Below are 72,089 nucleotides of genomic sequence, written 5' to 3'. Positions count from 1 at the left end.
AAATAACATTTGCAATTTATAAAATAATTAATAATAATAATAAAAATCACAATAATAATATATATAATAATAATATAGATAACATAAACTTTAAAATGAATAATATATACTAAAAAAGAAAAAAAAAAATAAAAAGAGAAAAGAGAGAGAGAAAGAAGAAAGAAGAAAGTAGACGAAGAATAAAGCATATATATATATATAAAAAAAATATATGAATAATAATACATAAAAAATGTATATATATAAAAAAGAAAAAGAAGAAAGAAAGAAAGAAAAAACAATCATTACAAATTATAAAAAGGCTAGATAATATTTTTCCATATCCAAATTATGTTGTATAAAATTTATCCATTTTTCCCATACCGCAAAAAAATTTTCTTGAGATTGCTCCTTTAAGAAAGCCGAAATCTTTGCCATTTCTGCCAAATACGAAACTTTATGAAACCATTCTTGTAAAGTAGGCAAAGATTCCTTCTTCCAATATTGTCCTATTAACAACCTAGCGGCTGTAATCAAATTTAACATCAATATAACCTCCTTAGCATCACAGTCAATAACAATACCTAGTAAAAATAATTGCGGAGTAAATTTTACCCTCCTTTTAAAAATTCTTTGAATATTCCACCATATCTTGTGGAGTGGATTTAGGTTGCTGCACTGAGGGTATTATTTTAAGTTGTTGTTGCACAGTAGAAGTAGCAGGAGAAGAAGTTACTTTAGAAGCTGCAGTAGCTGGTTGTCGTTTTGAAGCCATTTTAATTTATCTTCCTTTCTTCTTAAAAATACCGATAAAAATAAGTAATCCAAAAAAAAAATTAAAAATAAGATAAAATAGAATAAAATAAAATCAATCTAAAAGTCCCCAAGAATAAAAAAGTAAAAAAAGTAAAAAAAAAAAGCAGTATTAAACAACAATTCAGCCGATCCGTCTTTTAAAGGAAAAAAAACTTTCAAAACGCCATTTTACTTTCACTCTCACTTTTCCGCCCGAAAAAAAAGAGAAAGCTTAAAAAAATAAAAAAAAATCAGCATGTACTAAATAAACTAAATAAACTAAAAAAAAATAAAATGAAGCTAAACTATAAATAAAATCCTTTAAACAGTTCTGTCCGGTTTAAGATTACTCACGGTTTCTTTAAGTACGGAGATGGTAGCGGCGTCTCGCTTTGTTTCCGAAGAAACAAAGACAGCTGAGAGGCGGAGAAGGCAATGAACTCCGAGGGAACCCTCTTTCTACCCCCCTAAAAATAAAAATCCAGGGAGAGTTAAGAGGTTCTACCTCTATTCATGCGATCTCTACCCCTTCCCTTCGCCCGGGAAGGGGATTGCGAGCCGCGGGCCAGCTGGTAAACGCTGTGCTCCGCGGATCTGACACCTTCTCAGGAGGACGGCTACAAAGTAGCCGCCATCTCCACCGCTTTAACCACCGGAAGTCGCTTCCCTGTTGCTTTTTAACACACACAAACACACACTATTTGTCTATTTGTTGCTTGTCTGTTGCCAGACAACCATCCATTTGTCTGTCCATCATAACAGTTATTACATCTATCCATCTATCACACAGATGTAATGGATAGACAGACAGAAAGAGCAGCAAACAACAAGTGTCTCAGAAGGAACCCCCTCCCCCCTGATGTAATGCATTGAGGGAGTAGATCCCCAAGATGGAGGGGCTGCATTCCAGAGGAATAAGAGGCAACTCAGGCCAGATACCATGTGCAAGAGAAAGAGGATGAAGACATACCCTCCCTATTAGTACACAGAGTGTATTGTAGATGCAGATAGTAGAGTCCTCAGTCTGGCAAGATTTTGTCTATAGATGTGACACAATAAAGAACTCAGCTTGGCAGAATCACCAAGTATTATTCTTGGTTTTGTGCTTATGCATTGATTTTTATCTCACCTTTATTATTTTTAAAATAATTCAAGTTGCTGAATATACTTAATACTCCTTATTCCTCCTTTTTACCCACAATAGCAATACTATGAGGTGCATTGGGCTGAGAGAGAGAGGCTGGCACTTTCTATAACATTGGACATCTTCAAGAAGAACTAGAAGTATACTATATATCTTTTCCCCTCCAATATGATACAGCTAACAATATGGAACTCCCCATAAATAGAATGATCATTCTATTTAACTTTGGTTTGTTAGTTTCAAAACAAGGGCAACTTTCTGTAGAACTTCCTTTTTGCAACTCTAGAAAAATATTAGTTTTAAGAATATTACATTTGAGCTATGGCTCATGGCCATAACTATTCTGGTGCCTGTGGCAGTTGCTTAAGTCTCTTTTCTGTGCCTGTCATCTCCAGTATTGGCAGGGTATTTTAACATTGGCAGTAACATGAAAAAAAAAGAAATAAGACTCACCTTACTGAATGAGTCAATCCATTGGTAAAAACACAACGTCTAGATGCCTAGCTCTTTATAAATAGTTTATTCCCAGTGGTCAAATATACAACCTTATAATGTAAAACACAATAGGCTTGTTATTTTAGTAGAACAGATACAGTGGTTGACAGGGAGAAGAAGTACCTTCCAAACTAATTAAGAACTAGTTAAGTCTGTCAGGAAAGAAAACTGATTAGGTCATTGCAGTTCATGTTTTAATAATATAATCTGTAGAAGGAAGTCATAATTACTCTGTTGAAATAAGATGAGATGAACTTTTGTCCTTCAGCCAATAAACTAGAGTAATCCCATTGTATTAATTGGATTATATTCTTGAGCCTGCAATGCATTTCTTAGCTTTAGATCAGATTATTTTCAATAAGAAATTATAAAGACAGCCTGGAATATTCTGAGGATATACTGAAAAAATATATTTAGGTTTAGAAACTGCATAAACAATCATTTGATATTATCTTCCGAAACATCCCTAATTTGTAATATAGTGGGAAGTTAAAAATATTGATGTACTACAATTGTCTTTCCAAGTGAAAATATATATATATATATTTTAAATCTATATGAAAAGAAATAAATGGCAAAAGTCTTACACTGAGTGCTTGGCATTGCCAAACCTTCCTTTTAAAAAAAGAAAGAAAAAAATAATGAAACAGTCTTCTGTTGTATATACTACTTTGCAGAGCTAACTATTACTATATAAAATCAGTGAAAACATACAGAGCCACATTTACATGTTAATAACTATAGATAATTCTGGCAAATAAATTCAAACCTGGCAATAGCTAAGAGCAGGAAATATGAAGAAAGAAACAGGGGCTAATCCTGGCTGCATTGGAATATTGGCAAGAAATACCATTTGCCTGCAAGCAACAACTGGTTAGACCACAAAACTGGCAAAGCAATAAAAATAAATAAGTTAAAATGCTCTAAGACTTTAGAATTAAAACCAACAGGCACTGCTTTATAATGCCCCAAACTTAAGAGCTGTCAGTAAGAAAGGCAAAAAAAGTCTGGATAATATACATTACAGTACACAGAGACAGCAGAAGAGGAGAGAAAGAATGGGAGAAAATACAAAGATGTGCAAATAGAAGTAGAATGAATGTTGTAAAAGAAAGCAAAGATAGTACCAATAGTAATGGGTGCCTTGGGTACAATCCCAAAATTTCTGGAGCACCATTTGAATCCCATTAGCATTGACAAAATCACCATCAGTTAATTGCAAAAATTATTCCAAAGGGGCTTTTTCAACTGGACTTTCTTGTTTTTTCTTTGAAGATGTTTCGCTTCTCATCTAAAAAGTTTCGGCAGCTCTGGCTGATGGGGAATGGAAGGATTGGAATAACTATGACCTGGATGACTGAGAATCTCCATAGACATTAATTGCAAAAGGCCACTTTACTTGGATCAGTTTACATCCTGCAATGATAACACCATCAAACAACATCTGCCTATCCCAGGATCTTGAGAAACATGCCAAATGCAGTCTAAATATCTAGCTGACCATGAGACCAACTGTAACAAACCAAGTTATGCTTAGGACAATTTATTTTTATCAATTTTGCATATTTTGCATATTTACTGCAATTTATATACATTCTACTGTTATCTTATTACATCTATATTAATGGTAAATTATTATTATTAACCTCTTTCTATCAATAGGCAGAATCAAAACATTTGGGCTTGTTTGTACTTAATTCTAATTCTTACCTGCATTTAAAAAAAAAACCCCAAACCTAATTTATTGTCATTCCATTCAACATTCTGAGTCAGACAGTGGATCCTCTTGTGTACTATACTTTTAACATTAGCCAACTTTGTGCTTTTAACATTTTTCTCTCCTTCGATCTTCAACATTTTCACAAGTTTCAAGCTTTTCTGGCCCTGTAGCTGTCCAGCTCTGCCAAGTCCCTAATGCCTCCCTCTCTCATTATTGGATGAAAGCTATTTTTATCTAATTTCACTTTTTCTATTTTTAAATCAGGTTTCTGAGTATTAATATGCTGAGCCATCTGCTAGGGAATCGACATACCAAAAGCAAACCCAGTAGGAGATACCACTTACAACTCTAGAAATTTCCATACCAATGCACATAATATGGAAAACAAACACAGGTAACCTGAAACTAGATGGTAGGAGGTACAAAAAAGAAAAGGGGGCAACTAACCCAGGAGGACAAATATATGGTAGATATTATTAAATCTTGGTGGGATAACACAGAGATCTGAAACATAACCCTGGAGGTTACAACTTACATACAAAGAATAGAAAAAGAGGATATACACTGAACATAAAACTATCATATGCCTACACATACATTCAAAACTCAGGGTACAGAAATCCTGTTGAGAATATTTAGGTAAAAATAAAAGAAGAGAGAAACAACTGTGATATTCTTTATTATAGACCATCTGGTGAGGCAGAAGCTATATGAAATTAGGACTTTCTGTGTCAGATAAATCCCATTTCAAATAGGCATACAATAATGACAGTGGGAGATTTCAACTACTATGCTGGAAATGTAACTCTGCCAAAACTTGGAGGTGTCCAAAATTCCTCATCTCTATTGCTGACAATTTCATTTGTCAGAAAGTGAAAAACAAAGCAAGACAGTCTTCTGTTCTGAACCTAATCCTAATTGACAAAAAGGAATTGGTTGAAAAAGTGCAGGTTATTCAAACCTTGAAACCAAGTGACCATATTATCACTGAATTCATGTTAGCAAAGGGAAGAATAGGAAGAATAAAGAATACTCAGAACTGTATACTGTACTGGATTTCAGATTTTGATGAACTCAAAATCAAGGGAGGTTAGTCATACCTAATGTTTGGATATTCTGAAAGATAGATGTTTCTAGGAATCTAAAGTTCAGAATTAGTTGATGCTTGTAAGAAATGTCCTTGCACATCCCCAAGCCTGATTTGGCTATATCAGGAACCAAAGGAAATAATAATAAGATGTACTATGAGGAGAAAAAGCTGAATTGCTTTTAGCTTACATTGATGAGATAGAACATGTATAGATAAGAGGGTGAAGGAAAGCATGTTCCTGTTTCTTGGAGTTCTTCAAACACAGCTTGGTCACTCTCTGTCTGAAATAAGTTTAGCAGATCCTGAACTGAGGAAGTTATACTAGATGGCTTTTCAAATCCTTTGCTACTTTATGATTCAATTTAGATTATTTTCCTCTTTGGTGCCAGACATTATTGGTTGTGCTTGCTTGTCCAGATGAGCTTGAATATTCTTTCTGGTGAGTTCTTTGTATTGTTTTGAATCAAAGAGTTTATTTGAATTTGCTCTTTCTGATTGTTGTGAAATAAAGAGAGAATGTGTGCTAGTTATTATCAGTTTACAAGAGATAGCTATCTTTCCCACATTACAGCCAAAAATGCAAATAGCTGGTGTATGAATGCCTCATCTTTGGAAAAAATGAAATAAAATAAAACCCCTTTGTTCTATTATCTGGCTCTACAAGTGTAGTCATGCAAATCTTATGTATTGTGAGTGGAGGATACTCAGCAGCAGTTTACCTCCCATCTTTTTCAGAAACTCTGAAAGAAATTATTAAACATCCTTCTGATCATTAGCACTTCCATTATGAAGCTGCAACAGCTTATGTCTCTCATTGTAAGACCTGTGAAGACAAATGCTTTTGCACAAGGTACGTGCCAATTAACAGTCTTGACTCATTAACATACATTTTACCACCTACCCTATACTGTAATTCTATTCTCATCTGACATAAACCATCTGCCTCTTAAAAGCCAATTTTTTTTTCTTTGACAGTAGTAATGAGATTTTTTTATATATAACAAAAAGCAAGGTGGAAAGAAAATAAAGCTGCTTCTTAAAGTTTATTCATGCTTTTGGCAAAATTCATTGATAATATTTGAGAAGGAGACCAATTCGCTCGATGCATTTTGGGCAAAAAAATATAATGTAATGAGTCCTTCCAGACAGAAAAATGTCACACTCAGAAACCAGTTGTGGACTGATGTGTCCCTATGATTGACTAATTTGGGCTGCTAAGCTGTGGTATCTTTATAATTAATGTAATACAGTCTTTCCTTATAAATGCTTTGTGGAACTTGTGGACAATCTGATTCTCCATTTACTAGAACCGTGGTTCTCAACCTCAGAATTTTAAGACGCATAGACTTCAATTCCCAGAATCCCTCAACCAACATGGGATTCTGGAAGTGAGTTTATGCATTTCAAAATTGCCAAGGTTGAGAAACACTGTATTGGAACACATGTCACATCTTTCTTCCAGCTTCTGAGCTTTCTGCTACTCTAGAAAGTACATGAAAGACAAAGGTGGCTTGATAGGTTAGCAGCTCCCCTTCATAGAACCACTCAGTTACGTTTTGCATTTAATGGAGCAAATACAAAGTATATGCATTTAATGGAGCAAATACACAGTATTTGCATTTAATGGAGCAAATACACAGTACATAACATGATGGACTTGGATTATAGGAAAAGGAGAGTGCAATGTATCATTTGATTTCCTTTTATATGGAATAGAGTAAAGGAATATTTATTTTTCCAGGATCTGTGGTAAATCATTGCAGGACTTTTGTACTTTGCTCCTTGTTCTCAGACTGTAAAGCTGGCAGCAAAAATGATGGCTACAAATAAACTTGAAAGAGGGATGAAGAATGAAAGAGTGATAAAGTGGGAGCGCCCAATTTCTTAATGCATCATTCTGTGATGCCATCAATATTCCAATTTTAATACATATTATTTTCTCCAAAACATTTTGACCACTTTGATGAGCTAGTCTAAAACATTTAACATAAATACTGAATTCCCCATAATTTGAATTTCAGGTGCATTGGTAAGGTCCTGCTAGACTGATTTAATTTTCCCCATTCCAGATTGCTATTTACAATAAATAAACACTTCTGGCTAGTAGCTTTGGAAACATTTACTAGGCTCTCCTACCTTATTGTCATTGCACCAATAACAAAAACTACTGTTCTCACATTGGTATGTTCTCTGTCTCCGATTTTTCTTATACTTACTGAATAATTCAGAATTGGATTGCAATTGATTTTATTTTCTTCATTCTCCTGCCCACCCAGCAGTTCAAAAGCATGAAATATTTCAAGTAGATAAATGGCTACCAACCACTTCAGTGGGAAAAACCTAGCTGTGTGTGAAGAACAGAAGCCCGAATTGAAGCTGGCCAGATGCAAAGCAATGGAATATGAGACAAGCCAAGGCAAGACCAGCAGAAGAGCCCAGAAGAACCAGCAATCCTAGTGCCACTAGTCAACTGGTATAAGCTAGTTCACCCCCCGTGGTGCACCAAGGATAGGCATACAAGCACTGAACAGAATGAACTAGCAATTTAGGCTATCATGACTACATTGTGTCTACCATTTGCAGATTTACCTGACATTCTATGCTATTGGCTAAATAAATAAATATTTTCTTCATTTTTCACCTCTCTTATCAACCCAGCAAGGTTTGATAAAGGAAATAGGATCAACATTCTAGTTAAACCCATCCACCATGTATATGACAGCATGACATAGCCAAGAACTATCTTCAATCCTGTCACCTTTCCACCCAAACAATATACCATTCTTTTTAGTTTAGAGCAGAAATTGAAAAGGAAAGATAACACATTTTACCACAGATGCTGGTTTTCTCCTAGGAGAAGGAAAATCAGCTTTTCTGATTTGAGAAGACTCCCGGAAGAAGAAGAAAGAATGGCTGGTCAAAGTCCAAAAGAAATTGGATTTTGAAGAACTGTTGTTTCTAAAAGAATCCAGGACAAGATTCTTGGAGCTGACTGGGTCTTCCAAAACAAACAAACAAACATACAAAGAAACACACAAACAAATACCCCTCAAACTCTTCTGTGGAAAAAGAAGAAGGGAGAGATCATATTCTGCCAGCCCAACAGAGAAAATGCTGGTTAATAGAAAGGCACATATTTTATTAATATTCAGGGGTATATTCATACCTAGCAGGCTGCTTAGTTTAAAAATGCTTGAACAGGTGCTAACAAAGCAAACCTTCATTTCTTGCTGTTCTGTTGTGTGTCAGAAAATGAGAAATAGATTCCAGCTTAATCAGTGGCTGTTATTGTTTAGCTGCTGTAATTAAATATTCCTTGAATTGCTTTATGTGCCTGTTACAAAATTTGTAATTGGGCTAATGTTGCTAACAAAAGGGAGAAAAAGCACAAAAAAAGTGCTGCAAGTTGGATCAGCTCCCATAAACCTATGAATATTTTATCACAGTGATAAAGAATAGATCTTGTGTTAATATACCTATGTGCTTCTCCCACCAATATATGGAATATGAGAATTCCCATGCTTGCCAAGTGATGGAAGGGTGCCATGTTCATTGTCCCAAGAATGAAACTGAGATATCATTGATCCACTAATTTGTTTCTAATATAAATCCACCAAATTTTACTCTGCAAATACCTTTATTCAATGCACATTGACATATCTTTGGATTATAATATTGATTTTAGTGACTGAATACTTGCATGTTTGTTACAAGGAAGCAGGTGAAACATATAAATTAATCAAGAATTTCAAAGCTTTAATACAATGGATCAAATGGTAGGAATTATGATATAGCTACCAAAAAGTGACCCAGGCAGTGTAGCTGGAATTGCACTGTGGGAAGAATCCAGAGAAAGAAATATTTTGGGGAATATTGAAAAGGCAGAATATATTTCCCCAAAGGAATAATGGAGAAGATCTTTAAAAAGACAGAAACCAGCCCCAGCCCTTCTCCCCCAAGCAGAAACTAGGAAGAGGCCAGCTTTTAGAAATGCAAATTCAATAATCCTTTCAGAAAGGTTTGAGCCTTCCAGTCAGAAATTGACTTGTAACTTTATACCCTCTAATTTTTTATTCTCTGATTTTTACTCTAACTATTATTGAAGATTTGGGTTCTTTTTCTCCCCCTTAAAATAGAGGGGGAAAAGAAAACTGAAAAGATCTAACTAATTCTGAGATGACATTTGCTGGCTAAATTTGAGACTGTAATCTGCTATTCTTTAAGAGAGACTTGTTGATAGCCTTGAAAACAGATAAGATATAAAGCAACCTTGAAGCATCATCTGCAAGAAACTCAGCTCAGCTTTTTACTTGGTGGACTTTCTGATTGTAAGTTTTTTGTTTAGTTTAATACACAACAATGGAAGAAGAACAGGAATGGATTTCTCCCACAGAGGAAGTACAGGAACAAATTCTTTATATGTTAAAAGCGATTATCCAAACTCTCCATATGCAAGCTCAAACTATGACTTCAACTAAAGAATCATCTATACAGAATTCTATAGAGAAGGGGAAACAACCAAATGCTATGACAGAAGACTTAGATACTCAACAAATACAAACAGTGGAAAACACAGAAAGGAAACTGATAATAGAGAACAAGGAACGGACTTTTCTTATAAACCAGAAGGAATTTGAAGATAAAAAAGAAAAACAGATGAAAGACAAGATAAATACTTTGGGACAACTGCATTGAACTGGAAAAATAAAGAGACGACTTATTAAATCAGCTAGCCCTCTTAAGAAAACAGCAACTGAACGCCCTTATCAATATCAAACAATAGTTACAACAATACAAGGAGATCTTTTTGATGATTTAAAAGCGAAGATATGAAAGATGATTTGGCAGAAAAAAAAGCTAGAATTAGACTGAAAGGGATTGGGGTTTTGATCTATACATGAGATCTAAAATAGAATATATTTAAATGGATAGAATATGTATTTTGAACAAAAGATATTGTAATGATTTGAGATTAAAAAATTGGTTTTATAAAATCTAGAAATATAAATATTGAAATAAGAATATTATATTGTCTTATTAGTTTGTTAAGATATATGATAGAATTTACATATAAGGTCTGTATTTTAAATATTAGATCATATGAGGAATTGTGATAAAGGAATTGTGTTTAATTAAAATTTGGAAAAAAGATAAATATTAAATGTTAAATTAAAATATTAATGGAAAATTAATCACCAGGTTACTGATTTGCTAAAAGTTTGAATGTTTATAGATAACTAAGACTTGAATTTAAGATATTGTCATGACACAGGTTAAATAAAACTTAGAAGTAAAAATACTAATAATTAAATTTGTATATTGGCTTGTGGTATAAATGCTGATGGTTTATTTATTTATTTATTTTCTCTTTTTCTGGAAAGGAAGAAAGGAAAGAGGTAGAAAAAGGAAAAAAAAATTATTAGCCCTAAATATGAGATAGGAGACTGAGAAATTGGGATCATTTAAAATCTGGAAATGATAAAGATTAAACATTAAATTTAAATATTAATGCAAAATTAAAGTTAAGAAAAACTTATTAGATTATTGTCTAAAAGATGGAATGTCAAATTAATTAAGATATGTATAGACTGAAGATTATTGATGAATATTAGAAAGGTATTTTTTGTTTATTCATAGAATAAGAACTGTATTGATCTGAATATGATAGTAGATCTTATGGGGGAAAGAGAGGGAATTAGTTGTTGTAATACTTTGAGATTTGTACTGATGATATTTAAATGTAATGGAATTACAATGCTCAACTGCCACACTACTTTTCAAATATGTAAATGCAATATTGGAAAATTAATAAAAAACTTGGGTATGAAAAAAAATAAAACTTATTATAGCCAAATACAGTCATAATCCTGTATGCTATCAGAGAAAAAGATCCAGGCTAGATCCTCTTGAGACTGGCAACATGCAACATATAATGTCTTTGGATTCTTTGTTCCTTTTAAAGGAGCCTTTTATAAATAAATAAAGCTGATGACTGGCTCTTAGTGAAAGTCAACAGAATGGGGATGGGGGAGAGAGCAGCAGTCAATACTTCACTTAAGTTAAATTAAGCTGCGGTTGTACAGACACAAAATAGATTATCACAGTTTGCCTTCTGTTCAGTAGTATTTTGTGACTTGCCATGTTTACTGTAGAACCAACTTGTTATTGATCATCTTCCATGGCTAACACTAGGAAGGATGCCTTCAGCTTTCAAAATCTCTACATCAAGTCTAATTTTTTTCCTATTCCTACCTCACTATTTGCAAAAGTGCAATCATCACTGTCATCGTCATTGTCATAAAAATTCAGGATTGAGAAAATGGATGGGCAAAAAAATAAATAAAACAAAGCACCCTGGAAAAGTGCCTGATTGGTATGTTGAAATCCAGGAACACAATTCATTCATTAAAATGAATAATAATATTGTAATGCTTAATTTATTAAAATACCATCTATCTATCTATCTATCTATCTATCTATCTATCTATCTATCTATCTATCTATCTGTCATCTATCTCTCATACTTAATTGGCTATCTTTATCTAATAAGCAGGTTTCTACCAGTAAATAAATCAAGTGTGGGCTGAATCTTTACTTAATATACATGTTGTATTATCTGCAAATAATAGCCATGAGGATGGTATTGCAGCTGGTTGGAAGGAGAGTTTATTTCCTCCTCTTTTGCACGTCAGCCAAAAACATTCCTTCAAAACTGCTTTGCATCAAGTTCTAACACACCAGATGAGAATTTCCTTTCCCTGATTTAATCTCAGCCACGATTTTTTATGTTCTTAAAGTGGTTGTATTAAATGTTTTATCTGACAGAAATGGCAGGCCAGTGCGGAATCTCATTCACAACTGAGCAGACTATTAAATCACACCAAGTTCTCTATAAACAACTCTTTTCTATCCTTTTTTTTCAACTTCGCCTTGGTCAAAGTCATTTAGCCCATGTGAGGTAACCTAATTCAGTGTGTAGCAGTAAGAAAGAGGAAAAAGGAAATGAACTTCTGCAATTTGTATTACGATTACTAGAACCCAGTATCTCATTGTACTTCTTGGGTTCTACAAGCTTTTAAGGACTTTTAACAGGTGGAGTAGCTTTTCTTCTTTGTGAGAACAAATAAGATTCAGAAATAAAAATCTTGTGCACACAAAGCTTTGGATTCTGTGTGTCAGCATACATTATTTCTATATGTCTAAATGTCAAGCACCCTGCAGCATTACTCACCTAGATAATTTAAGGAGGATTACTCCACATCAACTGGAAATGTTCCCAGGTTAGAAAAATCTAACTAATGCAAAATTCTGCAAAATCATCACGTGTAGATAGGAAACAAATAAGCAGAAGGAATCCAATTAGATTTATTCCCCTTCATTTTATTTCACTATGAAAAATATTACTGCTAAGAATGATGTTTGATCATTAGAGACCCAAACATAATATCTACCTTACATTTTCCCTCAAGTATTGAGAGGGATAGCAAATTGATTTATAGAGCCGAGTACTGTTTAAGTCTCTGATGTAACTTAATTTTAGCTGGGATTCTAAATTATTTGTCATAAGCGTGAAAATAATGTCAAAAAGTAACCTGCCTCTAAACCAGATTGAGATTATTCTATATTTTATGCTCATTTATATTGTTGAACATGGAAAGTCCTTTGAAAAAGTGGACACTTTTCTGCTATTACAGAGAAAATTTAGGCAACTGTTTTCTTTTCATTTCTCCTGACTCAAGACATTTAGCCTCCTGAGGCAAAGATAGCACCCTCGCCTCAATTCTGTTTATAGAAATTGAGTTGACTAATAACTGAATTTATCTGGACAATCTCAATGATAAAGTGTCATCTACAATACCTGAAAGGCATAAATCTACTGCCTGAGATGTTGCTGCCGTCACACTGCCTTATCAGAAGATTAGCCCATTTATAACTGATAAAATCCTTGCCTTCACTAGTAGCAAATCATGAAATTTCACTTAATGACATCTTGGCTTGTTTTCAGATTCAGATAATTTAATCTATGCCAGTGCATTTTTAATTGGTCAATCTCCCATCTAGCAATGGATTGCATATACAACATGTCAGTTGAGAGATTGATGCTATTTATTTGCTGTATCCTGAAGTTACATTGATATAAATGTACATGTAAATAACAACACATCAGGAATTGCCAGGGAAAGTAAAAAAAAAAAAAAAAGCCCTTCTGTTAGTAGCTGTCAAAAAGTGTCATATCTAAATGATCAAAATCTATTTAAGTAAGCATCCTATTTTTCCACTGGGCAACCCAATCCATCACACAACTCCCTTAGGCATTTCCTAAGTATAAAATCTCTTCCCCATTTTGTTTTCCAATCTTTAAACAGAAAAATAGCACCCATAATCCTATCTTCCGTGTTGTAATCCTTCTCCTTCTCAATTCATCTTAAAATAATGGCCATTTATTTCTATGGAAGTGAAGTTAACAATGCACTGAATGAAGCTTTGCCCTATAAATCAGTTTCATTTGAATGAACCCACATTCAATTCTAAGGTAGACAAACTGAGAGAAAAAGTTGTCTCTTGCCCCCATCACTAAGTTCAGTAGTATAAATGCTGCAATGTTATATGGTGTAATAAATGGTTCCTTGGAACTCAACAGGGTTTATCCTTCTGCCAGCATGAATGGGACTACACTCTGAAATGATGTTATTTTATGTTCCATGAAATAAGCAAAGAAAGCAGTCATAATTCCTGCAGCGTCTAACTGTCAAACTTTTAATGACATTGTTTTGACCGTAAGTACAAATAACATGTTAATGCTGGCTATATTATGGGCAGGAACAATCTGTATATCAAGTTCTAGATCACATTTTGCTTACCATGCCTTATTTATCTGGTTGACAGCTTAATAGATAGAGCACTCAATGTTTATATTCACCTTCCTTTGTTTTCTGTAAAATAATTCCTCAGCGTTAGAAATATGTTCTTTAAAAATGAGATCATGAGTTGTCTTCTTTACCAATCTTTTGAAAAATAATACTTTCTCAGTTTTACAGGCTGTTACAAACAAAGCAAAGAATATATTTGAACAGCCAAACAGATCAGGAATATATTACCCACAAATATAGGCAAACTACATGCACAATCAGAAAATCAATACTACACTTTGGGCACAGGACATGATTTCTGGTTTAATATGGATGAATCCAGTATTCCTGTTTCAGAAGATATGCTTAGCAAATGATAATTGGTATTACTTATAATCTGTTACCCTTGCTACCGTGACTTTGTGCGGGAAGAGGAAAATGACAAGATAATATTATTAACTGTGACTTCTCTTTGGCTGAGAATGAAAACAAATAATTTCATTGGAATAATGACCATGGAAGACTTAGTCAAATCAATGGAAACAACTAACATTTATAGTATAAATCTTCTATAGCATTATAAAGCATTTGGTAATCAGTTCAACAGTGTCTTCATGCTTGTAACTCAATCCTTTCCTTAGCATCCTTCTTAGTTATTCAAATTATGGTGATTGTCAATCCATAGCAGATGTCCTTAAATTGAGAACATCCACAGAACAGACGTATAGTAATTAGGCCACACATCTACTATCTGGCCCATCCACCATTATGTTTTTGCTTCAACAACATTTAGGTTGAGCCCCTGAGGCGAAATGTCTTCAAAGAAAAGCAAAGTCCAGTTGCCTTTTGAATAAGCATCTTTGGGACAACCATGACCTGGTGACTGAGAATCTCCATAGACATACAACCACCAATTTAAATTATTTTAAAAGGAGTCTTGATTCTATTTTTAATTAAGAATAAGTCTATCAGTGGCTATTATGCGATGGGTGCTTACTAGACTCCCAGGCAGTATATCTTAAATACTATCTGCTGAAAAGCAACAATGTTCCCTGCCATATTTATGAGGTTCCTGAATGCATTTGGTGAGCCACTGTGAGAAAGTAACATATTGAGAATTGGGTATGTCTAGTCCAATGAAAACAAGGACAAGGGCTGACATGATAGCAGTGTTCCAATATTTGAGGAGCTGCCACAAAGAAGAGGGGGTCAACCTCTTTTTCCAAAGCACCAGACAACAAGACAAAAAACAAGGGATGGAAACTAAAGCAATTTAGAACTAAGAAGAAACTTCCTAACAGTGAGAACAATTAACCAGTGGAACAGCTTGCCTTTAGAAGTTGTGGGTGCTCCAACACTGGAGTCTTTTAAAAAAACACTGGACAGCCATTTGTCTGAAATGATATAGGGTATCCTGCTTGATCAGGGTTTGGACTAGAAGATCTCCAAGGTCCTTTCCAACTCTGTTATTCTGTGAGTCTGACAGATTGCCTCATCCAACTGGAATCCTATGTAATACAATGGTCAACTATTTACTTTCAGGAAGCCAGAACTGGTCTTCTCAAAATAGTAGCTATCTTCTATTGTTGCTGTGTAACAACTGATACTGTGAAGGTCATATTTTCTTGGATTCTGGAGGAGAGATATACTGTAGCTAATAAAACTACTAGCCATATATAATCTACTCTCAGTTCTTTGTATTGTCTATAGATGGTGAAGCTGCGAATAACCATTTCCTTATTACATAACCACCAACAACTCTATTTTGTCTGTTACTGCGCTATGAATAATGTGGCTAATTAGTTTCTCTACAGTGCTTTTAAATTTTGATATATATTTTAATATAATTAGACAATAAATAAGTAAATTCTTAATATTCTGTTTTGATTTTCTTTTTTAAAAAATGTTGTTTTGTTGGCTGCCTTGCAGATATTTGATGAGCATGGATCATCAATATTTTAATTTCTAGGACAGAATTCATAACAAAGTCTCTGATTTAACATTCTTAAAAAACATGAAAAAGTAACACACTACATCAATCTGCTGCAATACTGGGTAGAATGTCAGATGCACAGAAATGGATCATTCCAGTTCATGCTCTTTTTCAAATTCAAATTCATGGTGGCTTGGATATTGTATAGAAAATTACTACAGGTATTCTGAGCTTTCTTGAACAGGGACAGAATAAAAATAGAATGCAAAAGGATCTACTGAACCTCATAGTTGTTAGTTAACCTTCTGAGCTGTCCAACCATTTTAAGCAGCATAAGGACCACTATGAAGGAAAGTCCTTATTCAGAGGTGATACATCATTTCGGCTATACTGTTTAATTTCTTCTCAAGAAAGTTTGCACAGATAATTACACTGGCTGTATAGTATGGTAATTAAGATACTTTTAAGAATTTAACTAGGGAGATTTAGATCCACATTTAGCCAGGGAAGTTTAGTGGATGATTTGGCCCAATCATTACATTTCAATCCATCAACAGAACAGAACAGAACAGAGCTGGAAGGGACCTTGGAGGTCTTCTAGTCCAGTCCCCTGCTCAAGCAGGAGAACCTATACCTTCTTCATGTTGTTACTGTTGTTAATAGTATATTGAACTCCTCGAAGAAAGCTAGGAAAGCTATCAACTAAATACATTACAGTAGTCCTCCACTTACAACCATTCATTTAGTGTCCATTTAAAGTTACAACAGCACTGAAAAAAATGATGTATGACCATTTCCCAGACTTGTGACCATTGCAGCATCTCCCATGGTCAGGTGATCAAAATTGGGATGCTTGGCAACTGGCATTATTTATGATGGTTGAAGTGTCCTGGGGTTATGTGATCACTTATTGGGACCTTCTGACCAGCAAAGTCAGTGGGGAAGCCAGACTCATTTAACAACCATATTACTAACTTCAGTAATTCACTTAACAACAAAGTGGAAAGAAAGGTCATAAAATTGGCAAAATTGGCAGCTTTGCTTAGCAATAGAAATTTTGGGCTCAGTTGTGGTAAGTTGAAGAGTACCTGTAGTTACATTTCTATATGACAATATCTTTTCTTGTATTGCTTTTTTATTGTTTGGAGGGAGATTTTTTTTTTCGGTTAGTCTTTGTTGATTTTCTCAGCTTTATATGAGCTGAGTTAATCTACCCTTTTTCTGATAATCAAAATTAATTAGCAAAGTTTTTATTATAAAATTGTTTCAAAGCAAAAGAACATCAGAAAATGGTGTTTTCCCCCTTCATTCTCATTTTAGGAAGGCTCTACATCATGCTATTAAATTTATTTTGTTTTGTTTTTAAATAACAAGTTCCCAATAGGCCAGCCCACTAAAGGCAGCCTCCCACATAATGTTCTTTAACTGGCACTTTTTTCCTTCAAATAAGGAGTTACATCTCAGGCACAAGTTGTTATGTAAAATAAAATAATATTGGATTCAGTATAATAGAATCTCTTGTCCTTGCCTCTGCCCCACTTTAGTTTCCAAAGAAAATGAACTTAGAGAACAAAACAAAATCATGAGAAAAAATTTATGACATAATTCTTGCAGGTGATAATACCGACAATTTAACTGGTTTTTATTTCCCTCTAGGCATCCAGCTTGAGTAGATAAGTTTGTTTTTGTTTTTCAAAGTTATGGAAATCTTAAATATTCTAAAGTTGTTATTATTTAGCTGGCTGGATCTTTATGCAGGAGCTCAAGATAAAGAACTAGTTAGACAGACAGACATAAATATAGCAATAGTACTTAGACTTATATACCGCTTTGTAGTGCTTCACAGCACTCTCTAAGCAGATAATAGAATCAGCCTATTGCCCCAACAATCTGGACCCTCATTTTACTGACCTCAGAAGAATGAAAGACTAAGTCAACCTTGAGCCGGTCAGGATCAAACTCCTGGCAGTGAACAGAGTCAGCCTGCAATGCTGCATTCTAACCACTGAGATATCACAGCTATAGGATATAGATATATAAATGAATGACAGCCTAGACAAAGAAAACCAGTCAAAAAAGAAACAAGGTGTTCTACTGTCTCTCCGATAACACAGCTGCATTAGCTCTCCTTTAATTGATTACTTTAACTAACAGGAAGTCATTCTATCATGACTAGAAACAAAAGTACAAGTGTAAGAATAATTGTTGGTCAGCTTTTTCCCTTCCTATACTCCAGAAGTTCTCCATTGTCTAGTCCATGTCTGTACAAGTACTCCAGGCCCAGGCACCACATAGAGCCCACCAAACAGCTTTGTATTTTTGGAACAATGGCATTTTTTGAAAACCCAGTCAAACCACTAAATGTCCCCACCAAAAGAAAAGATCCACCAATGCCTCTGCCTTGAAAGGCACACTTCAATGGAGACTTCAATGCCTCCAGCAATTTTTCAAGGCCTCCATGACACTGACACTAGCCACCCACAGCTGATTTGCATGCCAGCTCTTCCTTTGTGGTGCACAATTATTTTTAATTCATCAATATGGTCCTTTTCCTCAATGAGTTGTACATTCCCTATGTTTAAAATGGTCTGCAATCATCTATTCCAAGGGCTAATTCTGGAAGCACTTAAATTTGCATGCTAAGTTAGGGTTATGCATGGTTTGAATATGGCTCAACTAAGTGCTTCAGACATTGTGCAAGAGTGAGCGCATCATTTAACTGTTTTCAAAAAAGATGGACTGCTTTAAAGAGTTTACTGCTGAGTCTCATAAATTAGCACATCTTTTTTCATGCTCACGTGGAAGCCCAGCCAAAAAAAAAAAAAATAGCAAAGAAGTGTTGGCTTTGTATCTGTATTACATCTAAAGCACTGCTTCCAGATAATTTTGAAGATAGAAATCATGGCTATATTTACTAGTTTATATCTTGCATTTTCATCTTTTAAGTAAATATTTATACTAAATATTACAAGAGATCAATATATATTTGAGGTTTCTAAAATATGCTAGTATAAAAGATTTATGCTGCACATTTTCTTTCTCTCCTAGTCGAAAGCTTTTCTGGTAGTTTTACTATTCCTTAGAGAGAGACCATGACTTATTTCAATAATTAAGAATCTGTTTAGAGAACTGCAGTTATTACACAGATCAAAACTGCAATTAATAAATGAAGACAATCGTATTTACAGAATTTGGGGTCAAATACTATTGTTTTATGGCACTGGCCAATCTGTCATCAAAGCAGAGAAATAGCATTCTTGTGCCATTTCCTCTTTTTTAATGTAATTATCTTTTATATTTTATTAAGGCCTGTTTCATGGCAGTAAGGGCAACTAAGTGACAATACGTCTCTACACCATAGGACTGTACAGAAGAATGTACTCAGCAACAATTCAATAAAGTCACTCAAATTCATTTTCAGCTGGATGCCAACCTTGTTGCAGGTCTCAAGGAGGTGCCCAGGGTAGAGATTTGTACTATTATCTTGGAATAGTTTGAACCAGTTGAGCCTGAGCAAGTGGATAGGGTCATTATAACAGTGAGCTTGGTCACCTGTTCTTTAGTTCCCTGCCTCTCCTAGCTAGTTAAAGCTGCCCTGGTGTGATGTATGAGTTGGTTCTGGTAGTGGTGAATTCCTCCTTCAATGAGAGGCTTATTCCTCTGCCTCTTAAGAAGATGCTGATTCAGCTCAATTGACGATTATTAGACCCCACTATACTCGACAATTTCCTCCAGTAATTATGGTGGAGAAGATGGTTGTGCAACAGCTTTGGAGGAATCTGGATAAAAGCAGATTAGTTGGATTGCTTTCAGTCACGTTTCAGGTCTGAGCATGGGATGGAAATGACATTGGTCTTGCTTTTGGACAATCTCTGGCAGCAGCGGGATCTAAATTATGCATCCATCCTTGCTCTGCTTCATTTCTCAGCAGTCTTGAAACCACTGACAATGGTATCCTTCATGCTCTGAGGATTAGGGTGAAAGATCATCTGAATTCTAATGATACCCAATTATACATCTATGCCCCGACAAAAAAATGCCATCATTGCATAATCAAATGTTTCCCTAGCTTGATGCTTAACTTGTGTGTTGGATTACAACCCCTTTATTCCAATGGGAATGATGGGAGTCACTCCCCAATACATTTAAAGAATCAGATTGTACAGTATTATGTTATATATAGAAATACCAAATGGCATTGCCAATTTTCTATGAACCAAGGTCCCTCTTCCCCCAAACTATAGTGAGAACTGGATCTCATTTTCAGCTGCTCTGAATGGAAATGAAACTAAAGATTTTTATGACTTGGTTTCAACACTGTTCTTGTCTGATAATCACTCTTTCCCTAACAGCAAGCTTGCTTTTTCATATGTAGCATTACTATGTAAACCAGAGAAGAAAGCAATTATATTTAATAGAGGCTTCCTTTGTATACTGAAACTGCCCTTGATTTAAAATCCTTGGAGGAAAAAATATTAGATTTGATTTCAACATCTTCTGAAGATCATATTGTATAGGTATACTTTTACTCGACTTTTTAAAAATGAGATGCTAGGCTGTTTTTCTCTCTCTCCTTTTATTAAAGTTGCCAGGGTATTGTCACTGCTTGAAAGAAAATCTCCATCTTCAACATTTCAGCTCTCTAACAGGTTTACCTGAGGAAAGCTTTGAGTTTAGGAGCTGAAAGAGATGAACATGAAGCAACTATCATATTTCAGGGTTTCTGTAGTCTGTACTGTTACAACCTGGGACAAAAGATTTGTCAATCATAGAATAATAATTTTGGGAATGAACAATTTGTAATTGGCTATGTTAATTGGGCAACAGAGATGTGGCCATAATTTTTGGATAAATAGTCAGATACAACTAATCTGGAACTGCTCAACTACATGGTTTAAAATGCAGTAGAACATCTCCTTCCATGTATTATTGTAATTATTTGTGGTATATCTGAAGTACTTGTACATTGCTCTTTTAGTCTGAAAATCTATCAGAGGGGTTCAGAGAATAATAAAAAAAACAGACACTATATAATCCAAAAAACTATGACATTGAGGAAAAGTGGGATGGAAAAGAAGAAACGAGACAATGTAGTTCAGACATTCATTCTTAATGCTATTATAATGTGAGATGAACCCTGGTATAATAACACTGTATGGCTAAAACTAATTGCACTGTTGTTATATTTTTACACAGTACAAAGCACTATGTTTCCATTAATGCCACTTCCTTGTGATGTTGCAATTTTATATATGATGGCTTGCAAGACCACATGTTAATTTGTAGTTGTTCTCAGTCCATTCTCAACTTTCCAAGGAAGAGACAAGAGACCACTGACCCAGCTAAGTAATGAAGGCTGTGTTGAGCCCTAGTGTCGATTTTGAGGTAGAATCTGGACAATATAGGAGACAGTGCTAGATTACTTCAGGTATTAGTTCATGGGTCACATGCAAGCTCTGAATTCCTTTTTTGCAACTTCCAAAATCCACAAAACTCATATCAGCATCCCCCCATTCTGCTTTTGGGGTGAGATAGCTAACATCATGTGTATTTGCATAATTTTGTAGATCATTGCAACAAAATCTCCCAGACCACCTAGACTTCACTAAAATCCTGCTCACCTGATTTGGTGACTTGGCCCTGTGGCATCTGGCATCTAAAAAGTAGGGGGAAAAGAGCAGATCCAGTCACCAAACATTGGTTTGCCCCCCACTAGAAGGATCATAGGTATACAAGATCCCATCTTGCTCAGTCATCAGTGACCGACCCAGAATGGATCTTGCAACATTATCCTGGGACACGTATATTTGCCTTCCTTCATGGATCATAGGTTTGTGCTTGTCCATTATCCAACAGGATTCTTCTTGTGTTCTTATTGTACAACTAGTATATTTATAGAGCATCTTATTTGATAATTATAAAATGTTTCTGGTTCAAACTATTTTCCTTCTACTATGAAAACTATCAGGCAAGAGAAGGGGAGAAATTTAAGGTTCCTTCTGAAGAGGAATAAAAGTGGAGGCTGCAACGTGTGCATGTTTGCTTGTCAGTTGTTCTTTTCTTATGGATCGTGGGTGCATAAAAATAGAAGTGATATATTCAAATTATATTTGTGGACAGCAAATAATTAAGGGCTGACAAACATTCTGATCTTCACACATGCTTTGAAACCTAGAAAGGCTCCTTGTACAAACGAGCTCCTTCTGTGAAATGGCAGGAGTTTGCAGGTGGCTTAATTAAATAGAAAGTTTTAGAATGTAGGTGGAAATCAAGTCATAAATTCTATGTCCGTGCACAGTTTGTTGCTTGGCAGAGATCCTGCATTAAAGACAGCAGCTCTGAACAGCACCTATTGGCATCACATGGTAAAGGCCTAGAATGTCTGTGGTGCCATTGTTCTGCTTGTTTATAATTTCAGGAGAATGCTATTTTTTTTAAAGAATAAATGTGTTAGCATGTGTCATCCTGAAAAGGAGGAGGAGGAGGAGGGGGGGGAGGAGGAGGAGGAGGAGGAGGAGGAGGAGGAGGAGGAGGAGGAGGAGGAAACTAAAACTAAAACTAATGTATTTAAAGAGATTTGTCTTATTTTAGAGAACTTGTTCCATTTGGGGAAATCATTTGTATACTACACAAGGAAGCAACTATAAAGGAGAACTGACTCTAGTAGAAATTCTTCACTAAGACCTTCCAGTTATGCACCAGATCCACATGATGATTTTGTGAAAATAAGATACTAATATTTTAATTTAATTATTTAGAGATTAGCATATGTAGGGTAGACACGATTATTCTTCTCATGCAGCAGTAAAAATAGTCTTCGATAGTTCTCATTTCCCTACTAGCAACTTAGAATCATACAAACTTCATTGTGCCAGAAAAAAAAGAAAAACAAAGGTAAGGTTTCTGTCACTTCAATTACTAGTTGTGGTGTTATGAAGACATTAAAAGTGTCCGGTAAGATAGCCTTGGCATCTTTTCAATATAGTAAGTGTGCAACTCACAGGATCCCTAGTTGGTGTTACCCCCAAAGCCTCATAAACACTGATGCCTAACATTTTATTGTTGTATGAGAATATTTGGTTCAGTTACCTTATAGAATTGCTGCTGTAATGGAAAAATAGGAGGATGAGCAGGATTGTTACATACATGCCTTGAGATTTTAGAGGAAAACTAAGTTATAAATCATCTTCATCATCTAATTTACCTTTTTCATAAAAGAAATAGAACAAAATCAAAAATCGAATGTGGGAGAAAACAGCATTGACTGATTCATTCATTTGGAAAGAAGCTTTAAATTCACAGCTCTTAAAAGTCTGCTTTTGAATTTCTGTGTATTCAGCTATGTTTATTGGATTCTATTAGTGCTGCAAATTTTATTTTCTGACATCTCTGCATGGCAGGCTGGTAATATATAATCTGTCTTTTTGATGAGAACAAATGTATCTATTCATTTGGCACTGCAGAAATAAAATAACTTTTTTTTAAAAAAAAGTTTTTAATAGTTTATCAACCTTAGGAAATTTCTTCATAAATAAGATGAAAAAAAGGAAACTGGGAGAGAAAGTAAAAATAACACATCTGCTGTTGCCTAATCTGCAAAGTAGATCTGAATCACAGTCTATGCAGAATCTTACTATCCCCATGGCCATATCTTCCCAATGATGGTTAGTATGTTCAAAGTCAGGAGGGATCTGCTGTTCAGTTCTGATTTTGTAGATAGATGATTCACCCAATTGAAATCAAGCAGATTAGATCTACTTCAGAGCACGACTTAGTATCCAGGGCTTCAGTTGGCCCTTACAATGTTGTATGCATTCTACAGAGCCTTTCTAAGGTTTTTTTTTCATGAACTATAACAGGAGAAAATTATTAGGCATGTGGGAAGTAATCATATTAATTGCAATTAATATTTTAAAACTTAAATGTTTCTAGAGTGTGATTCATGGCACAAAATCCAAGGGAGCCTATGATTCCAAACAGATTGGACATCCTTGAATAAGTCAATATTTGTGGCTATGCACTTGAATGCCATGATGGAAGAAAAGGAAATTACAGATCGGTTAAATCAATCAATATATGAGCAGCAATGACTGAATTGATTATATGGTTAAGTAGGCAAGAGAAAGAAATTTATCTTTTCCTAAGAATCTGTATTCTAATGACCAGGCATTATACTCTATACTCACAGACCCAAGACGTTCATGCATGTAAAGATGTTTTTGTGTATAAAGTACTCAAGAAACCTTCTTTCTGTATACGTTAGTTTCAGATTTAAAATGAGGACCTCTTCTACCTGTTCAAAGTAATAAATCTTTGGTTTCTCTTTTTTTACAGCCTTGAAGTCTCTTTAGCAACAATATCTCTTTGGCATAAAAATCAAAGTTTCTCACTCCATCAACCCTACATCTTAACATCTCTAGTCTTTCAGAGAAGTCTTGATTTTCCAATTTGATATATTTTCTATTTTGTATTATGGTCATTATGTAGTGTTCCCTCCTTCTCCTGGCCTTTAGAACTAATATCTTGGGACAGTCATCATAGAAAGTACTTTAATATGATTCATCTTTTAGGCCTAATCTGATTTTTTTGAGGAAAAAAACCAATTAACCTTTTCCCCTTGGAAGTTTAACCATCTTGCATTTGGCAAGTCATATTCTCACTAAAACGTCCTAAGAATTCTTCACCCAACTGATGATCTCTTAAACTTTTCTTTATTACTTCTGAATCATTCTGACTTTTCTACCAACTCATCTTTCTTTTAGGTTGTCTCTTCCATTTTCCAAATGAATGGTTCTGTTCTGTGATGTCTATTATATTATCTTAGAACAAAATACCTGAACATACTTTTAAATGTATTGATTGTCCTTTTCAGTTTTCTTCCTAGCAAAGCCAAATGGCTACATCCTAACTCTGCACTGAAAATATATCTCACCTTTATGTGAGGATTAATTTTCAAAATTATGGTGGAACACATCAAGCTTCATAAACCTGAGAGAACATACAAAATAGGAGCATTCACTGTTATTATACATAAAAAGAGGCAATTTAGGGTAGCAGATGTGCTGATTTCTTCCTGAAAATTGGGCATTTGCTCTTGGGTTCATTAAAGTGTCTCAATTCCATTTACTGCCTTTCTTTTGTTTTGCTTTTCTAAATAAACTGATAGCGTCATTCTGAAAATCTGGAGTTATTCTGCATGCTTAATTAACCTAAATACATTCTGGGCTTTTTGTGCTAAAATAATTAAAATCCAGGACTTGACATGAATTAGAATGCTTCTGAAATGAATTACTGTTTTAATTTTGGAGGGGTGTGTGTGTTTGTGTGTGTGTGTGTGTGTGTGTTGTGTGTGTGTCTTCTCTAACACTTCACCTGCCAAAATAAGATATGAAAGTGATTGAATTAAGAGAATCATGATGATTCCAGCTCAGATACAGTAACGCCCAGATAAATAAGGTCCACACCTCATGTTGTGAACCAGGACAATCTGATGATAAATGAGCTACTGGAACAAACCATATATAGATGAGACAAGAGAACCTGCAGTTTAATAAATGCTAGAAACTCCTCACAATATATGGAAATTTCCATCCCAAGTCCAACACACTGAGATGGTATACCAGCTGGAAAGAGGGCAGGCAGAGTCTGGTGAATATCAAAGCCATTTGCCTGGGAAACTTGGCACCCAAAGCTGAGATGCTAAAAGAATGCCTGAGATAGCAGCAGATATGAGAGGAAGATCAAACAGAGGAAGTGCCATGGCAAGTGCATGGTATTTATAATAAAACGCTAGCTTAGTCGGCTGACATTGCGAAATCCTCCCAATTCAAAATGGGAGATTCCACAGAATGTTATAAAGAAGAACAAGGCTAAGGGCCTGTGGACTTACAGATCCAGGCAGGTCAAGATAACAATAACAATGACAATAACAACAACAATAATAACAATAAGTTGGAAGGGACCTTGGAGGTCATCTAGTCCAACCCCCTGCTCAGGCAGGAAACCCTATACTACTTCAAACAAATGGCTGTCCAGTCTCTTCTTAAAAACTTCCAGTGTTGGAGTATTCACAGCTTCTGGCCAATAAACCAGCCATTGTTACAGCACACAATGCACATTTTTCTTCTTCAACAGTTTGTTTGCATTTGAAGTAAATATCTGTGGGGGAGGTATAATTTATCAATATCACTACAGGCAGGTAAGGCATATTGCATTGTCATCAGTTTTCTTGTTATTTGACCCAAACTGCCAGTTCAGCTTGTCTACTTAATAATTCCAGCAGTGTACGGTATCAGAGAGGCATGCCACTTTGATGACATTTCCACTGTTCAGTTTTGTCTTTAGTAAAGAATACATCCAAAGAGTGAGAATATTTATTCATTTATTTGTTTGCTTATTTATTTATTTATCAAATTTAGAAACCTAAGTTTGGCACCCATTGTGCTGATAAACACTGGGACTACCACAGATATTTATGCCATATTATAAAGTAGACCATCAAAATGGAAGATAAGATATTTCCCCCCCCCCTCCTTTATTTTATCCTGTTTGAGTGATTTTCTTAAATAAGTTTCTTGGACCAGGCTCAAGCCCTGCTCATCTGACTATAGCCTTGGTTGCAGCTCTTCCTCCTGTGCTTCAAGTCTAAAATTAATTCTAGAATATTTCCTATTAAACTAGAGTTCAGGAAGCAAACTGAGAGAAAAAAAATTCATAGATCAATGAAAAAACCATGAGAAATTTACTCTTCCCATAATGATACTATGCAAACAATTCTTCAATGGCTGCCTATCACAGTGCAATCGTATGTTAGGTGGTTTAAAAAGAAGTTTTCTTATCTGAAGAAATTATCTATTGGATTGCAACCTTAAAGATGCTAAACTAAGATGTATTCAATAGCTACCAGAGAGACCGCTTCTAGGGGTGGTGATGTCCCAATTGTAAAATATTCATAATTATTTCAGAAGGATTCCTTCCTCCCTCCCTCCCTCCCTCCCTCCCTCCCTCCCTCCCTTCCTTCCTTCCTTCCTTCCTTCCTTCCTTCCTTCTATTCTTCCCAGATACAATTTAAAAATTCCAAGCTTAGCAAATGCAAGTTTTCTTCTTGTTCATTTTTTACAGCCCAATCTCATACTTGTCCACTTAGAAGTTAAGTGTCATTGTACCAAATAAGACTTAATCTTAGGTAAAAAATAAATAAATTCAGGCTTATTCACCTTTCATAAGCTTGTGAGTATTTGTGTTAGATTTTTGGAAAAGTAAAAAAAACAAATAATCTAATAAAATAAATATCTCTTATAATTAAGATTCTTAAGGTGATGCAGTGGCACTTCTTTTCCAACACTGTATTTATCTAGTGACAGAATCATACACATCCTTGATTTAGTGAAAACTAGTAGAGTAAAACATAATTTATTGAATCCAGCAAAGGCTTACCCAGCTACATAGGCTGACTGTGTTTCGTTATTTTTTTAAAAAAAATCTAGATTAAACAATCTTCTGGATACCTTTTCATTTGAAAGCATCCTGTACATGAAGAACTGACCCTGTTAAAAATAAAGGTTCACAAGAGGTGAAAGCAAATGTCTTGATGCTGTCCATTCAAAATTAGCCCCTGGGTAAGAAAATGCAAAAACTGGCTTCACCAGTTTTTCCCACTGTATCAAAATATACTATATGACCGTTTAAATGAGAGCCAGTGTGATCTAGTGTTTAAGACTCCAGCCTAGAAATAGTAGACCATGAATTCAAGTCCTGTCTCAGCCATGAAAACTAACTGGGTGACCTTGGGCCAGTCACTCTCTCTCAGCCCAATTCATCTCATGGGGTTGTTGTGAGGAAAATTGAAAGAGAAAGGTGTGTTAGATGATATTTTTACTGCCTTGAGTTATTTGTATAAATAATAAAGGCAAGATAAAAATAAATAAATGTCAACATTTCTACATTTTTATCTGCACATAGCAATTATGAATACATTGTTTGCATATCTATACCCTTGCTTATGGTGGTTACTTTTTCTTTATCAGGGAGCAAAATACAGTAAGCCATGTTAGATCTATTACCACAGGTACCTTGAAATCCAGCTACAGAAGAATTCAAACATACTTTCCTTTCTCATATTCATGTATATTTCCAAGCAAGCCAATACACACAGTTTTCTCATACCACATGTATTCTTTGTACTAGCTATAAATCATACATTTACATTTTGTCTAGAAGTGAGAATTGCTTTTTACAATATTATCCAATTGGAATAAGAATGTCTCTCCCTTCCACGACAGGAATAAGTTAAGAAAATTAATAATGGATTCCCATTCATAACATCTTCAAACTGAAGCAACTGCTTCAGCCTACCTGAGAGCAAAGCCTGGCTATCAGAGTCTACAGGGTGTGAAATGAATTGTTCAGACTGAGGAATTGATTTGAATTTTAATATTTCATTTCGTATGTCTCTCATGAACTGATGAGTGGAAAGATCTTCAGGCAAGAACTACAGTCCATAAAGTATCCCAAATCAGCCTGCATTGGTACTACTGATTGAGAAAATAAACAGCCCAATACAGCTCTTGGAACACCCTGTCATAAAATATACCACTCCCTTCAGGCTTTATAGTGAACAGAAATCTAAATACATAATTCATTTTTCTGAAAACAGTATTTTGGTCTTCAGGTAGCAATTTATTCCCTAAATCTTTCTGGGCACGGTATTGTAGTATCAGATTGGACCATGATATTTAGAATACAATCTATATACCCTTGAGTGCCAATTCAATTCTCTTCTGTTAAGGTCTGCTTAGCATATAATAAAAAAAAGTTTAAGAATATGAGTATTGTGAAAATGAGAAAAAAGAACTCTTCAGACACTTTTCAAGTATTTCAGCCTTGATCATTTCCATTTTTCTTGCCCTCTCTTTCCAACACAGCATTGAGCTGAATTCCAGAGGTTAGAATTCTAATTCTAATTCAGGGTTAGAAGCTGAGTCTGATAAAGATTGTGAGAACTCCCTGACAAAATATGACTGGAGCAGAGTAAGATGAAATTCAATATGATGTATTTTTAATCAAGTTTTTCAGGCATAGCTACCCCAAGCTTGAGAGCAAAAGCAGCTTGTGAGGAAGAAACAGCACCCAGAGCCTATCGTAATGAGATGGCTACTGATGTGTTGAATGCAGAAAGACAGCACTGCGAATGTGAAGCCAATGTAGGAATTATGGAATCTGCAATTCCAAAATGGATGAAGAGTGCCAAATTGGAGACGTTCCTAAGCTATCTGTGACAAATCATCCCCAAGCCATCTTCATTTACCTCCTTTCCCCCTTTATGACAAGAGGCAGCAACAGAAGTAGCTTTAGAGGGTCAAAGAGGCCAGGTGTCACCCACTCAATAGATGATTTGCCTGATTTAAGATTTCAGACAGTTCTGATTTAAGAACCTGTTGTAATGAATTAAAAATAATGTTGACATCAACTACAATTATTTTATTTTTCAAATTCTAGCACAGGAATGTACAATCTGAGGACCCCAAACCCCATGAATGCTTTGGCTTTGAGCTCAGAGCCCTTCTAAAGTTGTTGCACTAGGATTTCCTGTACTGTGTGTCCCAAGCTCAACAGCTGTGTAGTAGTTCTGGGGCTGGAAGGAAGAGTTGACATTTATTGTTGGATTGGTGTTTGCGTTGGCTCTGTGCATCAGTGCTGAAGGTGTGGCTTTGCAAAGAGTCTTCCTTGCTTATGATCTGAGAGCAGCTCTGCTTTTAGATATCCTTCTTCCACTCTCTTCTGCTATCCTGCTTATATCTGACTCCTCCCTCCTGCAGCTATGAATTGTGCAGACTGAACCAAAGAGCTTCTGGTGGTTCTTTTCCTCCCTCCCCTTTGCTATAGTTTCTCCTAAGCCGGCAGTGTGAGACTGATATTCTGCTTGCTTTCCCTTACAGCACATTTTTGACATCGGCTTTTTACTTTAAGGCTAAACTTGATCACTTCTGAGGATTATAAAGGACTGACAAAGAACTGAGGAAAGGAGAAATTATTGTGGTTTATTTTCTTGGCTGGAATTTTTTGCTCCTTGGGACTTAACATTAATGCTTCTTTTAACAGTGTGAGCTGGGCATTACTTGGGAGTATCCTAAGCAGGCATTCAGAAAGGAGAAAAAATCTTTACAGTCCAGGAATAAACTTGATAGAGAAGACAAGGAATCTATGGTGGAGCTAACAATGTTTTCATCGGATGACAACTCAAAGAATCTGTGAGAAGGTAAAGTAACATCAACCCCAGCTATCCCAACCATCTTGGAAACAATGTCAGTCACCCATACTAATGTTTCATTAAATGGGACAAGCTCCCCAAACCAGGGAATGATGGATATACCCAAAGACCAAAAATCTTTGAATCTTTTAATTTTTTGCTTGACTTTTATCATCACATTCCTAACCCTGCTGGGTAGCATCTATTCATTAGTTTCCCTACTGAGAATGCAGAACAAAAGTACTGTTTCAATGCTTGCAACTTCGCTAAGTGTGGATGATCTGATTAGTGTGGTACCAGCAACAATTTTTATGCTCAAGCCTTGGTTGAATGAAATGCTTCCCCAGACTGTGTGTACCACTTCAGCGCTCCTGTACTTATTTCAGGGCTTTTCCAGCAACTTGATGGGGTCCCTTGTAGTTTCCTATAACTTCTACAGCCTCAACAAAATGGGAGAGAGCCAAGAGGCCACCAAGAGGCCAGGGAGCATGTTATGGGCTGTTTTTGCTATCTGGATTGTCTGTCTGCTGATTTGTATTTTGCCTTTATGTGGCTGGGGCACCTATGCTCCCACCTCCTGGGGATGCTTTGCTGACTGTTCCAGTTCATATATCTTGTTTCTCTTTATAATCTACTCATTGTGTTTCTGTCTCCTAATTATACTCTCCATTCCTCTTATTTATCAATTACTGTGTTCAAATGAGCAGCAGCATTTTTATGATGATTATCATCAAGTCACTGGAGACCATTTTTCTTCTGGGGTACTTCCATTTGAGAGTCACAAATCTTCTCTCCCTACAGAAGACACTATGAATAAAACCCTGAAGCACTGTCAGAACTCTGACCCAGTTATCAGACAAAGTCCAGCTGACCACTGTCACTTGGACCACTATGGCACACAAAATGTGCCACCTAACAACCGGAACAGCACTGTGGAATTTGCTCAGAAACGCTTCTCGCTAATTCTGGCTCTGACCAAAATCATTCTTTGGCTCCCAATGATGGTAAAAAAAAAAACCTTGCCCAAGTTTCTTTTCCTTATATCTAAGGGTTTAGTTAAGCAGTATCTAATGATATTTGGAAGTGGGGAGCAGCAGAAGAGAGTAAATTAAGCTACGACTTATATCCAACTTGAAAACTTGCATCTTGTGTTTAAAACATTGGCTAATCAAGAATTTTTTTAAAAAAAATAGTTACTGTGTCATTTGCTTTGCATTTTTGTATTCTGTTGGACTATCAGTTTGGCTGCTATTTAAAGTATTCTTTGTCTATTCAAACAGTTGGGTACATTATTTTAGTTTCAATTGAATGTATTGTATATTTCTAATAGTGGTTTATTTAATGATCAGGAACTCAAAATGCACATATATTAGTGTATTTTTAAGAAAAGAGTAAGATTTTAATTAGTTTTCAGATGAGTGAGATTTGTTTTGCCAAATGTGAAAATGGTTTGTAATAGTCAGATACAAGAAAAACTACAGACGACTTTATGGCTCTAATTTTATGTTAGCATAAGTGTTCTACAAATACATCTTGTTAAATGATTCTAAGGGGGGGGGGGAAACTAGATGGAATAGGCCAAGCTCTTATGCTTCGTGCAGTTCAGTTGGCATTAGGTTATCTGTTTTGGCATCTGCCAAAAATTCCTTGCTTTGTTTATTAGCTGCAAGGCACACTTTTTAGTGGTGAATTGCCTATAGCTCTGTAATTCAGAAGTATTCACAAATCACTGGAAGAATTTCATTATTTTCTATTTCCTTTAAAAAGAAAAAGAATTATTGAGAACTGCTTTGATGTTTGTGGTAGTAGACTGAAGATAGGGCAATCTGGGGTTGGGGTTTGGGGGGGGGTCATGTATCTCTTACACCCTATTCAGTGCCCTATTGCATTTGTGAATCCCATTTTTGCCTGGCACATAGGAGCAATAATTTGAAATCTGTTATTTTTTCAGAGCCCTTTTCTAATCCCACATTAACTGATAAACTTTATTTTTTACCATCAATTTGGTTTAAGATTAAAGACCTTGTATACTCTTTCCTGGAAATAAGCCCTATTAGACACTGAAGAATTTATTTCAGAAGAAACACATATTTGCCATTCCAGTAGTCAGAGCTGCGTTCACTCACATTCTTCCCTTGCAATCTCCTCCAGCAGTCCTCCCTTTGCCCTTACTGATGAGATTTAAATTGTAAGATCCATGGGGCAAGGACTTGCTTCTTTATTTATGAAGCTATGTATAATGAAAGCACTGTGCAAATCATCTATCCATATGAGTTTCTCAAGGATGCCTCTCCACCTCCCTATAATAATTCAAATGGCCCTTTATTAATAGCTCAGGGTTGAAGCTACTTCTCTGCTACAGAACAGGCATCAATATTTATTGTTTCACTTGAAGCAACTGGCATTTCTGAGAGACACAGATGGGACTTGTGTTAGAACAGTTCCTTTTTGACATCTGTCAAGATTCAAAGACATGCGAAGCACAGTTGAGACAAATTCCAGGAGAACAGGAATGTTTATCTGGTGTATTTCAGAGAGCAAATGGCGTTGGATGTCTTTTGATAGGCAACAGAGACTGCTTGTTGTGGCGTGCATTGTTTTACAATGGCCCTGTAAATATATCTTCAGCCAAATATCTCTACAAGCTATGGAATGAACTTAAGGGTTCACCTTCGTGCCCAGGACCTAATGGACTATGGGCCATGCAAATCTGAGTCTTAGCCTTACCAAGAGCAGAGAAAGGATAAGTGTGCTCATAAATATGTTTGGCGAGTGCGAGGATACTGTGTGTGCAATTTTTGTTTTGGCTACTTTGGGCTTTGGTTTTGTCTGCCTTATTATGTGGATTCCCACGTAAATGAGGTTGTTGAGAGGAATAGGCTCACTTGTATTACTTGTATAGGATTGCAACATATGGCAAACCTGCTTTGCAATGCTAAATAAAAGCTCTACTGAACTCAGTGGCATTTATTTGTGAATAGCAGGTTTAGAAAAATTTTGTACACCTATCTGGATCATGTCTTTGTTTTCTAAGATGCCAATATTCATGTCTGGGGAAGCCTATATAGCAAGGATTTAGAAGAGGGAGTATAATATGTGATCGCTTCTAATTCAAGTCAACTGTCTGTTGCTTAATTTCTCTGGAATACCTCTCTCTTTCAGATACAAATGGTTGTTCAATACACTGTTGGGTTTCAAAATCTTTCCTTTGAGATATTCAGCTTCCTGCTAACTTTGCTAGCTGTCACTGTCACTCCGATGTTTATCTTGTCAGAGCACTGGAGTCACCTGCCTTGTGGCTGCATTATCAATTGTAGAAAGAGCATCTATGCAGTGTCATCAGAGGAAAACAAGGGTAAGTATGAAGGACGGGGAAAGAGGTTACATTGCCTCTTCTGAAGGGACACTATCATGTCTTTCTGTAACATAGTGCAGATCCAAGGGGATGTAAAATCTGTAGTTTTATATTGTTTTAACATTTTTCATTAGAACACTTCCTTGAGACCTGAACTGATTTATTTTAAAATGTAGACTCCAATGTGATATTGAAAGAGCAATGTGGTCTCTGGCTGACAGAGGTTCAGCATCCGTTACATAAAATAAGGACAAATAAGAAAAAAAAATGCTATGGTTTTGCAGTCTTTTTTCATCAAAGTTAATGGCAGTTCACATGGTGGATTTTTTTATCTCCATGTTTCATAAACAGCCAAAGTTTCAAATTGCCTGTGCAGGCAACCCATATACAGTACATTCCAGGGACTATGAAGCACAATTTTATTCACAATTCATGCCCAAAGCAAAATGGATCTTAAGAGAGAGAGGTGGTTTTTTTTCTGTCCAAAAAGATGCATCCTCTGGATCTTCTAGAGCCTGCTTCCATGTTTGCTTTATGTCAAGAAACCATGTGTACACCTTCGGCATATTTCTGGCTTTGATCAAATATTTGCAGAAAGAAATTTATAGCAGATGGCGATTGAACAATTACCTAACATTTTAAAACCAAACTTTCTCTCATTTTGTTTATGCTAAAGGTTATTTCTCTCCTCTGCCCCAAAATAAAATATTTACCCTATCCTTATGGCCTCATGCAGAATTTAATAGTTAAAAGTACAATCACAAAATCTAAACCAATATTCCATTGCTTTAATATCTTTTATTTTTATGACTACTTTTGATGGCAACTGCAGCTTGCTTTTATTTCTAAAGTATTCTGTTACAAAAGATAGGAGTAGCAAGCAACAATTGGAATAGGCAACCTGGTGCCCTTTAGAAGTTCAGAAATCCAATTCCAATCAGATGCAGTTAAAGTGGCCAATGAGAAGAGATTGTCAGGATTGTTGCTGGAAACATCTGGGGACACAAGGATCCCCACCACTGATTTAAGCCTGGATTCCAGAATCAAAGCACAGATAGCCCACAACGTACGACCACAATTGAGCCCAAAATTTCTGTTGCTAAATGAGACATTTGTTTGCCCCATTTTACGACCTTTTTGTGACAATTGTTAAGTGAATCGCTGCAGTTGTTAAGATAGTAATATGGTTGTTGAGCGAGTGTGGCTTCCCCATTGACTTTGCTTGCCAGATGGTTACCAAAGGTGATCACATGACCTCTTGACACTGCAACCATAATAAGTCAGTTGCAAGTTTTCTGAATTTTCATCACGTGACCATGGGGATGCCATAAGTCACTCAGTAACTTTGAACAGTCACTGAGGGAACTGTGGTAAATCGAGGACTACCTGTAATTAACCAGCTTATTTGCAGAAATGGTAGATTTGGAATTCTGAGAACGTACAACGAAAGCTCTCACAAGATGGCTGTTAAGATAGTTATATACATAAAACATCAATTCCAGTGGTGGGATTCAGCCATTTTGCACCACTTCGGCAGAACCGGTAACTAATTTTTTATTGCCCAGGCCCAGAATGGACTTCTGGAAGCGGCATCCACACAGAGAACTGGTTGTTCACATATTTGAATCCCACCACTGATCTATTCCCTTCTATTTATTTGGAGCACCCTACAATTCCCTATTTCATTGGCCTTTTCTTTTTTGGGGTAGATGGATACAGCTCCAGGTTGCAGCTCCTTGTCATTTTGATTCTTTAAGAACACCTACTGTGTGTGATCTATTTAACCGTGGAGATATTCTTATGAATACAAATAATGTTAGAGGCTGACACGTAAGCAGCTTACTGTCTTCCCTGTTGAAGTCCTTAAATATTATTGTGTGTGTATGTGTGTTTTCAAGTCAGTGTTGAAGATATCCCTGCATTTTTCTTAGCAACATTTTGCGAGTGGTTTGCCACTGGCTGCTACCCAGAGCTGAGAGAAACTGACTGGCCCAAGCTCATCAGTTGACTTTGTATCTAAGGTGGGACTAGAACTCATGTTTCCCTGATTTCTAGCCTGATGCCTTGACCACTACACCAACCTTATTACTTAATATTTTAAGCCGCTGAATTGAACAGAATTTTTATGAATTCCTGATCAGAAAGCTTTCAGGACTAAGCTGTTGCAGGACTGAGATATTATTTCCTTATTTTGCATAGGGCAGGAAAATAAACTAATACTGTTATTAGTAATAATTGCATAGGTCCCAGTTTCATATCAAAAACTATGCAGATGAAACTATTCAATCTAGCTCTGGGACTTAAGCATAGAGGGTGATTGAACCACAGTTTATTCTGAAGGGATGTTTTTATGCACATTGTTCTTCCTGAATCACTACGTAAAACAAATATTAAGAATTAAAGTCAGTTGGACAGAAAAAATGTAGCAGATGTTGAATTCCAAGTCAATTGCACACCAAACAAAATCAGAATAAAAAGACTTAAATTGGAGACATTCAGTTAGATGATTAACATATTAGTTAAGTACCGGTAAGTCATTCTGATTCCTGACAACTGCATGGACAAATGTTTAACATCGTGAAGCTCTTCCCAAAGAAACCTGTAATTTCTTTAATTTCATGTATTTACTTTATTATTTTTCTTCCCATTTTTCTAGTTCTCCCATATTTCTAAACATAGGCGACATAGATCTAGTCCATCATCCAATGATGAGACAAAAACAATACACTGAAATGATGGGAAGTATAGGTTTATTATAACAATGTAACTAAAAGATTCTTCATACCTGCCCAGGCCCTGTTTGAACCTCCATATGGAGGTAACACCTCACAATTTGGCAAGCCCATGTTCCCTGAAATTAGGCAGCCAATAAATTTCAACATCTGACTGACTGTGACAAACCATAATATTGTATGCTTATAAAAAAAGAAATCTATTCTTATCCGAATCATGACTGGAATCCTCAGAGCAATACCAAATGAACTCTCTCAATATTTGGAATTTTTTAATTTATTTGATGTGAACACCTTAATTTTACAAAACAAAAATAAAACACATCTTGTACCTATATCTTTAGGCACTATCTTAAAAAAAAATTAGGTCCTTGGTTGGGACTTGAATTATTAAGTTAACACCAGTTTTAGACTGTGACTCTAATTGTAGATTACTAGTAATAATAATATCTGTGGCTTGTGAGCACATCTGACATTTTCAAAGCCTAAAAAGCAGAGGCTTTCAATTGAAAAACTCAATAAATGGAATTATCAGTAGCTTTCTTAAGCTGCATTGATTTAATGCAGTCCCTATAGGCTAACGGGCCTGATTTAAAGGGAAGAAAATTAATTTTAGTCAAAAGTTGACAAGTAAAAGCCAAGCTCTAGCTTCTACAGAAACTAAATCTATCTCCAAACATAAAATGGTATTCTTAATTCATTTTTGGGACAGCAAGGATCGAGGAGTTCTTCTTAAAATCCACGATCCTCTTAGTAATAATTTTCAGATGTGTAATTTGATGGCAATTGTCTTCTTTCTCTCTCTTTTTCAAAAGTAGCTTTCACAGCTATGTATTGCCACTGGAAAGAGTATACTTGCAATTGTTCTGATCTTTGCTGTCATAGAACTATCCTCATCCTTCATGACAATATATCTGCCTTCCTCATTAGAATTAATCTTCTTTTTGTTCTACAGCAACTGACCGTGTTTCATTGTGAGAGTTGTCTCACTGTCTGCTGACAATATTCTCACATCTTAAGTTATTATCTGGAATCAAAACAGGAGAATAGCTAATCTTTCCATACATTTACTAAGACACTAACCCTCTATTGGACAGGAACAATCAGTCTCATTCTTGTCTCATTCTTTTTCCTATCAAAACCATTATTTTTCTCCAAATTTGGTTTATGCAACACCTTCTTGTTCACTGTAAAGATTCCTCAGAAGAATGATCAGAGACAAAAAGAATAATCCAACTTGTCTTATTTGTAGAAATCTGTGTAAATATCTTCTTTGTAAAATATGAACTTGAATTTTGCTTGCATAAGGAATTAATCAGCTAGGTCAGTATTGGTATATTCACCAATATTTTATAATCTTTAGGCTATAAAATCTTGTTTTATATTTATTGACAGAGAACTGTTTGCATAGTAACTACTTCTTCTCCTGCAACTTTAATCAGTGCAAATATGTATGAACTTGCTCCACTGTTTTCTTATATCACACCTGGTTTACTTTCTATCATACCATATTCTAAAAAGGCATTCTATAATTCAGTAATTCCATTTATTTTCATATTCCTTCGACCACATTTGATTTTATTAGATCTCTTTTGTGATTAGATCTGAGTATTCCGATCTAGATATTATTTTCCCTTGAATTTTTGTAATTTTGTTTTAACATTTCTCTTTTTTTCCCCATGTTCTTTTACCTTTAAGCCAAATATTTATAGTATCTTCCTCAATTTCTTTCTGAAACTGTCTTGGCTGCCTGGATTGCATTGGACTGCATTTCTCCATCTTCTTTTTTCTAATTATAGTGTTGTTTGATTCTGCTATTGTACATCCAGTAATGCCCATGTACTATATACTTATAATCTGCATTTATGTTGCTTGAAAAATAAATAAATATTTTTTCATGTGTTTATTTATTAACACATTCCCTCCATTATTTCCTTTCTTCAAATCTTCCTATGGTTTCATTTTCCATTTCTCCAACATTTGTATGGCAATCATCCTTTATAGTACTACTTTAGTACTTTTGCAATTTGCCAACATCTTCCCTATGTAATGGGGACAAACACTTGTTGGGTATACTCTAAATCTGATAGATATGACCCTATCATTTATTGAGTCATAACCAAGCACTTAGAGGTGCTTGTTTTTAGTATTATTGTTACTCAATTTCTTTATACTGTTTTGACTTGTTCCTGAATATAGTATGCAATTATATGATTTAAAGTAGCTCATTCCAGACCACCTATGTTTAAATATTCTTAAAGTATTCAGTTTAATAGACTTCATTTCCATTTAATAAATTCAAGTTGCATTTGCTGCAAGCCATTCCATATTATAACATCATGTGTTTTTGAAATATGAGAAAATCATCTTGATATCATCTAGTCTTGATATCTAGACTATGAAAGCTCACTGTTCTTCCTCAGTAACCAGAAAAGTATTTTCCATACTAGGACTCTCAACACCTGGCAAACAAACTCATCCTAATATTTTAACCAAGCTTATATTATTTTCTTGGTAAAAGTACAAAGTGGTTTGCTATTGCTTTTTTTCAGATTTAATTTTGGATTGCCACTGAAATAAAACTATATCCAAGCCCTGCAAACAAGTTGAAGGGTGAAGCACTAAACCATCAAAATAATATGCAGAAAATTGTAACACTATAGGATAGGGTAGAATAGGATAGGATAGTGAATTATATAATATATTGTAGCAAAAGTATAGTAATAGTATATATTGTACAAATGTATAGCAATATTTTTTCAGGGTATTATTAATGCTAGATCCAAGTCAAATTAGAATTTATTTTTATATTATTTCTGTTACAATACACTCATTTAATTTACTTCTAGTGTAAATTTCATAGACTTTCAAAGAGTATACAGTTCCTAATAGAACCAACATAAAAACTGTTTTCTAATAGCTGGGAATAACTGTGCTCTTGTTCTAAGAAATGTTTATTTCACATTCCAAGTGTTATGATATGCCTATCTTCAAGTCATAAATAAATATATACAGTAAATGTGCAAAATAGATTTAGTACAATTTTAAATACACTTACTAGAATAAAACTCATTGAGTTCACTTAATCACTGTATGACTGATTTCCCTCTGGGCATCCACTGCACATGATCAAATGAAGGACAGCTTTTTTTGGATGATTGCCCAGTTGCCACACTGTCTGGAAGATAATGACTTCCTGCTGCTTTTCTTATTTTTTGTAAGCATTAAAATATATCTGTTGGCCTGGTCAACATTTCTGCTAGAAGGGAGTTGGAGAAGGCTCACCCACTCCAACCTATGTCTTCCTCTATTTAATCTCTCTATGAGGCTGCAAGGGAATGAAAAGCAAAGAGAAAGTAAGACAGAGTTCCTTAGAGCAATCACCTTAGAACTTTTATCTTTTTGCCAACAGTGAAATATAAGGTCAACCTTTTGTTAACCTTTGTTCCAGTTTGCACAGTGAGGAACCTTAGTCTGTTTACAGCTAAAACTAATTTCCTCTAGTGCCTGGTACTAATTAGATTATGGTGTTTATACAATGTACTGACCTACTTCCTGACCCAGTAAAGAATGTTGTACAAATCCACCTAGTCTTCAACTATTTTCTATTTTGTCATTTAATGTTTTGAAACATTGCTTTAAAATATATGTTTTGATAAAATGCACTGCTAACCCAATTATCAAAATACTATGTACTTTAAAAAAAAAAACAACACTATTAACTGTCCTGCTGGTTTCTAGCTGTTTTAATGCAATGATTTACTTTCTTTCTTCAGCCAAAAGAAGAGGCTTTGAATTCAATTTGTCCTTTCAACAAGGTTATGGAATCTATAAGATATCCCATGACAACCGCCACAGTGATGGTAGCAATTCAATATCCTACCACAGCTTGCTCAACTGCGATTGTGAGAACACAAAAGAAACTCAAAAAGACAGCAGCAAAATGGAGTTCAGCACCATTTCCGTAGTGGACAGCTCCACGTGTAAAAATGTTGCTGGTTGCAAAAACCTTGACAGCACAGACACCAGGAAAGACTTAAGCAGGGATAAATTCATAGACAGTCTACTTTCTGAAAAAATGACATATAAAAAAGAAGAGATCCGGAATATTGAAAAAGGAACTTTTTTTGAAGGACCAGAAAGAAGGTTGTCTCATGAGGAGGGCCGGAAACCAGAACTCTCTGACTGGGAGTGGTGCAGAAGTAAGTCGGAAAGGACCCCTCGACAGGTAGCGTGTAATTTAGTACTGAAATTTTTTATGTCCAAGGTTCATAACTTGATGCCTCTTTCAAACCTTTGAATGTTGAAAACTTTCCACTAAAGTACAATTTTTAAAATGAAACAAAGGGAGGATAGGATTAGGTGTATGGGGAGTAATTATACAATTATATTTACTTAATTTCATACAGCTCAAATGTAGACAAATCAAATTTAGTTATTGTCCTTGACCCGCTACTTCTTTGTCCTGGCCCTGCCTACTTTGGGAAGTAGGTAATTCAAAAGGAAAGTGTGATTGGCAGCAAAAAGTTGCACATGCTCATTTGTTTGTGACTGTAACAAGTGCTAAGCATTTCAGTGTCGCTGGTTCTAAGTTTTCTAAGTGATAAGTCACCTTGCTACTCAGGTTTGTAAAAAAAAACATAGCCATATTCTACATTACAATTCAATCAAGGCAATATATTTAGCATAGTAGAATGCATTCCAATGAATTTCACTGGAAAGTAGTAAATTGGAGATACTTTAGTTTAGCTATGTCTATAATTTATTTTGGCAGTTAAGATGTAGATTGGGAGAGTAGTTATATATGAATTATTACTGATTTCATTCAAAAATATAAGTATAATTCAAAGAAGGCATGATTCAATTTGAATGTGTGATTTAAGGCGGCAAATATTTAATTTATGCAGCTTCAAGTTTCTTCACATTCTGAAAAAAATAAATAATTTCAGAGTATAAAGGAGAAAAAAACACTGCAGCTGCTTCATTTTTTTTTTAAAAAAAGATAATAATACAAAAATACCAGGAATGGTAGATCTTTTACAGCACACCCTCTCTGCTGAGTTTGGACTGAATACTTTCCCTTCAATGATTTTTAAAAAGATATTTCCTTTGTACCCCTTTTAAGACAGATGTAGTGTGGATAAGGAAACTTAGCTTCCATGTATTCTAATGAGAAACTGTAGAGAGGTTAAAAACCTGTAGAGAAGCTATGTTGAACCAATCAGAAGGTGACTCAGATTTAAAAATAAAATTTTTCCAAACATTAATTCAAAAATATGTCCCTCCTTTCAATTTCCACTTTTATTTTCAATTGGAAAAGAGTTCAGTAAGCTTAGCAGGACTCTCAAGAGTTCCCATTAATTTGCTCTAAGAGTATGGCTTTGCTACTTCTTGAGAATGAGAAGACAGGTTTGTATAGTAGATCAGCAAACTTAGCCACTCATAAAAAAACTTTGCTGGGTACCAGGGTGGGTAGATATATTAGTGAAGCGTGGCCCATTCTGAGCAAGATTTGGTTGAAGGTCTGGCAATATGACTTAAGTAATAGAGGTACCAGAAACAAAGCTCACATAGAAAAGGCTGGCATAGACAAAGTGACATTTGTAGGGTTGATCTTCACCTTGACTCCCTCCTCCATTTTAAAAGTAGTAGACACTTGGACTAATGCCAAGAAATGTTAGCCTATACCTGATACATGATCCTGTCCAAATTCATTTTTGAGCCAAGAGCATGTACCTTATAAATCAGGGGTTCCCAACTGGGGGATGCGATATGACATTCCAGGCAGTGCAAAAACTTGGGTTTAGAAATTTCAAAGTTATAGTGTATATGCATAATTTGTTGCCATTATTTCAAACTTTTGTAAGGGGTGCAAGAATATATCAGAAAAGTTCTAGGGGTGTGGGGTATAGAAAAGGTTGGGAACCACTGTTATAAATTTTCAGCTCATAGTCCAAGTGGCTGGAACTTTCTTTTTAATTAATTTCCAGTTTAAATTAAAACAATTTTAATATTTGACTTGACCCCATGCACTACTCAATCCCAGCTCTATTTCTACACTCTAAGGTGTAAAAATACACTTTTTTTAAAAAAAAAGTACTTTCCTGCTATGGAGAAAAAAAATAAAACAGTCTTTAAAGCAAGCAATAATGATCCACAAGATAAGTTGTAGACCATGCGTGTCCAACCTTTTGGATTGTCTAGGCCATATTGACTGGGAAAAAAGTGCCTAGGGTCACATATAAAATATATAATACAATTAATGTATATAAATAACAAACTTCCTTATTTTTTTATAAATCTTTTGGAATTGCATTACTAACTCTCCAGGGACACATGTGGACTATGGCTACAGATTGGATACATTTTTTGTAGACTGTTGATTGGAAAAATAGGTAGAGTGGCAGAACAGAACAAGTTGAACAAGATTATCCCAAATAGTGCATTTCTTTCAGTTTCCATTTCTTTAACATGTATTATGTCAACAATTTTTTTAATTGGGGATATACTAAAACACTAGTTTTAAAAACTGCATTATCCACTAAATCATTCCAGCCCCAGGTTCAGAAGAAATTATTTTGGTTTATATGGTTGGACACTGTTCCATAATTTAAACTAAAAATGTGATGGTTCAGTCTCATCCATTTGACAATAATTGTCTTGAAAAGGCTGACCTTTATTTGATTTTCATTATGATACTCAAATGCAGTTATGTTCTGAGTACCTTTGAGCGACTTTGTCTCATTGCATGACTGTTCAAATATTTTGGCAGTCTTATAAAATATTGACAACTATTAGAAGCCAGTTTTTCAGCTTTTGTCTATAATGGAAAGACCATTGTGTAATCCCTTGAAAATTTTCTGAAATCTTATCCATATCTATTCAGAGCCATCCCGAAATATTTTTTCACTATCCAAATGAACAAATGCTATTGTCTCTTTAGCTGAGATTGAACAGGCTATTAAGGCATGGCTTACATACTACTGTGACAAAACCTTGCTTGTGCATTTGAGTGAATACATGTTCATTATGTTTTAGTATGTTATGTGATATGTGTTAAGACTTAACTTTGTCTTAGTCTAGTATCTTATGGAAACATGGACATTGTGGTTTGTTAACCATACTTTACAAATTAGTATTTTCTGTGAGTACAGTTTTACATGCTTATGATAGTTTTTGTTGTTCAAATTTGCATTACTCCACTTAAAAAATTACACTTCTGAGGTTTCTTCTTCTGTCCGACTTTGGATTCCTTATTTTATAAATTCTAAAAGCAAACTGCAAAGCTGAACATTTGAAACCATCTGTTCCTAGAAGGAAAACTGAGTGTATTAAGAAATTTTTTCAAGTGAGCAAGCTCCAAATTCATACAGTAAGCGAAAAAGCAGGACAGGAAAAAAAAGCAAAAGTATCATTATCCCACCACTCCCCAAAAGACAAAATTGGCTTGCAGAACTGTCTCACTGAAATGAAACTAAAATAAACACTTATAGAAGAGAATGAGAATCAACACGCACAAAAACATGGCAATAGCACTTAGACCTATATACTGCATCATAGTGCTTTACATGACTACAACCTCTCAAAGCAGTTTACAGAGTCATCCTATTGCCCTCCAACAATCTGGGTCCTCATTTTACTGACCTCAGAAGGCCGAGTCAACCTTGAACCAGTGAGGATTGAACTCCTAGCAGTCAGCAGAATTAGCCTGCAATACTGCGTTCTAACCACTGCACCACCATATAACTAGAAACATCCCTTCTACCTCTATGCCCACCATGCAGAGTAGGCTATGTAGTCAGGATAAATACCAGGTGGCAATCACATCACCATTAAGAAGACCAGAAATAGTCCCAGTTATCAGTTGAACCAACCGCAGTCACCTTCTATGACCTTCAAACCTGACATCTTATGAAACTCATTATCCTATAATGTAATCAGAAAGCTAGATCTGCAAGTGTGAGATATATAAGAACAAGGTAATGACATATTCTTTCCCAAGCAACAGCCCCCCCTCATTGGCACAATCACCTTTGTTTGCTTCACTGGATAAACATGGCTTCTGTGCAGCTGTAGTTGAGAAGGGCATTTCATACAAAGAAGAAACCATTCCACTTGAACTGATGTACCAAGGATACAGAAATGAATTTTTTTTCAGATAGATAAAAATATGGGACTATGGATTTATTTAAATATTGAAAATAGTAAATTTTGTTTTTTCATGATAAAGAATAAACACTAGAGCTCACCATACTGAGTAAAAATATTATATGAAATGCACTCAGTAACTTCAGGGATATATTTGCTATTAAAAATTAATGATGAATAACTAAAAACCAAATTCCTTTTGGAAACAGACATTGAGTTCACTCTTCTACCTAAGGAAAACAAAAGGAACGTCTTTTGTTTTAAAACCAATTTAAAACCACTCAGAATTAAAAACAACAAAAATAACATAAAAATAACAGCTGAGAAAATTCACAAACACTCAGACAAGGCATGATACCCATGTTGTTGGTTTTTTGTTTTTGTTTTTTATTTTTGTTTTTTATTTTATTTATTTCAAGATCACATCACCTGCCACAATGTGTTTTGTTGCATAGTTATAGCCTTTTCATTTAAAAGCACAATTCTATGCAAATTTTCTTAGAATAAATTTGTACTTAAACCCATGTTGCTATAAATATTACTACCTAAGTAACTTTTTGGATTCTGATATAAAAATGTCCTTGAAAACAATAGTTTCTACCAATTCTAACAGCTAAAGTTCATTAAAACAATGTGTCATAACCATAGTCCCAAACATGTTACTTGATTGCCTATCTGGAACAGAGAGACTGTGATTCAGTATAAGCCAACTTCGTATGAATAATTAAAAATCAAATTGGGGCTTCATGTTGTCATTTCTTTGCCCTCCCCTGCCTGCTGTATTAAAGGTTGGTTCTATTGCAGTACATTTCTTATATAAAAGCTATGGGATTTATGCACCATTGTATATATGTCACATAAGTACTCATGTAATATCTTTAATTTATGTATTTAAAAGGTTTATATAGTTGCCCACCCTAACTCTGGGCAACCATATAAACCTTTTAAATACATAAATTTAAACAACAACAGTAAAAGCAAATAACTATAAAATATGACCATAAATCCATAAAACAAAACAACTAGCTGAATTAGATCCAGAAGCCAACTGACAACCAATGTGATTCCTTCAATACCCAAGGCAAGTAGTTACATGGCTTCTAAATGATATAGGGTAATTTCAAGTAGAACAAGCTGCAATCAAACCATGAGCTGACAAGTGCATGAATTACCATGGTTAGTCCCTCCTAATCCAGAAACATCAGAATACTTTCAGAACAGTAACATATAGGAAAACATTCCCCTTATAACACTTTTCTGAAATGCTAAATTTGGCATCAGCAAACCCCAGTGTAGATCAAAAGCAGTTATAATTTCTTTTGTGTTAAAAGGTAAAATTCATAATTTTGGATATTTATTTAGCCTATTTGCTGTCTGTCCTTGTACTTCTTCCTACCTTACAGCTTATTATGTTATTATGTTTCTGATTTTGATGTTTTCTAAAGCATAATTCAAATCACTGACATTATTCCCTCATCCAGTGCAGTATCTAAGTTCAAGACCTCTGTTTGCAAGATCAGTTATCTCCTGAATTCAGGAGTAATTGTTGGCCTGCCATATATTTCCTGAACAAACCAAGAGAATGGCAAAAATAAAAAGAAATAAGAATTGATTTCAGAGGCTAGAGAAAAATAGAGTATTAACCATTATTGGTTAATAATGACTGATTTATTATTCTAGTAAATTTCATGGTATATGACAATTTCCTTATCATCATTTTGTGTTTTCAGTTTTTGAGTAAATATTGTTCTTTATGAATCATTGAGAGAAGCAAATTTTTCCCCTTTTAGTGACATCACAAATGTTACCCCGTGGTTTTTCTTTAAAGCATTCTAATTAACAGTTCATGGGAACACATTCAAGATAATGATTTTCAATACAGCATGTAGATTAAAAATGCACAATTGTGTCTAAAAATTGCTTTTCTACCAAGCAAGTGAAAAAAGCAATTCAATAATAATAATAAATAGCATTGCTTTTGCTAATATTGCTAAATAAATATTAGCTTTTATTTAGCTAGTATTGCTAAATAAAATTAAAATTAAAATTGAACTTGGGACTAGTTCTGATTCTGAATATTCCATGAATCTCAAACTTTAATTATATTTTAAGAGTGGTATAATTCATGTCATTTAAAACTAAAGGAATTTTATCAAGAGCTTGGCATAATGACTTTTAATTAAACCCACTAGGTTATCATGAAAGTCTTGGAAAAAAAGTATAGGAAGATTTGAAATTAAAATTGAATAAATAAATTTGAACCTCTTCATGGTATAAAATTCCTGTCTCTGCTGATCTAGCTTTCCTTGCAGTTCAATTATATAAACCTAAACCTACATATTTCTAACATTAAACCTAAGACTAAACTACTTCAATTGTCCGTGTCCTATTGTCTTCCAATTACAGCTGTAAGTTGTGATGGTTGTAAAGTGGTTTTATGATTTTATGATCTTTTTTGAGGAAGTCATTACATGAAAGCTGCAGTTTTTAAAGTGAACTCTTCTTCTCTGTGGGGCACGTTTTTTTTTGCCCAAAACTAGAAGAATACAGCAGTTTCCAGTTTCCAGCAAAAACATCATAAATCATTGGCCATAGGGTGCTGCAAACAGCTATAAATGTAGATCAGTTGCCAAGCACCCAAAATGCAGTCACTTGGGGGCAGCAAACATTGGAACTTAGAAACCAGGTCATCAGTAGCTTTTGGGGATGCATTGTAACTTTGAACATTAATTGACCAGTTGAGGACTACCTATAATCATATGCAGCAGAAATTTTAGGCTGTGCTGATTTGTGTGCAGAGTAGTTCATTTTTACATGCTGAAAATATGTATCTACTGAAATCAAACAGAAAGATTGTGTCTTCCTTCTTTCCTCCCTCGCTCCCTCCTTTTCTGAAATAAATGATTGCAGAGGATGTTCATGTTTCCTTAGTAGGGAATGGAATAACACCCATGGGTTCCTTTTGGTACTTAATAGCAGCCCAACTGATATTTTCACAAGTAAAATAATATATGGAAAAATAACAGAATAGGCAACCAACATGTCACAAGCCAAAGCACTAGCATCCAGTAACTTATTTTCTTTTACAATAAGGCCTTGAGATTCCATAAGATCCTGACTGTCCTTCTTAAAAAATGAAAAAGGCTATCTACAGGTCCAAGTTTTATTTGGAAATCTGCTATCCTGCATCTCTATGAGTTTTCTGTGTGTGCGTGCTTGCCTGTTGTTAAATAGCAGTTTTGTTGCATGTTAGAAGCATAAATATGTGATTTTGCAATTGGAGCTCGGGCTTCTCTTTCTACTTAGGAAATCAGGCAAGTTACTTCTTACTAGCCTCACCAATTTGCCTTCTAGAAAATGAATTTAGGAACCATGTTCTGGTCAATAAGTTCTATATATGTTCTTAGTTAACACAATAGAACATGGGCATCTTTTTCAGCACTAACTCCAAAAGCTTTAGGCTCTTGCTGAATTATTTCATTGAAATGGCCCACTTCTTCAGCATAATGCAAAATAGGATGAGAATGTTTTTGTTATCTCTTTTTTCTGATTGAAGGTCAGTGACAGCTATATAAATGCATATATGGATTTATATGAGTGGAGGCAGAGGTAGCACATGGATTTTCCCATGGTAATATTTTGAAACATAAGTTTATTAATAGGGGATGGTGGAGAATAGATGCCTTACCAGGGCTCCGCTGTCCACTTGACTCTTGCCTGGAGCTCCCATTTAAGGGACTCTCACATCCTAGATTTAGCACTCTGCATAGGACATTGTGCATTCCCTTCTCAGCACTGAACTAAAGAAATCACTACTAAAGAACTCGGCACTTTACTAAAGAAATGGGCTGTATTATCAGCCTTTTCCTCTACCTTCTCTCAGGGTCATCTTGAACTTGAAAAATTGATACTCTCATGATTGTTCACTAGCACTTTTCTCTAATGGGAAAACTCATTCAGCACATTAGGCGAAATGAATTTGATTGGGCTTTGTACTCTATTCCTTCAGAAAAAAATATTATAGCGATTCTTCATTTAGGAAGAGCTTTGGCAACAACAAGGCTTGATCAAAAGGAACCTTTGCTGAAATTTAGCTATTCATTAGTATGGAGGGGATGGGGCTGACTTTGGTCTCTGGGGGGATCTTTGAGTGCGTCCCACTCATTTTCATAAATTAAGCTTCGGCAGACTTCTACCTGAAGCTATATCACTCAGATTAATAAGAATGTCAAGTTCTGTGTGCAGGACTCTTTGTTTTATGCGAGGACATAAACACACTACATCTTACAACACTGAGATATTGAAGCACTGGTTGAAGCCCCACATATTATCAATCAGGAAAACAAATCTATGCACGTAATTCAATATATTTCATCACATGGATTCAAAAAGCAAAGTTGCAGATCCATCACATTTCATTCACAGTTCTGGTGGTAAGGAAAAAAAATTGAATCTTTTCATTTGCTTGTTTATTTATTTATTGCAATTACTTATAAGTGATTGCTTGCTTTCCTATGTTGTAACAATAAAAACAACTATTATTATTATCGTTGTTGTTTGCTGCCCAACACCCAGTGATTATACTCTCTCTCCCAATAGGTCATCAAACAATTATTAAAGATAACAAATAATTTAAATTCTTAGGACTTTAGCCAGCATTTTAAAAATTAATCAAAGATAAACAGCCCTGAAGTGTTTTCTTTACTTAAAAAATAATAGTAATAACTCTACATTTCACTATCTGTAGTATTCATATTTCAATAGCAAGTTTACGTTTATTCATATTGTTTCCATATCTTTAATATATGTTATTCATATTATTTTGAATGCTCATATAAAAATAATATGATAAATAATCAAGGATATGCTTTTTAAAGAAACTCTTAAACCCTAATGTTTGTCATTTTATATGTAAAGGTGATTGACTGTGGCTCAGTTCTTTCTGCCAAATATGTTTCACTCTCCAGGAAAGGGAGGGAGTGAAATTAACACTCTAAGGAGCAATTCTGGGCATTTTGAGGAAACGTCAAAGAGAAGCAGAGGAACTGAGGAAGTTGCATCTAGGGAGCATCAGATTTAGGAAAGATTAGTCCAGAAAGTTGTTTTTGAGGAACAGGATTAGCTATATCTTTGCAAGAGCATTGGCTCTTTGAAACTTGTTCACTTAGTATAGTTTCTTCCTATCTTATGCTCCCACATCAACCATAGTAGTAAAAAAGGAGGTCCTCGAGTCAGATAGTTATATCTGTCTGTTGATGTACAGCAACAGAATAGCCATCATAGCCACAACAGTGAGAAATCCTTTTATTATTATTATTCTGACAATGTCTTCTTACCAAGATACAGATTTGCCTATCAGTAAATTCTGGAAGCTTAATGATACTCTCTGTTTCAGTTTTCAAAGCTTTAATTACTTCATGGTAGGAATCAATAATTAGTTCCACTTCTAGAAAGTGCAGACACATTTAATGGAATAAAATGAAAAGAGAGCAGGCCTTGTGTGGGACATAAGTATAACCAGATGTAAATTACAAAACTGATTATTTCCAGAATGAACATTCAATCAGGTTAAGTGAAGATTTCTGATAAAAAGAAAGCAATCCTCTCCAGATTAATATAGGCCTGTTCTCCAGGAATAAAATTCTAGAGTTTTTTTCCTACCTTCCCACTCAACAGATACTTGAGTTATTGCTATGATGTACTGGAAGTATTATTTAAGTTAACATAATAGATTTCTCTAACTCTGACCACAATTATTTTTTTCCTTAAAGAATGGTGGCCTAGAACAACTGGTTACAGAGTAACCAGATGAGATATAATTCTTATTTCTAAATGCTTGATATGAGTGTTGTTGAACTGGCTGGAAAGGGGTACCAGGGGACTAGGAAAATGAATGTCTTTGTGGAGAGGAAATTCAGTGTGATGTCAAACACAGACAGAATTTACTTTTATTTATTTATTTATTACTTATGTATTAAGTTTCTACAATCCCGTCTCACCTAAATGACTCTGGGTGCTTTACAACAACAAGAATTCACTTCTAAATGAAAGAATATTGGATAATATTCTTTTTAAAGAACGTCTCCTTGTTTACATTTCTGCCCTCACTAATGAGCAGTAGTCACAAAACAAAACAGAGATCCTTTGCTTTATCACAAATGGATGCAATAAGAAGGGTATGTTAAGATAGGATTCTCCAATCTTTCTGAAGGCAGGCTGTGGAGAAATGGCTACAATGGGACGGGAAAATGTACGTTTTTACAAAAATTGGAACTATGGCATGTATGTTCTGTTATAACATTTCCATATACTAGAAGGCAAACTGGGTAAAGATTGTTCCTGGTCATCGGCACAAAATGTTATTTTTGCCTCCCCCCCCCCCAGACATGTACACACATTTCCAAACCATTCCCCAGGTTGCACTCACCAACTGATTTTATACAAATACTAATGTGAATTATGTAAATTGCCACAGGTATTTTTGCAGATGAGGTGGACACTGTAACCTGCAATGCTATATAACCCAGTACACTTTTTCCTATAAAAGTTGGGGCACAGAACCTTCTGGATACTAAATAACACATTTTTGTCCCATGCATTAGGGTATTAGATAATCAAATTTTTCTACATACTCTTTATCAGGAATGTTGTATTAATCTCAGAACTATTGTTAAATTTTATATATTTTATATATATCTATTCAGAAGCAGGTCTCAATTTAATAGGCTTTATTTCTGTATTCCTGTAGTATTCCTATAGCTCTGGACCCACTTCTCCTCCAAGTCAGTTACAGGAGATATTTAATTCTTACTCTCCGAAGTTCAGTTGTCACAAGACAAATTGATACTCAAGGCAAGTGGACTTGCAAGGCCTATTTTTTTCTTTTTGAAAAAAAAGTAACAAAACACTTCTCATTATCACTCATTACAATTGCTGCAGTCATGTGGCTTTGAAGGCTAAAGGCAATGGCTCCTTATCTCTCATAGTTTCAACAGACAATACACAATATTCTAAAAGCAAAAAACAACAACAATCAACTATTAGTAAGAAACAATAGCAGAAAAGGAATATAAGCCCAGACAATCAAGACAATATTTCAGGAAACAAAGGAGTTGACATTTTGAATGTCATTACAATATATTAAATGAAGTGACTCTGAGTGGATTGAGCTTTGTATTTCAAGGTTAGGAAAAATAACTGAGATGGTGAAAAAGTACATAAGCCACATTTTCTATCTTCTCTCAGACAATGATTTTAAATTTAAAGTAGCTACGCCAATATATTCAGACCAAAACTACTAGTATGCATACAATTATATTATTCATAGATAAATAGCTAGATAGCTAGATAGATAATAGACAGATAGATGGATACATACATAGATAATTACATACAATGTCCATATATATTCTAACCTCCCATATGATTATATAGAATTGTATTAGAGAAAAGGCAAGCCATTTAGAATATTCCAGTCTATTACTAACATGCAGTGTCAGATAAGTATTGCATTTTGAAATGCTACCTCTCTTATTTATGTCAAATTCATATGGACCATTCTGAAAATGAACTGCCAGAACAGTTGATGCTGTTCAATTTTTCTCAGAGACAATCTATCCCTGGTTTTTTTCTATAGATGTCTCATAAAATAGTAGCGTGAAAGGCTATCATAGAAAGAAAAGCACTTTTGTTTGAAATTCTGTTCCATCTAAATTGATATTTTCCAGAGAGCAGAAAATGCACGTTATGTTCTTATTATTAGACACTTGGGAAATGCCAAACGTCATAGGAAGTGCATTAAAAATTAGTATTACTTTTCCTTCACAATATCAGTTTTCACATTAAAATGACAAATATATTTAGACCTTATTTAAGTCTGTTATACTTGATTCGTTTAAGTAAACATACCCCAAATATGTATGAATTCACAAATTTGTTGAGGAACTATACATTCTATTGAGTTTTTACTTTTCTTTTGTGTGAATGGAATATTCCACTATCTACAATAGTAGATTATGTTGCCAGATGGATTGGCCACAAATATATTTTTCTATGATTTAAACTCAATCTAAGTCTCTTTGGAAGAAAAAGATACCAATTTATTCAATTTGCATTTGGATACAAAATCACCTGTTTTGTTTTATTTTTCAGATAATACCAAAACTCAAATCAGAATATTATAACTCTCCAAAGGTTGCAATGCTGCTTACTATTTTTTTAAAACAAACAAAACCCATAGATGTGTCAGAGCAAAATCTGCTAAAAATGTATATGCAGGAAAATAATAGAGAAAAATGATAATAGGGAAAGATATTTAAAAATGGGAAACTGCCAACAAAAATGCATTTACTGAAGAACCCTGCCCCCAACCCATACTAATTTTTAATAATGCCCTTAAAAGAAGAAAATCTCTCATTTGAATTGAACCTGCCCTTCAAATGAACAAAAGCAAGCAAAGAAAGAAAAATCTTGACTCATTGGCAAAAACAAAGTAAGGATAAATAAAACTGACTGATTCTCCAGCTCTTATTCTCTTGCCTTATCAGGACTTTGAAGCATTTATACAGTGCTTGAAAGCTCTGCCCATTTTTTTCTTCACCTACAAGCTCATCAGCCAATAACTGACACTTCAGTGGGCTTGTTATACAAATAAAACTCATTCATGTACTCACAAAGTTGATGGAAACAAAATGAACTGAATGTTGTACCTTCTTAGGAATACATGTAGAGTAAGATTCTACACTGACACACACACACTCATACAGGGAGATAGATAGATAGATAGATAGATAGATAGATAGATAGATAGATAGATAGATAGATAGACATACATACATACATACATACATGCATGCATACATGTAATCCTCAATTTATGACCACAATTGAGTCCAAAATTTCTGTTGTTAAGTGAGACTGTGAGTTTTGCTCAATTTTATGACTTTTCTTGTCACAATTGGTAAGTGAAACTGCGGTTGATAAGTTAGTAACCCGGTTGCTAAGTGAATCTGACTTCCCCACTGACTTTGCTTGTCAAAAGGTTGCAAAAGATCATCACATGACCTTGGGACATGCGATGGTCATAAGTATGAACCAGTTGCCAAGCATCTGAATTTTGATCACCATGGGGATGCTACAAGGATCATAAGTCATTTTTTTCAGTACTGTTGTAACTTTGAACGGTCACTAAATGAACTGTTGTAAGCCAAGGACTACATACAAAGACAACACACACACACACACACACACACACACACACACACACACACACACAATACAGCCTTCTTTAAACTTTCAACAAATGTAAGAAAATATCCTTTTGCAGGATAGAGCAGGAAACTGTAGCAAATTACTTTTTATTGTATCTTAATATGCAATATTATATTTTCAGTCATTTCAGTTTATACTTGCATGGTGAGAAGTGACTCTCTGAACAGATTCCCCTGTTTTGTGGACTTTGAACCAGGATGTTCAAGTAATATAGTTAAAACTACATAGAAATTAAAACTCCATCAACTTCAACTTCTCCTACAACAATTATCATATTTCAGCCTGAATTTTGTACATTCCGTTCTTAAAATGGAGTTTATTATTTCCCAGGATAGTTTCCTTAGTCCACCCCTTTTAAAAACTGAATAGTCTGTACATTAGAAGCAATTTTAAGGCCAATATAACATGCTAAGAATAAGCTAATAATTCTGTAGGAAAAAAATCATTCCCAAAGAGACAAACCATGAAAATGTCATAGGAAGTAAATTTAGTTTTCTTGGCATGTTGTTTGGCATCTGATTTCCATTTTAACATGAATGTGCCTTGAGACATAAATATAAACATATTGCTACTGTTTTGCTTGATCATTACTGCCATACAATTTGGGGTAGCCTTCCAATTCTGAATAAGCTCCATATATATTTTGGGCTCTTTAGAGAAGTCAGTAATTAAGCTGGATGCATGTCTGAAATAACTAACCCTTTAATACAAGGGAGGAAAAAAAAGGGGGAAATGCATGTTTTCCTTTATCTAAAAATACAGTTATAGTTTTTCTTCCTTTGAAATTATGGAAAGGTCAAAAGCCATGTTTATTATATTACCTAGCAAATTATTTTGAGTTTCTTCCTGTGCTTTTATTCATAAATAAAGAATCATCTCTAATATGCATGAATTCACATTCTCTGTCTTAGATTCTTATCTGGGCAGAAATACAGAGAAAGGGAAGCTGTTGTTCTTGCTTTCACAATTTTCTACATGTCCTTAATGTGGTAATAAAGAATTAAGCTTGTGTAGCTGGGCTTCCTGCCTGAAGCAATTAAAGGACAGACTCTCTGTGAGAGACACTGTTAGGATGGTTGCTTTAAAGTAGAAGCTTGAAGCCTCAATGTGCTTCTTTTCTTTTCTTTTATCTTGTCAAGATTATCTGCTTCAGTTAGAATAATTAATTTTCTTATATGAATGAATGAAGGCCTTCACTGTGAAAAAAGAAACCTACAGCCAAAGTTCTAGGGCTCCAAGAAATGGCTTCTACTTAGATGCATTTAAGCAGAACACACCCACATTTACTTGTAGCTGTCCTTTTCCTGTCCAGTTGTGCTATCTTCCATAGAATATCTTTTGATGACCCTTCTCCTATCTTTAAAAGTGATAGGCAGCGGCAATGGTAATATGATTTTCTACTGATTGTTGGTCAGATTGGGACTCCTCTGTTATGTAATAAAATGTCCTAGAATGGTTTAGATATTATGGGGCATTTAAATAATTGTTCTTACATTGCAATATTGAAAATGAAATGTCCACATTAGGTAACTATAGTGGATGTTGCAGCTGCCCAGTTAAATCAGATGCCAAAAATACCAATACATCCTTGGCCTATATTAAAAGGATAGTGTTGATATCATAGGGGATAATATTTCCATTGTGCTCTGATTGGTTAGATTACAGTTGGACAACTACATCCTATCCTGAACAAAGTGTTTTAAGAGACCTGAATTAGTTGGAGTTCAGAAAAGAGATCAGGATGTTAAAGGGTCTGGAAACTAAGTCCAAAATGGTTAAAGAAACTGGACATGCTTAATGTGCAAAGATATTATTTAAAGTGGAATATCTAAAAGACTCCTCTAAGAGAGAGAGGATTTGTTCTCTTTTGAAACTGCAACTAAAGCAACGCAAGGATGATCAAAATTTCACGAAAGTTGATTTAGTCTGAAAATTAGGAGAATTTCCCCACAGATAGAAGCAGTCTATCTAGAACAGTTGGGACTCACTCTTACTTCAGGTTTTCAAATGGAAGCTGTCAGAAAAGGTTTAATGGATTCCTGCACAGAGCAGAAGATTGGACTATATAATCCATAATGTTTCTTCCAATTCATCCATTCTATGATTCTATGATTCTGGCTTTGATCTGCAAAGTAAAGAACTAATTGGAAGTGATAATGGAAACTGATCAGGATGGCTAATTATTGCCTGTTAAATCAGACTAGCATGCCTTTGAAAAACCAATAACCATGGTAAAAAAAATGATTTGTATTCTCATCTCTCTGATTTCTCACAGGGTAGCAGACTAAAAAAGCATTTCATAATCCAACAGAGCTCAACTTTTATCTGTTTGCAGTGATAAAATCAAGTGCTTTCTTATGCTGTCTTCTTTTCGGAAACTTCTTTAAAATATTAGGTGTAAACAAGCTCTTATTTCAACTGGAGATTCAAAATTCAAAATAGGCATGATTTGCTCTGAATCTGTCACTAAAGATACAGTGACGATGCAATTTGATTGATGCTAATTGGGGGGGAAAACATTTATGGGCTACAATAATGAAATTACAATTTTGGAAGTCATTGATTAAAATAGCAGGATGATACAGGACATTAGGCCCACCAGGTTTTAATTGCAAACCTCCAAGGGTTTTATTGTTCAGAGATTTTTTGTTCAGAGATTCCTTTTAGGATAGAATGATAGGGTTGAGGAAATGGCAATATAAGAAGCCTCCAAATTATTTGAAATCTAGAGCAAGGAAATTAACTGAACTAGTGGAATACCCTACTACAACGACAACTTAAAAATCCAAATTAATGTTCAGTACATACCTGCATGCATGTACCTACCAAGCTACTCCCTTTCAAGACAAGCAACACAATAAAGCAGAAATGGAACAAGAAATATGATGTGTGTCTGCTATTTTGATCAATAGCTTCCAAAACTGAAATTTCCCCCCTGAAATCAGCTCCAATCAAATTGTGTTGCCATTGTAGCTCCAATGACAGATTTAAAGCAAATCATACTTTTTTAAATGTTATTATGTATACTGCTCAGAGTCACTTGGGCAGCTGTAGAAATCAAATAAATAACAGAATAATTAAAGACATGATATAGGAAAAAGAAATGAGAACACAGCTAATTCTAATTTGGTATACAATAATGTAATCTCACTATGTCTTGGGCCCATTTACTCAAGACAGAGATGTACAAGTCAAAGACAATAGAGGAATTAGCGAGGCAATTAAACATGGGATGTGGAAGTGAGAAAAATGAAGACAAATGAATAAGAAACTCAGACTGGAGAGACATACTAAGATAAAAAAAAAATTAGGTCAGACACAAATAACATCTGAATAATAAATAGACTTGGAGGAATGTATGATCACACCTAAGAAGAAATCAGCAAGCAAAACCCCACCAAATAACTGTTCAGTTATTCCATTTCCCTCTCCCTCTCTCCCATTTCCCAGCAGAATAAGCTGGACAGTGAGCAAATCTTAACAAGAGAAGAGAGAAAATATAAGCAGAAACAAAAATTTAAAAAATGTTCAGCCCTCAAATAGTTCTGCAAGGCAGTCTAATAAAGTAAAATTCACCGGCCAGTAACTTGTATGACTGAGAGTCTGCACAATGATCAGCTGCTTTTCTCAGTGTTCCTCACATAAGAAATTGGACTTGCATATACCTGCTACAATCCCAAAGGAAGCAGACAAGTCGTCAACTTTCCAAACAAAGTGCTTTGAAAACTTCCAGTTGGGTCCACAGTTTCAGAGCTAGTCTTCGTTTTGAGAGGGGTAACTTGTCATCAGATCAAACTACCTTTGCATTGTCTTATGAAAAAATAAACTAAATGTTCATCTTCCATTTATTTTTCTTGTGGAATAATGTCTTTCTCCTGCAATTAATTTCCATGTATGATAATATGTCTTTCTAAAATGTATCCTCTCTTCTAGGTCAGGGGCTGTAAGTATTGCCATGAAATTGTAGTTTTTTTAATATGATTGTATTATCCTGCTCTACCTAACTTTCCTGACAAATTCATCCACTTTCCTCTTGATCGTGTAACATTCCTAGTCTTTTTTCTATCTGGGAGTCAACTAAGATATCTGAGGGATATCTCCTTGGTGCTGCAATATTGCTCTTTTACTCTTTAGTAACTGAAGAAGCTTCTTGAATGAGAAGTGAAACATTTTCAAGGGGGGGGGAGGAAGAAACCAAGAAAGTCCAATTGTCTTTTGGACAAGAATTGTTTATTACTGAGAAGTTCAATCAAATGTACTCCCTTTCTCAAAAAAGTTACTTGAATACACAAAATAGAAATTATGTACAAATATGTTTTCATCAATGATTTAAGAAAAATAAACCAAATATTTCTCTCACTGGTAATTAATGATTAAAAGTTTTCCTCTCTTTGTCTGATAGATTTTTCTGGATCATGGGCCAGTCTCTTTCAGGAGTCTTCACATTCACCTTGAAATAATATCCTGGAAACAAAACAAAGGTTCAGTAGTATAGCACTATCTAGTCACATTTAGGATTATCTCCACTCTTCATTAAATCCATCGATGTATAATAGTCACTGCTGTCTAGGTCAATCTCAGTTGTCAGATAAGGTAAGGTAAGTAAGGTAAGGTAAGGTAAGGTAGGGTAGGGTAGGGTAGGGTAGGGTAGGGTAAGGTAGGATAGGATAGGATAGGATAGGGTAAGGTAAGGTAAGGTAAGGTAAGGTAAGATAAGATAAGATAAGATAAGATAAGATAAGATAAGATAAGATAAGATAAGATAAGATAAGATAAGATAAGATAACCTTGTTGTCATTTTTTTACTGTGGGCACATCGGCATACATTAAAACTGAAATTTAGTTGCTTGCTCTCAATACAATACAAAGCCTTTCTTTTGGTTTCTGAACAGAGAAACCAGATTTGTTCCTCTAATACAATGTTTCTCAGCCTTGACAATTTTAAGGCATGTGGACTTCAACTCCCAGAATTCCACAGCCAGCAATGCTGGCTGTGGAATTCTGGGAGTTGAAGTCCACATGCCTTAAAATTGTCAAGGTTGAGAAACACTGCTATAATACTTTCCTATATTCGCTACTAGCTATCCAGCTGATTCTCTCCCCTTGGTTCTCTCCATCCTTTCCTGATAAGAAAAAGGAATTTAACCTCACAGTAATTATTTGATATAATTTCAATTCATTTAATTATCAAGTACATTCCATCAAATTTTACCTTTGTTTTTGTCCCAAACATTTGTCCTACTGTGGCTACAGCAGCTACTTTATGGATTAATGCTTGGTGCACATCACTCCAAAGCTCAATGTCCCCATCTCCAAAATGTTGCACTCAGGATATTTATAGCTTGCCAATCACCACAGAGGTCTAGGCAGCTCTCAGGAAAAAAGAATACTTTTTTATATAAAAAAGCTCTGAAGACAGAAGTAATGACCATATTATATTTTTTATATATAGATAATATTAGGACAGGAGAATATGCTCACATTTTCACACCATGGATAATTACCTTTGTAAAATTACTAGCATGAGACAGTCAATATTATATCCCTTTGAAGCAGTCAAGCAAGAAAATAGTGATGACCTGATTTATTGGGAAAGGCAGATGAGAATAGACATAGAAACAAAGAGTATTGCTGGAACAAAGTTGTAAATATTCTTCAAGGGTTCATTTAGACATTTTCAGTATTTTCATCAGGAACAAATCAATGTAGTTCTTCAGACTTGTAACTTGAAGAAAAATTACTCGGGTGTTTGATAGTGTTTCTCTCGCTCAGAGCAAAGATGTCCTTCCAAGTAGTGGCTGAATAGAACTAAACCCAGATTACTGTATGTCTAAGTTCCTGTAAAAATTAAATTAGCTTTCAACTATATAATTCCATCCTTCCTTCTATGTGATTTGCTTCATTGTCCCATTTTCTAACTATGTTACAGGAATGCAAGCTTGTGATTATACATAGATTGCAATAGTGGAAAGTGCTTGGCTTGTGAATGAATTAATGTATAGTGTGCCCAAACAATTCTCCCATCTATCCATTCATCCCTTATTCTTTCCATTCATCTTCTCTCCAAGTCCTTTTTTCCACTTGCTGAGCAGCATTGCAGTATATTCGTGTGGAGAAATATGTGGAAAGAAAAGCTGAAAGAAGACTGTAACTCAACACCAGGGAAAATGAAAGATGTTCTTTAAATAAATAGTTCCACACAGACATTGTCATTGTTTTCCATGGATGTTTTCATTATAGGATTGTCCATAAAAAATTTCAGAGTAATAAAAGCAACATCTTCCCTCCCTCCCTCCCTCTCTCCCTCCCTCCTTCCTTCCTTCCTTCTCCAAGGAGAGAGCAGAAAGGAAGAAAGGAAGAATAAAAGGGCATGGCTAACAACAGAATAAAATATATCTGGTAGTTCTTGCTTTAAAGGATGGTTTTACACACAATTGCATAATTAGAAACTGTCAGTCCAGACAGGAAACACAACTAGATGAGCTAATTCTACTTTACTATTATCCATTGGGGGCTACTCCCTCTCTTGTCTAATTGTTTCCTCATGCGAGTGGAGCTTTGTGTGCGAGCTCAAGTGTGCTCCACTCACATGAGTGAAACTTTGTACGTGTGTGCACATGCTTGCCCGCCACTCATGCGAGTGAAACTTCATGCACACACACTTGACTATTTCTCCCACAGCCCGGTTTCGAACAGGCTGCAGCCTGGTAGTAGGCTATGGCCCAGGGGTTGGGAACCCGTTCTAGGCAGCATCTCTTCCTTATCCCCCAAGGTCATCCACACATTCTATTACAGAAACTGTACCAAAAAGCCTTTTCAGGGATGATTTTAGATTTCCATTCTGTTCAACAAGATTCACACTTCATTCACTTGAAGTGCTCCTCCTGCTCCTGAATTTTTTTTATAGCCTGCAACATTGACTGCTTTCTGCCAGAAATCTAATTATCAAAACCTGAAGTCAAAATCTCCCTTTGTATCCTGTCTGGTGCTTGAGCATTTCATCTCAGCTGGTGTATGTCCTGAACAGATTTTAGATAGAGGCTCCAAGCTGTAGACATGAATACAAAGGTATATTAGGGGGGAAAAAAAACAAGTACAAAGGAATCCTTCAGTGTTTACAGCTGGCGCTTCTTTAGCATTAAATGACAGCCCACACACTGCAGTTTACATCAATTTGTCTGAGATACAATAGTAAGACTTATATACTGTTTCATAGTGTTTTACAGCAGGGGTCACCAACCCCCGGTTCATGGACCGGCACCAGTCTGCAGCATGTCAGCAAGTGGGCCGCACAAACAAGCAAAGCTCCATCCTCGGAATGCAGGCAGTATTCAAAACCACACCCCCTGTGGTCCATGGAAAAACCTTTCTCCATGGCACCGGTTCCTAGTGCCCATCTGCTTTACAGCACTCTCTGAATGGTTTCAGAGGTCAGCATATTGCCCATAACAATCTGGGTCCTCATTTTACTGATCTTGGAAGGGTGGAAGGCTGAGTCAACTTTGGGCCAGTCAGGATTGAACTCCTGGCTGTGGGCAGAGTCAGCCTGCAATACTACTTTCTAAGCACTGCACCACCACAATTCAATAACATTTCATAACTTCTTTACCATTTGGGTTACCAATTTCAGTGGTGAGACTAGATATACTTTTCAGACTTTTACACACATTTTCTCTTGACTTGTTTTTATACACTGACTAGAAAGACAAAACAGATCCATGTATTGGAGGTGTAGGTCTCAGTACAAAAAAAAATACTGATGATTAATTTTTTTTCTGAAAAAAGCACAATTTGTTGATTCCCTAAAGCACAGAAATCTGTCTATTTTTGTTCTTGTTGTTCATATCTCCTATAAGCTAAGCTTACTCATGTGTATTCAGGAGTAGATTGAGATGTTTTTCTTTCCAGATAAGTGTGTATCAGATTGTCGCCTTGATCTCTTAAAGTTGATTCTCTCTTCCTGACTTTAAAAATAATAAAACTTTCTGCACTTTCAACAGCCTGGATAATGAAAAGAAAAAATGAAAATGAATTCATCTTTCATATATTTTTCTATTGCAAATATATTTTGTATATTTTTCTACTGCAGAGATACAGGTAGTTCTCCATTTGCAACCATAATTATTTCAAACCCAAAATTATAGTCATAAGTCATTATGATCATAAGTCAAGGCATCATATGATTGGGTTCAAAATTACATTTTTACAACAATCATTAAGCAACTGTTAAGCAAACCTTAATTGCCCCATTTATTGCTGGAATACAAAGGTAAAAATCAAAAACTGACAAAAAAATGTTGCAAATCACGATCATGTTACTGTAGGATGCTACAAACAGCCATTAAAGTAACCTGGTTGTCAAGCACCTAAAGTGTGATCATGTGACCACAGGGGTGTGCAGCCTTCCTGAGCCGAAAGAGGGTCATAAATAGCTCTGGGAAAGTGTCATAATTCAGATGGTCATTAAGCAACTAGTTGTACGTTGAGAAATATCTTGCTGAAGTGGCTATTTGGCCCAGTTTATTTACATGTTGTATTTTTTTGCCTTTAGTTTATAAAATTATATACTCCGATCCAATCAACCAATTAATTTATCAACATAATCAACTGACTGATTAATAATTATTACTTGATACATCCCAAATGAGCAAATGAAATTAATGGGTAGAAGTTCTTTGTCCAGGAAGATAATTATTTCATTATGAAGATCTGGTAACTTTGCATCATTTTTAGGCTAACAGAATATAGATCTGATATTCTCTGGAGATCTTCTGCTCAAGTATTAACCAGGGCTAATTCTGCTTTGCTTCCAAATTCAGACAACATTGGACAGGTGTTGCAAGGACAAATTTTTCTTAATGGTTAAAACATAAAAGGGAATAGTGAGTTTTGTGCAATTATGTGGGAGTCAATACATGGTAGATAAATTCTGTTTCACATTTCAGAATAAGAACTGTGTATAAAGAAGTATGTTTTTTATACCATCAATTACATCTAAGGTCTTTAAAAAGTATTCTCAACACACAGCAGTAAAAATAATGAGATGTAATTGAATTGTTGACAACTGTTTTTCGCTTGTGGCAGCAACATTAAATAATAACAATTTTTCTCATTTCAGCGTTCAGGTGGTGCCTTAGCTATTCCTCTGTGTGCATTTCAAGGAACTGTGTCTCTCCAAGCTCCCACAGGAAAAACCCTCTCTTTATCTACATATGAGGTAAGCTCAGAAGGACAAAAAATCACTCCCGCATCCAAGAAAATTGAAGTGTATCGCTCCAAGAGTGTGGGCCATGAGCCAAATCCTGAGGATTCTCCAACCACATTTACTGACACCAACGTGAAGATTCACTTAGAGGTGCTTGAAATTTGTGACAATGAAGAAGCTATGGACACCGTTTCCATCATTAGTAATATTAGCCAATCCTCTGCCCAGGTCCGGTCTCCATCCTTACGTTATTCTCGGAAAGAAAATAGATTTGTCTCATGCGATTTAGGAGAAACAGCATCTTATTCACTCTTCATACCGTCAAGCAATCCCAACAGTGATCTGAACATATCCATTCCTGACACTGTCGAAGCTCACAGACAGAATAGTAAAAAGCAGCACTTGGAAAAAGAGGGTTATCAAGAAGAAATACAAATGTTAAACAAAGCATACAGGAAAAGAGAAGAAGATGGGCTTGGCAACTAAAATGGAGAAAAAAGTGACTGTGAATAATTTGTACCCTCATTTTTTAAGTTTGCTTGGATCCTGAACCATTTATTCATGGCATTTGAGAAAACAATTGAATAACATTAATACATTCACAACAGAACATTACATACTTTGTCCAAAGGCTGAATATTTTTCTATATTCCTTACAAATAGGGTAGCAGGGAAGATCACTGGCTAGAACAGATTTCCCTTTCTGCCTTCTGAAGAATTACTGTTGGACATTTCCTTGATGAAGCAACTCAAATCTCTACTCTTAATGCCAGTTTTGCTGCACTAGTTGTGGAGCCAAAAGTGAGGCCTTTGAGGGGTATATAAAGGAGGCTGCGAATCCTGAATTAAAAATTGGGGTTAAGGATTTCAGCCTCCCAGCCAACAATCTCAGGGGGGCCATGAGTTACCTCAGACCCCCAGTCCTTTTTTTAAAATGATTTCTAGCTTTTATAGGATTTGAGATGGGAGGCAAAATGAATCTGACCTCGACCTTATGACAACATTGCAATATTTCTGATAAAAGGATAAAGATGGTTTTGACTTCCTACCTAGCCTACACCTCTGCCATTCTTTCATGATATGCTATACAATTACTAACCAGACCTGACTCTGCTTGGTTTCCAAACACAGATCAGTTCCACCAGGCACAGCACTATTCAGTCTATTCCTTTCACCAGAAAGGAAATTGCTATCATCTTTCAGTGTATTTAGTCAACATAACAATAGTTGTGACTGGCCATTTGTGAACAGTGTTAAGTGTAGAGATTAATATGAAATGGCCACTTGTTTACAGGAGGAACTTCTTGGTCATTTTAACTCAATGATCTTTTTATCCTTCTGGAGTAGTGATTAAGGACCATTGCAAATAGTCACTTTGCTTTCAAGAAAGCTGTAAAAATGTAACCTGTTTTTACACTAATATACAGATTGGAAAGGCTTTTGCACTGATGTATATAAATTAAAGAGCTTTTTTTCCATAAAGCATATAAAAATATTATGGATATCATAGAAAAAATAGGAGAACTACTGTAAGCAACTAGCTCCATCATGAACTAGATCTGCTATAAAAGCTATGAATATACAGAATGCGATATACTGCTTTCATCAGAATGTGGTTAGGACTAGGTACTTAGAACTATTGAAGCCAATGACAGAGAAGTAATATAAAGAAACCAACTCCATTTCTCATTCTAGCTTCAAAAAGTTAGTTGGGTCTTATACCTAGAATAACAAAAAATAATTTCCATTTCTTCCATTGGATTTACATAGACTATGTATGATTCAAAATACTGAAACCATTTCAAACTGGAATAGGACAGAAAGAAAGAGAGAGTGTGTGTCTTTCTAATTTAATACTTCTACCATTTGCTTTAATTTTTAATACTGGACTAACTCCATGTGGATACATATAAAAGTGGAGGTGATCAAAAGCCATTTTTCCAAGGAATATTATTATAACAAATGCTGTGTGTGTTTGTACAGAGATACATAAAATTGTCTGTACTTTTTAATTCTTGCATTGTTTTTAATTTCACAAAACTGAAATATGTCTCTCATATTTTGAAATAATTGCTCTGTGCCATATAAACTTTAAAACGAGTCCTGCTGCTTGCTTTAGCACTGAGAGTTTTATCGCAGTATTTGCACAAATTGAGCTCCAGTAGAATGACTATAAAGCTACCACAATATAAACAATCAAGAAAGAATTGATTTTACAATCCATTTTTTAACTTTAATAAACATTCTACCCAAGAAAATGATTTTATCTTCCTGGAGCTTTTGGTGATATATATATATATATATGTGACTGGCTGTCTTTCAATCAATCAATCATTTTATCTGTGGAACACAACTAATTTTGTCTTTGATGTATTCATTTTCAGATCCATTCTTCTCATTGCATCATATAATCTAACACACATTTTATACCATTCAGGTTTTCTGCAACCAACATTGCATTGTGTGCATATAACAGTGCACACGTGCTGAAATCCATAAGCAATTTACCTCTAATGAACGCAAGCATACATTTATCCATCAATATATTATGCAACCATAAGATCATCACATATCCTTGTTTTATTCCCTTTTCAATGTTGAAACATTTGTCAAGTACTCAACTTTTTTGTCACTCGTTCTTTACTTTCATCATATATCACTTTTACCATATTCAGTAGCCAATATTCAATTCCATATCTTCGCAAAATATTTCATAATCCAAGCCTGTTCACTTTATCATATGCTTCCTTTAATCAATAAGCATATAAACAATGTTAGTTTGTCAAATCTCGCATCAGTTTTGAAAGTGAGAAAGAAGTGTAGTTCCAGGTGTATTGGCAGAAACATCAATAAGGTGGGGGCAATATTGCTCCAAAATTCATTATAGGAAGTTAACTCTTTGTCTTTCTTGCACTTTATGAACATGGTATGAAATCCACAGACATTCTCAACAGTTTGCTGTGCCCCAAAAGGTATATTCTCTCTCTCTCTCTCTCTCTCTCTCTCTCTCTCTCTCTCTCTCTCTCTCCCTCTCTCTCTCTCTCTCTCTCTCTCTCTGTGTGTGTGTGTGTGTGTATAAAAATAATGGTAAAAATAAAAGAGTGATTCCTGGGTGTATGCATACTAAGAAATAAAACGTGAGCACCAGGAAAAGTTAAGTTTTATAAAACATTAAAAGTTTAAATATAAAACATTTAAAAAATTTTTAAAAAGCAGACCTAGCTTTCGTTGGCTCCTACCAACATCATCAGGGTGCAAATGAAACAGTGGGAGAGACTTGGTGATAATGATCACACACTGGATTGTAGAAAGGCTATGTGCCCTCTTGAGTCACAGATGCAGAGAGGTGGGAAAGTGAAAGCTAGTACGCATGTGGATGGGGAGAATGAGAACAAACTGAGCAATTATGTAGCAATTGACACAGGTGCAACAATTGGCCGATTGGGACCTGTTACAGGAGTCAAGGAGTCAGCGCAGGCGCTGGCTTGTTTATAAATGTCTCTCCCATTGATTCATTTACACCCTGATGATGTTGGCAGGAGCCAACGAAAGCTAGGTCTGCTTTTTAAAAAACTTTTAAATGTTTTATATTTAAACTTTTAATGTTTTATAAAACTTTTAATGTTTTATAAAACTTTTAATGTTTTAACTTTTCCTGGTGCTCACGTTTATATATATATATATATATATATATATATATATATATATATATATATATATGTAGGTCTTTGGTTGTTCGGGTTTTCTCCCGCGTAAAATTGGAAGTGTATTGGCGACGTTTCGACGAAGTCCCATTCGTCATCTTCAGGCTGGTGTTTTCAGCTTCGTGCTTCGAGCAGCAATGTGTGGTCTTAGCTGTTTCTTCCTTTTAACTGCAAGTGGGGGTATGAACTGATTGGGTGGGAGCTTGGCTGTGTTCTGATTGGGTGGAGGTGTGTTCTGATTGGTTAGGGGCATGGCTGTGCTCTGATTGGCTGGGGGGTTGGCTGTGCTCTGATTGGCTGGGGGGTTGGCTGTGCTCTGATTGGCTGGGGGAGTGTTCTGTTTGGTTGTGCTCAGGTTAGTCTGAGTTGCAGGGGGGTTTAAGATTTTGGGCTGCCTTGCTATTTTTTGGCTTCGCGTTCGTGGTCGTGCCTCATCTTCATGGAGGGTGTCAGTTTGCTTCATGTATAGATTGGAGGGGTTTAAAGTGGCTAATGATGCAGCTGTGGTCTGGCTTCTGGTTTGTGGTCGTGCCTCATCATCGATGTGGCTTTGGGTTTGTTTTTTGCGTGGATGTGTGGTGGTGACCTCCTGTGTGGTTTTTGTGAGTGTGGGTCTGGTATCATTTTTTGTGTTAGGGAGTCGTTTGTCAATAAGGGCGGGTTTCCAAATGGCTGGTATGCGGGAGGTATCATCTCGCTTGTTCATGCTGTGTGGGCGTTTTTCTATCTCGATGGCTTCTCTGATTATTCTGTTATTAAAATGTTCACTTTTGGCAATGGTTCTGGTATTTTTAAAGTCAATTTCATGTCCTGTGGCTTTAAGGTGTTGGACCAGGGACCAACCTACTCCAAGACTCCACATACAAATCCCTAAATACAGATCCCACCACCTACCTGGAAAAAACCACCAGATCCAAAATAAAAGCCTCCCCCATTAGCGAAGAGATCCAGCAAAGAATCATTCCCAGAGAGAAATCATCCAGATGCCCCAAACTCTATGGTCTCCCCAAGATACACAAGGAAGGAACCCCACTCAGACCTATAGTCAGCTCCATAGGCTTACCTCTACAAAACCTAGCCAAATTTCTCGCCAAACAACTACAGCCCTATGCAGAATCCATCACCTCACACGTAAAAAACTCATTCCACTTTATAGAGATCATAAAGAAACAAAACTTACAGCCCAGCGACCTACTCGTGAGCTTTGATGTCATATCCCTCTTCACCCAAGTGCCTATCAAAGAAGCCTTGACAGCTATCCAAAACAAATATAACCCCCCCAAACACATCTTAGATCTGACCAACCACTGCCTATCCAACACATACTTCATCTATAATGGACAAAAATACAAACAAACAGAAGGAGCACCCATGGGATCACCCCTCTCACCTGTCATTGCCAACCTCTACATGGAACACTTTGAAACCCAAGCTCTAGAAAAATCGGATCACAAACCCAAACTCTGGCTCAGATACGTAGACGACACCTTCATAATCTGGCCACATGGGAAAGAAAAACTGGACAACTTCCTCACACACCTCAACAGCCTACACCCCAAAATACAGTTCACCATGGAAACAGAAGCTAACAACCAACTTCCCTTCCTGGATGTCTTAGTCTACAAGAAATCCAATGGCTCCCTAGGACACACCATCTACCAGAAGAAAACACACACAAACCGCTATCTGCACGCTCTCTCACACCACCACCCAGCACAGATCAACTCTGTAGCCAAGACACTCATCTCCAGAACAAAACGCTTAGCTGACGAACAACACCTAAAACCCGAACTACACACTCTCACCAATGTACTAACATCCAATGGATTCCATAGAAATAAGATTACAAACCTAATCCAAAAAGAAACCCCCACTAAAATCCAAGACAAAGAACAAGAAAACGGCAAAGCCCTCCTCCCATACATAAAAGGCACCACAGACAGAATCAGTAAGATCCTCCATAAACACAACATCAAAACAGCATTCTGCACAAACAGAAAAATATCCACCATCCTTAGAAACCCCAAAGATAAAATTGAATTAGAAAATCAAGGAGTATACGAAATCCCATGCACCACTTGTCCCACCACATACATCGGACAAACCAACAGAAGAATAAGTGCACGCATTGAAGAACATAAGAACTCAGTCAAAAAAGAGGAACCAACATCTTCCCTGGTCCAACACCTTAAAGCCACAGGACATGAAATTGACTTTAAAAATACCAGAACCATTGCCAAAAGTGAACATTTTAATAACAGAATAATCAGAGAAGCCATCGAGATAGAAAAACGCCCACACAGCATGAACAAGCGAGATGATACCTCCCGCCTACCAGCCATTTGGAAACCCGCCCTTATTGACAAACGACTCCCTAACACAAAAAATGATACCAGACCCACACTCACAAAAACCACACAGGATGTCACCACCACACATCCACGCAAAAAGCAAACCCAAAGCCACACCGATGATGAGGCACGACCACAAACCAGAAGCCAGACCAGAGCTGCATCATTAGCCACTTTAAAGCCCTCCAATCCATACATGAAGCAAACTGACACCCTCCATGAAATGAGGCACGACCACAAACGCGAAGCCAAAAAATAGCAAGGCAGCCCAAAATCTTAAACCCCTCTGCAACTCAGACTAACCTGAGCACAACCAAACAGAACACTCCCCCAGCCAATCAGAGCACAGCCAACCCCCCAGCCAATCAGAGCACAGCCAACCCCCAGCCAATCAGAGCACAGCCAGCCCCTAACCAATCAGAACACACCTCCACCCAATCAGAACACAGCCAAGCTCCCACCCAATCAGTTCATACCCCCACTGGCAGTTAAAAGGAAGAAACAGCTAAGACCACACATTGCTGCTCGAAGCACGAAGCTGAAAACACCAGCCTGAAGATGACGAATGGGACTTCGTCGAAACGTCGCCAAGACACTTCCAATTTTACGCGGGAGAAAACCCGAACAACCAAAGACCTACATACAAACACCCGCGAAAACCTCAGAAAATATATATATATATATATATATATATATATATATATATATACACACACACACACACACACACACACACACACACACACACACACATACACATATAATAGCTATTACAATAAGGTTTGAATTTAATTAAATTCAGATGTGCACATTTGGATGCTTTATTGAAAACTTGGAATTTCTTCAAATGACCTATTTCCACAGGGATCAATAGTGCAGAGATTTCAAAGGATCCATCATACAGGGGATTGCTGATTAAGTCATCCTTAAACTGTCCATATTCTTATGATGTTGATAGGAGAGATGCAGATATTTTACTGCTCTTGTTTACCAGTTCTATTTTTAATTTGCATTGAAGTCACCAGTCTGTTAGTTAAGATGATTAATTTATCTTTCACCTTTCCTTGATTTTCATCAACTTCAAAGAGAATTTTTCAATTAGGGCATTTCAAACTGTTCAAATTACTGATTCAGAACTCCTGTCATGATGTGCTTTGCAGTCACTAAAGCTGCAAACCACAAGTGCGGAGAGCATTCTGAGTTTTTAAAGAAAGGGCTAAATCTAATTTTTGAATACTGAAATGAAAATTCTGTTCTTAAAGCCTCCAAATTCTCACTGTTCAGTACTGCCTATCAGCTTTATGTCCTGTTTTCTATTAATTTCTTAAGAGCCTCTAATGATTATACACACAAACTTCATCATACTTCCAAGAATTTGGTCCAACTTCCAATGTCCATTTTAATACTAAACTGCAACTATCCAATTTCTCCCCAACAACATAAATCATACTAGGGTACAAAAAAAATATAAATCGTAAGATACAAGCTGCAAAGTTATAGTCATAAGAAGATAAGGAGGTAATAGGAATAGGAAAGATGAGGAGTATCATAGTAATACAACTTTACTAAGTATTTTGACAGTGTTAGTTATTAAGCAGAGTGTGCAGTGTCGTCTTGAGGGAAGAAGTTGAAACAGTTTATGTCCAGGATGAAAGGGGTCTGTAGATTTTCACAGCTCTCTTTCTTGCTCGTGCAGAGAGCATTCTAAAGTTTCAGAGCAGTTATCAACAATTGTTAAGTCTGGGTTATTGTTATTATTAATTATTATTACATTCATCCTTTATTTTATGCAACTTAAGATGATATATATAATGCTTCCATTTCCTATTTTCTCCGCAACAATCTAGTAAGGAGAATTGGATTGCAAAATTGTAAAGTCCAAAATTACCAAGCCAGTTTTCATGTTTAATGCAGGACTAATGCACACATCCTTATCTCTAGTCCAGCACCCAATACTCTGCTTATGTTAAGGGTTTTCTTAAGAATAATTTGTGGTGCATTTATCTTGGGTTAGGTAAAAGCAGCTCAGGACTCAACCTATTGTAAGGTAATGTAACGAACTGTTGTGATAGAAGCACTGTTCACCCAGTCTATAGATGGCATTCTGTTCAGTGGCCAACTGGATTGTCTCATTTCAGTTAAAAATTGGAATAATTGAATATCATTTATCCATTAAGAGATATTTGCATGATATTAATATTTATTTATATCTTCCTATTATTTATTAGAGAAAATTATAAATAGTGAATTGCTTATCATTTTTAGAAATCCAAATGGATTTAAATATTTAAATCCTTTTAAATCTCTAGGGGGTTATTTCATCCTTTCCTTCTCTGAATTTTCCATGCCTCTGACCTTTAATAAGCTTCGGAACATAGTGTTTGACATTTATGGGCAGAAGGATGGTTATCAAAGAGACCTTTTTGAACGTGATTTGAAAGAAATGTGATCCAATCAAACTGCATGTAGGATTAAAAAAAACAGACACTGAATTAACTGAACAGCAGTAATTTTAGGCTACTGAATAATACATTTTACATCACATTGAAAATTGGAAGGCTCAGCATTCAAAACATTTTCTGTATGTCAGTTCTCTCTTGTCCCTGTCCACTGACATCTCAATTTCTATTTAGTTGGACTATAATCTAGAACAGTGGTTCTCAACCTGTGGGTCAGGACCCCATTTGGGGTCGAATGACCATTTCACGGGGGTCGCCAAACAATGCAGTCCACCATTTTTTCCCCTTTTCCTTAGCTGTGCTACTCCCTTTTGAAAGCCAATAGAATAGACTCTCTAGAATAGACCTGCTGAGCCCGCCAAAAGTCCCATTCTGCAAACAGTGCTGCACCAGTTGAGTATTCCTCAACTTACGACCAGTTGGGGGTCGCAGCATTAAAAAGGTTGAGAACCACTGATCTAGAACATCAAACCTTGGCTAGGAGGTGTGATGGTTCAGTGGCTTAATGACACTGGAGATGGTCTCTGGTCCCACGGTTCAAGTCCTAGCACTATGTGGCAAGATGAGCTCCCGTCACTTATCTCAACCTCTGTCCAACTAGCTGTTCAAAAG

At 35.6% G+C, this 72,089-nt stretch overlaps 1 protein-coding gene across 1 annotated transcript; it reads left to right on the top strand.

The window, feature by feature from the left end:
- Positions 1-29,946: 29,946 nt before the first annotated feature.
- On the top strand, positions 29,947-65,940 carry GPR149 (G protein-coupled receptor 149). Its single transcript, XM_039330626.1, has 4 exons — positions 29,947-31,257; positions 33,416-33,608; positions 40,117-40,568; positions 62,877-65,940. Exons 1-4 carry the CDS (start codon positions 30,307-30,309, stop codon positions 63,447-63,449), a joined length of 2,169 nt encoding a protein of 722 aa, XP_039186560.1. The 5' UTR covers positions 29,947-30,306; the 3' UTR covers positions 63,450-65,940.
- The last annotated feature ends 6,149 nt before the right edge of the window (positions 65,941-72,089 follow it).

The sequence above is a fragment of the Crotalus tigris genome, unplaced genomic scaffold, assembly GCF_016545835.1.
Source record: "Crotalus tigris isolate CLP2741 ecotype Arizona unplaced genomic scaffold, ASM1654583v1 scf7180000024430.1745191, whole genome shotgun sequence".
In the NCBI taxonomy this organism is placed as follows: domain Eukaryota; kingdom Metazoa; phylum Chordata; class Lepidosauria; order Squamata; family Viperidae; genus Crotalus; species Crotalus tigris.
This window is presented reverse-complemented; position numbering and strand designations above follow the sequence as displayed.

Excerpts from the sequence above, each read along its gene's own strand:
- GPR149 (XM_039330626.1), top strand. The coding sequence starts at position 30,307 with ATGTCAGTCACCCATACTAATGTTTCATTAAATGGGACAAGCTCCCCA. Across the intron at positions 31,258-33,415 it reads TTCTTTGGCTCCCAATGATG|ATACAAATGGTTGTTCAATA; the intron begins GTAAAAAAAAAA and ends TCTCTCTTTCAG. Across the intron at positions 40,569-62,876 it reads CGGAAAGGACCCCTCGACAG|CGTTCAGGTGGTGCCTTAGC; the intron begins GTAGCGTGTAAT and ends TTCTCATTTCAG.